Below are 69,166 nucleotides of genomic sequence, written 5' to 3'. Positions count from 1 at the left end.
ACTATGTCGGTGCTGCATGTTAGTTCCAGCGAAGGTATTATTCGTCATTTATTTCTGTTCTCTTTCCTCCCAAAAAAGCGCAGCAGCTTTGTTGCGCACCCCAGAAAAAGCAAAGCAACTTTTGCACCCCCCCTAAAAAAACCTCCAAAACTTTGGTCAGCAGCTCCCCCCAAAAAGCTCAACAACTCTGGGCACTTTGTGATAAATAAGGGGTTTGGGGTTTGGTTTGGTTTGGTTAAATAATTAGTTTTTGGTTTATTAAATACAGTTATATATTACAATTATACATTTTTGTTATTTAAACTATAAATATCGTGAAATTATGGGGTTTTTTCTCAAAGTGACATACCACCCGAGTTATGCTCGGTTTTTTGGCGAATTTTGACACACCAAGCTCAAAAGGTTGCCCATCACTGCATTAGAAAGTTCTCCCTAATCGAAGAATCATAGAAGTGCACAGTTGGGAGGGACCAGGAGGGTCATCTATTGCAACCCCCTGCAATGCAGGAATCTTTCACCCAACGTGGGGCCTGAACCCACAACCCTGAGATCAAGAGTCTCATGCTCTTACCAATTGAGCTATCTCCTTTCTTGCAATTTGGATCCATTGGTTCAGGTTCTGCCCTCTGGAACAGAGTTTCCTCCACCCCAAAACATGCAAAATCTTGTTCTCAGTGGCCCTGTTTTGGCTACAATCCTGTTGGCACAGAGCACTTGAGTTCACTGTTAGAAGGAGTTATTTTCTGAGGCCGATTGGAAAGGAATGCTTGTTGCCAGCATTTGTCCTTGTTTCCAGCTTATGGGCTTCGCCAGGGCATCTGTTTGCTCCCTGTGGGGAAGATGATCAGGCTCCAAGCAACCTTTGTCTAATCCAGCAGGTCTCTTCTCGTGTTTTTATTGCCCAACCAATACAAAATTGGTTGGGAGGCACAAAGCAGGAGAAGGGATGTTATTAATTCAGATTTGACAGTGCTCCCTCGCAATAGAGGAGCCGGTGGGGTGGGCAAGTGAGATGGGCAGAATGGATTTTGGATTCCGCTTGCCTAATGACCTAAGGAACAGAGCCAAAGTTTCTGTACATCTCCCAAAAAAACTCAGCACAGAAATAACTTGGATTAAGTTCTTTAGCTCAAATGCACTTTCAGGTTACTGTGGCAACGGCAGCATCTCTCTCTCTCTGCACCGTGAGAACTCAGGAGAGAAAACAGAATTGAGGAAAATAACTTTGCCCACTTTCCTCTGTTCCAGGGGTGTGGTATGCTGCAGCCCTCCAGATGCTGTAAGACTCTGGCGCCCATCATCCTCACCCCAGCATCTAGCACTGGTGAGGGGTGATCGGAATCATAGAATCATAGAGTTGGAAGAGACCACAAGGGCCATCCAGTCCAACCCCCTGCCAAGCAGGAAATACCTTCAAAGCATTCCCGACAGTTGTCTGTCAAGCCTCCGCTTAAAGACCTCCAAAGAAGGAGACTCCACCACACTCCTTGGCAGCAAGTTCCACTGTCGAACAGCTCTTATTGTCAGGAAGTTCTTCCTAATGTTTAGGCGGAATCTTCTTTCTTGTAGCTTGAATCCATTGCTCTGTGTCCACTTCTCTGGAGCAGCAGAACACAACCTTTCAACCTCTTCTATATGTTATATATTTGAACATGGCTATCATATCACCCCTTAACCTTCTCTTCTCCAGGCTAAACATACCCAGCTCCCTAAGCCGTTCCTCATAAGGCATTGTTTCCAGGCCTTTGACCATTTTGGTTGCCCTCTTCTGGACACGTTCCAGCTTGTCAGTATCCTTCTTGAACTGTGGTGCCCAGAACTGGGAGTTGGAGCCCAACAGCTTCTGGAGAGCCACAGCTCTCACCCACCCACCCAACTACAGGTCCACCTTCTCTGCGCATGTTACTCCCTTCTTCTGCAGGTGGCTGCCTGACCTTTAAGGTCAAGGTCAGAGAGTCTTCTGCCCATTCCCTGTGGAATCGCACGGGCACCTACAAGAGATGAATCCCATACCCTTCAAGGGTCCCGATTTTCCTGGGACATCCCAGAATTACAGAAGCCACTGCAGCTTCTGATTTGTTCTCAGAGTGGCCCATTTCCCCCCCTCTGGGATTGCCGCCGCTGAGCCCAGGGAAGGAGATGAGCCAACACTTGCAGTGGAGCCACACTCTCATGAGAGCCAGCTAACACATGTCCCAATTTTCGCCAGAGAGATGTTTGAGGGTATGGAATCCTTCTCAGTCTCATGGCACCAAACTGCAGAATGCTCTCCCCAATAGAGAGCCAATGGAATCCCTCTCTCGCTGTTTGCAGACATCTGCTGGAGCCAGGGTGGTGAAGGTAGGAGGGCTCGTGCTATTTTGGATCTCAGAATGGCCCTTGCTGACACCTCAGTGGTAGAGCACATGTGCTCGATGGTAAGGGCACATGCCTTGCACATAGAAGGTCTCAGATTCTGTCCCCAGCATCTCTGCTGGACCAGTGACCTGGCTTGGCATAAGGCAGGCAGCTTCTTATTTAAATCGTCTCTTTGTTCTGAACCATGAGGACTAGAATCGCAATTTAATGTCAGGGGAAGAATCATCGCTTAGTGATAAAGCACATGTGTTACATGTAAAAGGTCTCGGGCTCTGTCCCCAGCATCTCAAGGGGGCAATGGGAAACACTTGCCATCCAAAACCCTCGAGAGCCGCTGCCAGTCAGTGTAAGAGACAGTATTAGCTCCCACCCCAGTGATACCCTTCCTGCCTTTGGGGCATCTTTTACTCCACTACCCAGTTGCCACAGGAAACAGCCCAGGCATTCCCACAAGACTTCAATGGTTTGTGCAAGCAGAATCAACAAAGCTCCTCTGCATCGCGTTCCAAGTTCCCAGCAGAAGCGCCAAGCTCTGGCCTGTGGAAGCGGTTGCTATAGCGACGGAAATCCAGAGCAGCTTCTGCCAAGTCCTGGAGACCATCGCAGTCTCTCCAGGAGGGTATTTTCCTCCGGTTTCAGTGACTGGGCTTCTCCGGTGCAGTGTAACCAGATCGCTGATATCATATGCTCCGGACAGCAAGGCCCTGTCCTCCCAGGCAAGAAGGTCATTGGGGAGACAATGGAATGCATTGACGAGCAGTCCAGATTACCTTCCCTTTGAAGTAGCCCAGCCTCTCAGGTGTCTTTTGCCAATAGGTCCTTCACAGCTGTCAAACACTGGAGCTCTGAATCAGGCCACAAGCTTAGTGATGGTGGAGGGAGGAGAGGGGGTGGTATACTCCCTTTTCTGTTCATGACTCTCCCTCTGCCATGTGGAAATTCCCATCCCACTCACCTACCCAAGCTATGAGAAAATTTGTTCCCCATAATCTTGGGTTCAGTATTTGCTGAAACCAGATCAAACAATGTGGTGCTTCGATTTTAATCCTCAACACACACCCCTCCAGACTGAGCCTTAAAAAGGTCTGCAGCTTCCTTTGAGAAAGGAGCCCTGCCCTGGATGAGTGGAGACTTTGCTCTGAAAGGGGCCCAACCTGTTGCAGGAGACCTGGCCCATATTGGCACCATATATGTAAAACGCCAGGGCCGGCTCTAGGGGAAGGCTGGGTGGCGCAGGCTGCCAGTGGGGCTGCCAGTGGGGCGGTGCACGGCAGCTGCACTGTGCGCTGCACCCGCCCACCAGCCGCGGCAAGAAATGGGGCAGGGCGGGGGTGCCGGAGCAATCTCCGCACCACGGCGCCCGGGCGCCCGACATGCTTAAGACGGCCCTGTAAAATGCTATGATATCAGTACAAGTAGTCATGGCTTCCCCCAAATGATCTTGGGAGGTATAGTTTGTTAAGGGTGCTGAGAGTTGTTAGGACACCCTCATTCCCCTCTCAGAGCTACAGTTGCCAGAGTGGTGGAACTGTCAATCCCTCTGCATAGGGAACTCTTGGAACCCCGCACAGATCTTCAAGCAATACACTGTAATACATTGAGAGGGTTTCAGAACTGTCGGTTCAAATATCTTAAGGGCTGTCGGATAGAAGAGGGAACAAGATTGTTTTCTCCTGCTCTGGAGGGTAGGACTCGAACCCATGGCTTCAAGTGACAAGAAAGGGGATTCCAACTAAACGTACGGAAAAAAGCTTTCTGACAGTAAGAGTCCTTCAACAGTGGACCAGGCTCTCTCAGGAAGTGGTGGACTCTCCTTCCTTTGAGGTTTTTAAGCAGAGGTTGGATGCCATCTGTCATGGATGCTTTAGCTGAGATTCCTGCCTTGCAGGGGGTTAGACTAGATGATCCTTGGGGTCCCTTGCAACTCTAGGATTCTAGGATTTGTGCCACAGTTTCTGGAGTGAGTACAAGGAAAGCCCCACACAGAGTGCACTGCAGGAATCCAGCTTCAGATGCCTGTCAGGTTTACGGAATAGGAGGTGTGCTGGTTGCCTCTGGATGATGATGGTTAAATATTTCATGTAACCCGCCCTGGGTTGGCTTCAGCCATTATTACCTTATTACCATTAGTACCTTTCAGAAATTTCAGTCTCTGGGCAGAGACCATGAAGCACCTGGTTTCTTTTCCCACTCTACCCTTCCCCCACCCTTCAGCTGCCCCCTTCCCAAATGATTTGCCTTCTTCCTCCCTTCTTCATTATTGCTCATTTCCTTGGTTATTATATGTTATCCACTTTGATGGCTGTATTATTTATCTGAGTAATTGAACTGAGAATACCAGAGGTCTTCCATTATTCATGTTGCTCTGAAGCAATCCGAGATCCGCTTTGTGCAAATGGCACTTCTCACATAAAAGACCAGCGAATGGCTCTTTCTGCCTACTCTTCTGTGTTGTCAGGTGCATGAAACAGCTGTGCACTCCATCATGTGAAGGGAAGCGCTTTGCTGAGGGTTATAAGAAGGGGATATAATAAAATGATAGACTAGTGTGTGGGTGATGGTGTGTGGGTGTATATGAGAGGGGGGGACTTCCAGAAGAGAGAGGAGAAAGCATTTATTCCCACAGTGCATCATGTATCAGGGGAACTCACTGCCACAAGATGTGGTAATGACCATTAGCTTTTGGAAAAATAGGCATACTCATGAGACAGCAGAACATGCAATGGCCCATCTAGTCCAGCATCCTGTTCTCACAGTGATCAGTCTCTGGGAAAAACACACGCAAGACATGACCACAATAGGATTCTCAGCAATAGGTAGGAGGCATGCCGCCTCAGATATCAGAGATGGCATACAGCCAACTGATAGCCCCATCCCCCATGAATTTGTCATCATTGCATCTGAAGGAGAGCACCTCACTAGTGTCTACCATTGGTTAGGGGACCAAAGACTACTGAAAGATTGCTTCTTTATGACCAGCATCAGGACAAGGAGAGACCAATAGGCCTCATCCATTGGCCACAGAACAAGCAGTGGGAAGGAGTTTGCTTCCACACTCCCTGCCACAAGGAACACATCCAACAACTTTGTAATTAAAAACTAATGCCTAGGTTTGCTTCCCCATCTCCCATCCCTCCTGAATCTTTTTGTGCCATGTCTTTTAGATTGTAATCCTGAGGGCAAGGACTGCCTCGTTACTGCTTATTGTTCCCTGCTCTGGGTGCCCTTTTCAACAGAGGAGTAGGATAAAATGATGTAGCTAACTTAGTTACTAAGAGCTCAATGGCAACTCTGTGGTCAGAGGCAGTGTACCCCTGAATACCAGCTACTGACTTATCTCCACTGTACTCTGCCTGTGAAATCGCACAGGCATCTGACTAGCCTGGGGGTCACCAACCTGAAAAGGCCTCCCTTGCCTCCCTCTGTAATACCTAGGGCCAACTGGCAATGAATGCCCTCTTCATAAAAACAGCTGTGTGGCATGTGGTCCTGCCCCGCCCTTGACAAAAAGACTTTGTGGCACAAGCAGGCTGGCAGATTCAGCACCCGGGACAGCTCCTGTTGAGCCACGTACCAAGTGGGGACGGGGACCTCAGGTCTAGCCCCACGTGCCAAGTGGGGACGGGGACCTCAGGTCTAGAGGCCAAATATGGCATTCCAGGGCTCTCTGTTTGGCCCCCATGACTCTCCATGGGCCACACCCTCTCCCAGAGGCCACATGCTCCTTAAGTGGTTTTTGTCTGGCTGCCCCTTCAAGGTTTTCCACTCCTCAAGGGAAGAGCGAAGTCTGGGAGGGGTGATCTGGTTCTAGAGGAGCAAAAGGCTTCACTCTAGACCAGTGTTTCCCAAATTTGGGTCTCCGGCTGTTTTTGGACTACAACTCTCATCATCCCTTTCTAGCAGGACCAGTGGTCAGGGATGATGGGAGTTGTAGTCCAAAAGCAGCTGGAGACCCAAGTTTGGGAAACACTCATCTAGACGTAGGCTTTGCCTTAACTGCAAGATCGCTAGCCATGGTGCTGAAGTATAGCTTCTGTCGGTTTTGTCCAGGGTCCTGATGATGTGATCCCACTCAAAGTCTGCTCCACCTTACAGCCAGTCTCTTGCCATCTCATCTAAGCCACCACTTCCTTGGGACAATGGGATTTTGTGGAAGGGCTGTAGCTCATGTTGGATGCAAAAGACCCAAAGGTCTACCCCTGACATCTTCAGGTTGGGGTGAAAAGTGAGTTGCTGCCGTTCAGTGTCCAACGGCCTCTCCACCCTGGTGTTCTCCAGATGTTGCTGGACTCCATCTCCCATCAGTCCCAGCCAGCATGGCCACTGGTCAGGGATGGAAGGTGGGAGTTAGAAGCCAACAATATCTGGGGTGGGTGGGACTACCAGGATGTGGAAGCCTGAGGTAGACAGTGCTATGCCAGATGGTCTATTAATTGGTCTTGGTATGAGGCATTTCAAAGACATTGCCCTCTTCCCAATTCTTTGATTTTAGAGCAAGAGATACGCTTGCTGCCATTTGGTATTTTCTATCTTTAAAAATCCTTCCCTTTCTTAATTGGTCATAATTAACGAATTTGTGAATCTGTACCAGATTTTGTGTTTGTCTCCCCACATTTCATTCCACACACACAAACACATGTACACACATGCCAAACATTTGTGATGGAGCAAGCTATGCTGTCGGTACACACTCTTCCCCCCCCTCCCTCAAAGATTGAACCCAATAAATATTATTTCAGGATGCATTTAGTTTGAGATGGGAAACATTCGTTTCCTTTTTAAAAGCATGGGATTGTATCCAATGTTAGTTCTGCTCAGAGCAGACCCATAAAAACGGATACACATAACTCAGATCATTTCAGCGGGTCTACTCTGAGCAGCTTTTAGTTGAATACCAGGCATATAATATAGTCTGTGGCTGGTCGTTCAGAGCAGAATGAGCTAAATAGCACACCAAAGTAATAGGCTCATCCTGGTGAAGTTGAGAAAAAGATTTGACAAAATGACTTCTATGTGTGGGAAGAGAATTGGGGAGTATGGTGTATTGTGTCGTGCGCGCGCGCATCTTTAAGGCCTTTTACTGAAGGCAAACCAAATTTAATTTCTCTGCTCTGTTTCAGGTAGCCCCCTCCCCTGTTCTCTTAACTCCTCTTTCCCCACCCAAACCCATCATTAGGCAAACAGGTGCATTTTATGGAAGGGCTCCTTACAGATTCAGAAAGGAAAGGGAGAGAATCCAATCAAGCCCTAGAACAAGATCCCCCCCCCCGTCCTTTCCTTTCTCCACCTTTCCTGCAGATTGACTTCTCTTAATGATATTCGAACAATGCTCAAGGAACGCATTCCGGAGGCTGGAAATGAGTTGGGATAAGATGCTAAATCTCTTCAGAACAGCTTCTTATGTTATTTGCAAAATTACCTCGCAGGCTTTTAATGAGACAAGGAACTGCTTTCACTCTCAGGCCCCCCTCCTGGGCAAGGTGTTCTGTGAGGATTATTGGCGCCAGGTGTGTAGGTGTGTGTGTGTGTGTGTGTGTGTGTGGCTTTACTGTTAGGCAGAATGCGGCAACTGTCTTAGCTGGCAGACACAAGAGACAGTAGGGACAACACACACACACACACACACACACACACACAGAGAGAGAGAGAGAGAGAGAGAGAGAGAGAGAGAGAGAGAGAGAGAGAGATGGGTTGGTTCTCCTGGGCCCCCTAACCATTCCCTTCTGTTAAGGGGAAGAGCTGCGTATACCCCACATACCCAACTATCTTGTTGCCCTCAGCTGTGATGGAGGTTTTGGTGCTGTACTGCTGTTGCCAGTCAGCTTCTGTTCTTGGAATTGGGGCAGGCCCTCTCTCCTTTGCTCAGGCAGCAATGTGGGCAGGTTAAACTTGTGCACGCCCATGTGACTGTCATGTTCCCGGGCGTTGGATACGCCTTCTTCTGGGGACAAGGTTGAGGACTCTGAACGTCCTGGAGAAACAGGAGCCCATGGCACAAGTGCCCATCCTGCTTGAGGACGTTGCCTCACCCTCCTCTGGCTCAGAAGCCCCAGTACAACCAGAGTCTCCCGGAGTAAAGGACTGCTGGGATGGCCTGGGCCCCTTTAACTGAAAAGGCACCTTTCAACGAAGGTGGAACACTATACAACTGGGACCAGGGACAGTCTGCCCATGAGGCGAGGTGAGGCAGCTGCCTCGGGTGGCAGATCCAGCCTCCAAGGAGCAAACTGCTCACCAGCAGAACAGCCCCAGCAGCCACTACTTGCTCTGCTGCCAAATTCCTAATCCAATGGTTCCATTTTACAATCAAGTCATTCTAGACTCAGGCAGAAATTTTGATTTGTAGCATTTCAGAATACTGGTAGCTAACCTTACATCTCTGTGCAATGGTTCGTTTTTTTGTTTTTTAGGTGGTAATTAGGGATGCCGGGGGGGGGGGGAGAAATGGTTGCAGAGCAGGTTTTGATCTCATTCCAAGAAACACAGACACAGCTGTAAAGTGTAAACTGCATATTTACTTACAATCATCAGCCATTACTGGTTATAGAGGAAGGAAAGAGGAAATGGGATAGAAAAGCTCAGATTAGCTCAGAAAAGCCACTTAACCCTTTTGTGGCTTCCTTTTCTAAAGACAGGGAGTGTTAATTAAAGGCTGCTGCTTATTCCAAAAGAAATTTGATTCCATTTGCATTTAAAGGTGGACCTGTGAAATGCACCCTTTCTGAGAGAGTACACAAACCAAGACACAGCCACCCTTCTGAATTTGCACTTTTCTAAATTGCAGTGCAGTTTCTCCAGCCAAGTAAGGTCACTCTACACAAATGCATATGGTAGAGGAAAGTGTGCATATTAATACATGTATTAAAGGTAAAGGTAAAGGACCCCTGACAGTTTAAGTCCAGTCGCAGATGACTCTGGGGTTGCGGTGCTCATCTCGCTTTACAGGCTGAGGGAGCCAGCGTTTGTCTGCAGACAGTTTTTCCGGGTCATCTGGCCATCATGACTAAGCCGCTTCTGGTGCAATGGAACACTGAAACCAGGGCAGTGCACAGAAACGCCGTTTACCTTCCCACCGGAGCGGTACCTATTTATCTACCTGCACTGGTGTGCTTTCGAACTGCTAGGTTGGCAGGAGCTGGGACCAAGCAATGGGAGCTCACTCCGTCGCGGGGAATTGAACCGCCGCCCTTCTGATCGGCAAGCCCAAGAGGCTCAGTGGTTTAGACCACTACGCCACCCGCGTCCCCTAATACATGTATTAGTGAAAACAAAATACAAAAAACTAAAACTAAACATTGTGGTAAGGGAAGTTGCTTTGCCAATTGTGTATATATTGGGAGAAGCTGGCCCAGAAATGCTGGTGAATTTTCCTGTGGGACATTCAAACACATGAGGAAATGTTGAGAACTGAATGTAGGATTGGAAAAATGAGAAAGTGAAAGAAAATGAAATGGATAGATCCACGCATCCCTGGCAGAAATTAAATGATGGTTCTTTTGCCCTGCCTGGCCAGCTGGCTGTCAACCCCTGTGCAATGTAACCGTCGTTTGCCAAAAGCCTCATTTTTCAGCCAGAGGAAGAGTCAGATAGTAACATTTTGGCTCTGGCAGAGCATCAGAGTCATGGCAAAGGACACGGTTCTCCTGTCAGTTCTTTCTGCTCTGATGCTGGTACATGGGGAGGTATGGAGAAGGGGGAGGAAGCTTTGTTTGCATCTCCTAATTGCATGCATTCAGCAATGGATGTCTGCATGGAGACTGGGGGCTTGCCTCACCTCCTGCAGATGAATGGAATCTAGGTTAGATTACTGCAATGCATTATACATAGGGCTGCCTCTCAAGAGTGCAGAATTCAGGGGCCAGGTTGCTCACCAGGGAAAGACAGTTTGAGCATATTACACCAATCCTGGCCTAACTGCACTGGCTGCCAATTAGTTTCTGGGCCCAATTCAAAGTGCTGGTTCTGAGCTTTAAAGCCTTAAACAGCTCAGGTCCACAGTACCTCAAGGACCACCTCTCTCCATATGAACCTACCTCAGATCATCACCTGTGGCCCTTCTTTGTGTGCCCTCTCCACAAGAGGTCCGGAGGGTGGCAACATAAGAACGGGCCTTTTCTGCAGTGGCTCCCCATTTGTGGAAAGCTCTCCCCAGGGATGTTTAGCTGGCGCCTTCATTAAACACCAGGCGAAAACGTCTCTCCCCCTCCTCATTTAATCCTCACAGCAACCCTGTGAGGTTGGTTAGGCACAATGCGGTGACTGGCTCCCAAAATCACTGTGAGCTTCATGGCCAAGTGGGGATTTGAACCCTAGTCCCATGGCTCTCCTTCCCCCCATGTTCTGCTTGCAACAACCCTGTGAGGGAAATGAGAGGCAGTGACTGAGTGCCAAAAACAACCCCTGCAACTGAGCTTCACGGGCAAGTGGGGATTTGAACCCTGGTCTCCCAGCTCCTAGTCTGACACTCTAGCCACCAAACCACATTGGCTCTACAGTTCCGAGGATTCTGGGGGTGATGTGATGTCATGTGCTCTAAATGTATGGTGTGCACATGCACAGCCTTGGGATTCCTTTCCTCTTCACCCTATATCTCCAGATACCCACTATGCATCCCATGCACCTTGTCCCTGGTGCACATGTGGTTAACTGCATGAGCAATGATGGCGAAAGATATTTGTGCGCTCCGAGACAGGAGGCCTCTCAATGCTGGCTGCTGAGAGAAACCTGGTGGGAAGGAGAGGAGGGTTTCACGGCCTGTGCATAAACTATAAGCCGCTGAATACAACCGGACGCAAAAGCAGTTTCTGAGGTGTGAATATGGTATTCATTTGAGGCAAGACTAGATGACCACACCGTCTCCCTCCAGCTCAGTCTCTCTCTCTCTCTCTCTCTCTCTCTCTGCTTTCCTTTTGTGCATTTTCTAACAGCATTCTCTTGCTAGTTTTCCTTCCTTTGGCGCTCTGAAGCCAGGGGGATCACACGGCATGCTCGTTACTGCCTCTTTTTACGCTCTCCCTGCAAGCCCGATGAGGCTCGCCGTGGCTTTTTAATCCCTGCAATTAACACAGAGCTCATGCTTAATGTCCCTTCCCTTGGAGCAGGGCACATCACGTGTCCATCTGGGATCTTGCTCAAACGCCGTGTGCCCCACGTACACTTTGTCTCCTCGTATGCTCCCTCCCTCGTCTGCACAATCCGAGATTTTCAAGGCAAGGGCTGCAGTTCCAGAACCCAATAGCCAAGCTCTATAGAGGGAGGCTCAGCTTGTGGTTTTGCCCCCAACTGAACAAGTAGGACCTGCAGCCAAATGTTCCAGTCTATCCTTCTCTCCTAACAGGAGCTTTCCTCGTGCCCTCTGCCAGGATACTCCATTCCGTCTCCTGCTTTCCATTTCCATTCCTACCCATTATTGATTTCCAGTTTTCAGTCAGCATTTTGAGGCTGCTCAGCAACCTTTGAAAACTTGCCCCTTAGGTTTTCTTTCCTTACTGTATTTGTGGAGTAAGGTGTCACCCTGAGTCTTGCTTCTGCTTGCTTTACAGCGGGCCCATTTTAGGCTACAATCTGTTGACATGCAGCAGCTGAGATGCCTTTTAGAGGGATGGAGAGAGATGGAGAGAGATCCACAAAGTTGCCAACTGGGGAAGTGCTAGATCCAGTTATACCCACCAAGTAAAGTAAGGCTGTATCTAAATTCTTGGAAACGCGAAGCAGCATCTTAATTGATTTGCCTTTAGCAATTGATTCAGGCAAGGGTGGGAAACCTTTTTCAGATGGCCGGCTACATCCCTTTCTTGGCAACCTCTGGAGGGCCGGATGTCTGGGGTGGGTGGGGCCAGAATCAAAAGTGGGTGGAGCAATGAATGTAAATTTTCAGATGGCTGGTTTCTCCACACTGCCTCTCTATCCTCTATCTGAACAAGCAAGAGGCATTATCAGTGTCCAAGGGCACAATCCAGCCTTGCAAAATCAATGGAGGGCGCAAAGCAGGGTCTAGTGAGACTGATGGGTGGGGCTTGATATTGCCCATCAACAGTTAAGCACTTGGACTGAGCTGACACACAGCTAACCAAGCCACCAACTTTTCCACTAGGTTGACATGACTTGCTATTTAAAGGCATTCTAATTTTGCATCTACACATATAAATCAGCATAGGCCCATTTTATGCAAAACTGTGGCATTTCCTGATCTCTTTTTCAGGTGATACATTTCCCGGTTCTTGGCAATGGCTAAGTGGAAAGACCTAGTCCCAGACTCTCAAGGCCAAGTCCCAGTTTCCTGTTTATTTTTTCCTCTTTAAGATGTCTTGCTAAAGTCTGAACAGTTGTTGTGTTATCCTTCAGGGTTCAACAGCTAAACTTTACTACCTCAGGGTTCCCTACTAGATGTTTTGTTTCCTGCCATCTAGAGCACACGTATTTCAATGCCCATGCTTGTCTACAAGCAGAGCAATCCTAAATATAGGAAGCCAGAGGGATTCACACCGGTTTAAATTAAACTGGCATAAAGCACCCCAGTTCCAAGCTTCTGCCACTTGGCCTGAGCCCATCTGGGCCTGGCAGAGGGAAAAACAAACATTTAAATAGAGTTTGACTAACACTATCCTTTTTTGCTAGCATTAGTTCTGCCAGGTCGTCAGGTCACATGACTGAACAGAGTTAGGATCCAACGTAAGTCCCCTCTGCCCAGTCCCTCCTCCAGAATGCCCACTTTTCAGGGCTTACACTGGTATAAGATTCAACAATCCCAGCTCAGCCAGATGAGCCAGGGTGAGGAATTTATGCTGGTGTAACTCTGAGGAGAAGAAGAAGAAGAAGAAGAAGAAGAAGAAGAAGAAGAAGAAGAAGAAGAAGAAGAAGAAGAAGAAGAAGAAGAAGAAGAAGGAGGAGGAGGAGGAGGAGGAGGAGGAGGAGGAGGAGGAGGAGGAGGAGGAGGAGGAGTTTGGATATGATATCCCATTTATCACTACCCGAAGGAGTCTCAAAGTGGCTAACATTCTCCTTTCCCTTCCTCCCCCACAACAAACAAACTGTGAGGTGAGTGGGGCTGAGAGACTTCAGAGAAGTGTGACTAGCCCAAGGTCACCCAGCAGCTGCATGTGGAGACGCGAACCAGGTTCCCCAGATTACAAGTCTACCGCTCTTAACCACTACACCACACTGGCTCTCCAGACTGAGTTGAGATGCGGGGCTTATGCTGTCATAGCCCAGCCATGCTGGGACTGGTGGAGTGAGCAGGGAATCCACCAGAACCTAACTCCCACCACGTCTCACATTACACTTGATGGAAGGATATTAAATGGTGCCTAATGGTCAATAGCAAGGCAGGGGAATTCCCCACTCCAAGCATGCATTTAACAAAAAAGATAAACAAGGCTTTGCTCTGAAATCAGCAGAGAGCTGCCTGTTGCATGAATATAGCAGACAGGGTGGACCTTGGGTCAGGAATTGAGAACATCTGCTACTCTCTAGATGTTGATAGACTACAATTCCATCATCCTTTTGCTCATGCTGGTAACTTGAGCCTCAAGAGAGCTGGACATCATAGTGATATCTGGAGGGCCACAGGTTCTCTGCTCCTAGTGGACTGACTTTACGCTCATGGGATCTTGGTGCGCCAATCAGGGTACGATGCAAAAGAATGGCTCAAAAACACAGGTGTAGAATTGCAGAATATGCCCCCTTCTCAAGTTGGTGTCTCCTGCAACACGTTCTTGATCCAATAATAGTGCATTGGTGGGTGGAGAAATCATGCTTTGTTCAATGTTCTATGATGCTTGCCAAGCGATGCCACATTATTTCTGTCCAGAGGGGCTGTAGTGCAGCAAAGGAAGGACAAAACCAAAACGGAACAGAATATTTGTAGGGTGGGAAGTTACAGCATATGCACTGAATGGAAATTCAGCCAGGTGGTTGCCCCAAAGCTTTTGCAGGCACAAATCAGTATTGAAAGGGAGGTTGCTTATGAACAGCCTGATAGCATTGTGAGCGCAAATTATCACGGATATGCAATAAAAAAGGAAATCTGGGAGACCCTAAGAGGCCTCTGAGAACAAGCTCAGTTTGTTTGCAGTAACATAACTGGCACTTCCACACAAATTGTTTCACGGGCAAATCTACTCCTGGGTTTTTTTTGGCCATGGGGTGTGGGGGGGTGGTCTTTCTGATGTTGATGTTTTTAAAACAGTTCTGAGTCAAATACCTTTGCTGATCTTCTACCAGTAGATCCCACTCTACTTTCTGCCCATCCCTGCCTTAAGTAATGTGTGATGGCAGAAGTAATTTTTGGGATGAGGCCAGGACTCTTACAAGCATGTTCCTGTTTTCACATGCAGAAGATCAGATGGTACTGGGTTTCAATCAAGAAAGGAGTTATTCAGTTTCTTGGCAGATCAATCAATATGGACTTTTGTCATGGAAGTCAGAAAATGTAAAAGGGGGGGGGAACCAACTAGCACTAATGCAGTGTTTAAACAGGGAGATTTGGGCTATGGAATTCAAATCCTTGCCCAACCATTAAATTTGCTTACTAAGGCTGAATTGGATTATGGTGCTGGAGGAGACTCTTGAGAGTCCCATGGACTGCAAGAAGATCAAACCTCTCCATTCTGAAGGAAATCAGCCCTGAGTGTTCACTGGAAGGACAGGTCCTGAAGCTGAGGCTCCAATACTTTGGCCACCTCATGAGAAGACTCCCTGGAAAAGACCCTGATGTTGGGAAAGATGGAGGGCACTAGGAGAAGGGGACGACAGAGGACAAGATGGTTGGACAGTGTTCTCGAAGCTACAAACATGAGTCTGACCAAACTGCGGGAGGCAGTGCAAGACAGGAGTGCCTGGCGTGCTCTGGTCCATGGGGTCACAAAGAGTCGGACACGACTAAACGACTAAACAACAAGGCTGATCTAGCCACTATCTTTCAGCTTGTTTTACCTTGCAGGTTAAAAGGATAAAATGAAACGAGAACACAAGAACTCTGTTTTCTTTCTCTTTTTTTCATTCATTTTTTTATTATACATTTCAGAAATAGCCCTGTGCAAAGGAGTGCAACATACACGATATTTATAAGTAAAGGAAACAAGACTACCCATTGAAAGGTCATTCCAGAGTTTATGCGAAGAGAACGGCAAAAAAATATTTCCTCACTTGAAGAGGCATTTCCCCTCTTGTTTTGCAGGTCATGCAAAAATACCGTAAGTAAAATTGAAGTACAATCAGGAGAACCAGAAAGGAAGAAAGGAGAAAATGGAGGAGACTCCGAAAGTCACCTTCCCATAGGTATTGTGTGTATGTCACGTAAAGAGTCAGTAAAGAGCCTTTATAAAGAAGAGGATTATTCAGGTACAAAAATGCAACTTTACGTGGACTCAAAATCACAAAAATGGGAAAAGGGAAAAAGAATAATGCCTTTTGGCATTTCAAAATATTTGGCACACTTCTCACTGTATTGTGGTTCGAGTGGGGATTTTTGCAGGGTGGGGTGTTGTCTATGTGGGGTTTTTTTTTAATCATACTCTGTGACAGAGAATAAAGTCACCATTTTTAAAAAGAAAAGAAAAGAAAGAAAGCAGTTGCTTGCTTGTGGTCATTAGAAAAAGCGATGCACATCTTTTGTTTTTTCAGCCCCCATTTCACATATAAAATTAAATTTCTCTATTTCCTTAAGAACAATTGCCTCCTGCAACAGTGAAATACCAGATTTGCAATCTGTTTTCAGAAAATAATAATACTGAGAGAATTTCTTCCCTGTAGAATCCCTTCCTTAGAAAAAAGTTTTGGTTCCGTACATTCCGTTGAAACTTTAAAAGGTAGCTAGAATTAAATATAGATATAGATATAGATGTTTATAATTATAACTATATATCATTATTTCCCCCTCCCTTTCCCCACCCACATTCATGAATACAGACATTTTCTTTTATAAAAAAATGGAGATGGAGAACATATTGTATGGAAATGTATGGAATTGTTTTTGCAAGATTTTACCATGTAAACAAGTGCTTGTTCAGAACAAGTATAAACAGTGACACTTCCCAAGGTTTCCAAGAAAACACTGCTAGATTCCCTGCCTTTTTCTGTTCTGTATGTTTAAGGGACTTTTTAAAATCCAAATTCCCAACTACCCATCATCCAGAGGGAAAAAGGGGGGGCATCAGTCTTAATTTAGACAACTGAGCTCTTCTTCGTACATTTCAATTTGTACGGTTTGCATTTTGCAGTTCCTGGAATCTAGTTGGGCTTGGATTTATTTATTTTATCTTTTCACACATGAGTAAAACTGCTTTCCTCATCTCACATCGTCTGCCTCTGAGCCTGCTCCTAAGGATTTCGCAAGATGGGTCACAGGATAGCAAGGAATAACTTCAAAGTGCTATTAGTTTCCTTGCCTTTTTTTGTTTTGTTTTTAACCCAATAATAAAAGGTCAATCATTTTCTTTCCCCCTCCTTTTCACTCAGTGTCTCTGTGGAAAGATTTAAACTCCCGGAGGTGGTTTCTCTGAAATGTTTTTGAGGACATCGTCAATTCTGTCGTCTTCAATGACAACTGTAAGCAGAAAAAAGAAAAGAAAGCAGAGCATTTAAGATCCTATGAAGCTTCCATTATTTAGATTTTAATTGCTGACATCACCCTATAGTGAGAAGGCACGGAGTGGGGTGGGGCTTTAAAATGGGAGATAAAATGAGAAAGGGACAAATGCGAACCAGAGAACTGAAGTTCTGTAGCTGACATTCCAAAGGAATGAGCTCTGGATCAGACTAACCATTTATCCCAGGTCTTGTAAAGGAGAATTACCTGGTGGATTTGTCCCATAGGGCATTAGTGGGAGTGAAAGTGTGTGTATTTACATCCATTTACTCACCTTGAAAATCATCATTTATCATTTGCAATTATTTTTAATCCCTCTTCCCCGCAAAATAATAATAATAATAATAGTAAAATCTCCAGTCACACTATGTTCAATAGGGGATCATTACCTAGTGAGTGAAATTAGAGTTGCAGTCACAAAACGTTTTTTATTTGTGACTCAGAAAATCTGCTGTCACCCTCCCCATGACTGTAGGGTGTACAAACACACACACACTCTCTTATCTGAAAATATGATTTCAGTCCAAATATGTGCTTTTCTTTCCAGAGGAGTGCCTGCAAAGTTTATCGCTGAGAATCTGCTCTTTCAAAGGTCACAAAATCTACAACCTCAAAGGTGATATATAGAGTATCAAATTAAGATTCTTCTTTGTAAGCAAAACAAAAATGCACTGACCCCCCCCCCAAAAAAACATGCAAATGAAGTTCCAGGTTGGCTAGTGCCATGACTATCCTAAAATTAACTCCAGAATCAGAAGCACAAAGAGACCACACACACACACCCTTCAACTCATTATAATTAAGCCCTAATTATGTTGGGTGAGACCCTCCAGTCTCAAGGGAAAATGTAAGCGAGTCGAAACAGACAGCTGTACATGGAAAGGGTCTTTTGATGACCTCTGTCTACTGGGGCACTATTTTCCTTCCTCCGCTGCCCCCACCTCTCTGTTGCTGTTGTTGTTTAGTCATTTAGTCGTGTCTGACTCTTCGTGACCCACCTCTCTAAAATCTTGTAAATTTGAACGCTGGTACCTCCAACCCACTTCCTCTCTCCGCCAAATAATTTGACAGAAGTGAACTGGATCTAAGGATTCAAGAGGAGGCAGGGGTCCAGCCTTTCAAGCATACATTTCCCAACTCACCACCTGGAGCAGAGTGCTGTGCAACTCCAAGTCCTACTAGCTTTACTTCAATAAGAATCTCAAGTGGAACCCGCTAGGGACCTGCACATGGGTGAAAGGGGTGTCATGGCTTCTGTGCAGCGGGCCCACCTTGTTGGAGTGGGGTCCAACACCCCCCCCAAAGGATAATGGCCCAGTCTATAACCTCACACCTCTATATTATTGTATTTCCAGACAGTCATGCTGTTCCAGCAAAAACAACGGAATAGACCTGTGGCACCCGAAAGGCTTACCTATTTATTTTTGCATAAGCACTGCGCACCAAAACAAACTGAAGTGCTACAAGTCTCTTGATCATTTTAAACGTTGTTCTTGACCATCAGCAGCCAAAGTTGTAAGTACCTCACCATACCACCACAGCCTTCCTTCCCTCACTGCCTAATTTGCCCTGCATTTTAGATTGTAAGCGCCTAGAGGACAGTGACTGATCTGGGCAAACTATTTCTCTCTCTCTCTCCACACTTCAAAGAAGTGTGACTAGCCCAAGGTCACCCAGCAGCTGCATGTGGAGGAGCGGAGACGCGAACCCGGTTCCCCATATTACGAGTCTACCGCTCTTAACCACTAAACCACACTGGCTCACTTCACAGAGTGTTTGTTGTGGGGGAGGAAGGGAAAGGAGAATGTTAGCCGCTTTGAGACTCCTTCAGGTAGTGATAAAGCGGGATATCAAATCCAAACTCCTCCTCTCCCTCTCCCTCTCCCTCTCCCCCTCTCTCTCATATGCTAACATACACTGAGGACACCAGCAGGAGAAGAAGAACTTCCAATTTTGGCAAATTCATTTGACTCCAGATATTTTTCCTTCACTGGGTCTTATAGGGGCTGTGAGAGATGGGAGCACATGGGAATGGGAGACATGCAGACTTATGCTCCATATTATTGACACTGCAGGAGGAGCTTGGGGGAAACCAGTTCTTCAGAAAATGAGCATAAGAAAGGTATGTGCATCATGGCCTTTTCTTGCACACAGAGAGGAGGGGTGATCTTTCACTCAGCACTTTGGCTCCATTGAAGCCCAGATCAAAGGCCCTTTCCCAGCACTGCTGCAGAGAGTGCAGCAGAAACTCTTCCTGGACAGGAGTTGCAAGCATTGGGCTTTAAATCCCACCTCCTCACCTGACCCTCACCTCACCCCATCTTTGGGAACGGGCACTCCTTTTATTTTTTTTAAGCTTCTATCCTTTTGACACACACAAGCACACATCCAGCCTGCCTTGAGCATGTTTCTTAAGATTAAATTGCCAGGTCGAGGACCCCAGGGATGGAAATGTGGATGGGGCGAACAGCTAAAAGTCTGCAGAGGGATGGAGGGAGACGGAGAGCAGAAAGGTTTGCATGGGCTTAGTGCAGAGGAAAGAAAAAGCGAGGGGGTGAACGGGTGCAGGATTAGGAAAGAATTAACAATTACAGATTGCGTATAGTGTCAGTCGTGGACCCACTGAAATGAGCGGACTACTTAAATCGATTCAATTCAGTAGGTCGTCTCTGAGTTTAAGCATAATAAGAACTATGGTGCAAACAAGTTTCACCCCAGCTGTTGTGCAAGAAGGAGGTTATGGAGAAAAAGATGGCTCATGTTTAAGAGTGTATTTATCTATTGGGGGGTTGCTTTAAGCCGGGGTCCTATCTAATTCAGAATCAGATACGGCCACAGGAACATAGAAACCCTGGAAGCTTCCTTATATCAAGTCAGGCCGTTGTTTGATCTAGCTCTATTACCTACACTGACTGGCAGCAGCTCTCCAGGTTTCAGATAAGAGAGCTCCCTACCCCTGCCTGGAGATGCCAAGAACTGAACTGGGGAACTCCTACACTGAAAGCAGATGCTCAATCTCTGAGCTGTGGCCCGTCCTCTAAAAACAAAGCAAAGATGCCCATCCTTGTGGTTCTAATCAAGGGGCCGGTTTTAACAGAAGCACTGAAAGTCACGTCGTTGGTCTATCTAGCTTAGTGTTACCTACACTGACTGGCAGGCTTTTGGACAGGGTACATTCTCAGCCCTACCTAGAGATATGGGAGAAGGGGGGAAAGAATGAACCCTGGACCTTCTGCATGCAAAGCAGCTGCTCTGTCGTTCCTCACTGCTGTGCTCCCAGCACATCGAGGAAATGGGGGGGGGGTTGCTCCTATGGAACATGGTGAGGCTTACTCTCGAGTAAGCACACCTAGACTCCGCAGTGGGAGCTCGTGGGGGTGGAAGAACCCAGAAAAATTGCAATTAAGGATTTGTAACTATGGGGATGCAAGCTCTCACACGCCACCCCACTCTCGGAAAAGTTAAGAACTTCCACAACATTGGGGGGGAAAGGGGGTGCAGGGACTGGAGGAAGGCGCCCGCCAGCAATTTGCCTCAAAGCAATAGGGAGGCTGGGGTGCAGTTTCCAAGCGCGCCGAACGACATCCTCCCCATGGCTGCTGTGGGGGCTCCCCGTTACTCCGCGTCTACCCCGCATGGCTGCCCCGTTGCGCTCACCGCATTTGCTCCTGCCGATCTGCCCCAGCTTGGGGGGCCGCTTGGTCTGCCCCCCCGCGTAGAAGTTGTTGGTGTCCTGCAGGCGGCAGGTGAAGGAGATCTGCCCCACCTCGCCGCCGTCCCCATAGGGCCCGATCTTCTCCTCGCTGTAAGGCAGCACCTCCGACATCGTCGCTTCCACCGAGGCAGCTCCCGGGAGAGCGAGGCAGGCGGGCGAGACTGCAGCGGCGGCAAGTAGCAGCTCCGGGAGGGCGAAGTCCCTCAGGCAGTTCCCGCAGGGGTCGTCTCCGGGGTGCGGCTGGTGGCAGCAGTAGGATCAGGCGCGGGGGGAGGGGGGACGGGCGGGCGGCTGCTGGGGGGTTGCCCGCTAGGCTGCGGGTCCTTGCCTAGCCTGTTTTTGCCTGGGGCTTGCGCGCTCGCGGCTAAAGAAGGTGCGCAGGGAAGGTGCTCAGCAGACTGCCAGGCAAAGCCCAGCGAGGAAGAGACAGGAGAGGGAGGGGGAGGGAGGGAGGGAGGGGAGGAGAAAAAAGGCAGAGATCCTGGAAAAGCTACAGCGTCACTCAGAGAGGGAGGAGGAATGGAGAGAGTGAGAGTGAGAGATAGATGCAGCCTTGGAAAGTGCCTCACTCTTCTCTCATCCGTGTCTCCCTGCGCTCATCCGTGTCTCTGAGGAAGAAAAAGCGTCGGAAAATTCCTGCGCTCTCCTTATCTCGCGCGTTCATCTCGGACCAGCTGCTCGCACGTCTATTGCAACGACGTTGCTCTTACAGCCCATGCTTGCTTGTTTTGAACTGTTGCAGCTCAGCCTGTGACTCAGGAGACTAGCATGCTCACGTTACGGTTATTGCGAGCAGCAGCCAAAAATGCCCCTCTTTTTCGTCATTTTTTTCCCCCAAATGGAGAGGGGAAAGAAATAAAACAACAATACAGTAGTTTACCCTTTAAGAAACAGCAGCGGCAGCAGCAACAACTCAGGACACCCCTTGTCCTGCCTTGTTGTATTTGTTGGCCAAATTTCCACCAGCTGGCAAGAAAATAATGGTATTTGTTTTGCAATCTGCCTTTGCCGCCCTGTCAGCTCAGCATGCTCAGGGCAGTTTATGGTAACGGATATTTTAAAAACGAGTAAAACAACTTGTGTACGTGTGAGCGCACGCACGCACACATATTTATGCACTCCTTATTCTGTTTGTGTGATGAATAACTTTGCCAAATGCATCTATGGTGTTTTCAATGGCTGGTTTGGCAAGAAAATAATTGCATTTATTTCTATTGAAACTTTCCATTGCCACCCTTCAGTCCCACAATCCCAGAGTGGCCGGCAATAAATTAATTTAAATATAAATTATTAATATTATTATTATTAAAAAATTATAGCTCTCCTAATCCCTGTATGTGTTGCATTCCTTTGCCCAACGTATCTATTGCGCTTTTAGCAGCGCAGCTGGTTGTTGGGTTTTTCCCAAGGAAACAGCAGGTAAAATGACATGAAGCAAACATTAAAAAAAAAATTAAGTGCAACTCAGTACACAAAGCATAAAACAATCACAACAATTAAAGTTAAATAGCAGGAAACAGGAAATACGTGACAGCTTGCACAGAACCAGCGTTCCCCAATGGTTGCTGTCGGCAGGAGAAGCACACAGCCAGGGTCAACTCCCAGCTCTCACTCTCTGCCTCGTTCAGGCTAGCCTACCTCACAGGGTTGTTATGAGGGTAAAGTGGATGAGAAGAGAGCTATGGGTTATATCCAGTTCAGTTCTCCATGGAAATTATGGACCCAAGTTAGCCAAGTCCATTCATTTCTGTTGGGTAACTCTGAGAGGTACCAACATTGGCTACAATCTACAAGCACGTGAAAATGATCACCAGCATTTCGGGGACGGGGGACGGGACAGGATAATGTCATTTCCCAATACATCTTTGCATTTCTGCAGTACTCCGAATTGGCCAATCTGCTTGCCTTTCCCACGCAGCAGGGCTAAATTTAAAATGGAAGTTCATCCTTAAGACGCTGACCAGAGGTAGGGCCACTGTTCCATTGGCCTCAGTGTTTTCCACACTGGCTGGCAGCAGCTTCTCAGGGAGTCTTTCCCAGCCCTACCTGGAGATGCCAAGGATCAAACCTGAGACCTTCTACATGCAAAGCAGGTGCTCTGTCACTGAGCCACAATTCTCCCTCTAATGCCTTGTAATGTCATAAAGAAGAGGTTGTTCCAGGGCATGTTCAGAGTGCAGTGTTATGTTGTGAGCTGGACTCTCATCCCATGTTGCCTTCCCCGCTGCATGCATGCTGTGGCCGGGGAGACGGCAATTTATTAAGCACACCTGAAAGGAGCAAAGAAAGTCACTAGTTTGTTTATTTATTTGTAGGTTTACAAGCCCAAAGGTATGCTCCACTTCTCAGTCACCAGGTGGTTTCAAGAAAATAAAATTTAAAACAACACACACACACACACACACTAAAAGCACAATCCATAGCAAAAAGAAAACACCCCAAAACACAGCAGGAGACAGCATGTGTGCCAAATCAGGACAACTAGCACCCTAAAAGCACAATGAAAAAGAAACCTGCTTTTACAGCACTTTTTGGCTGGCATAGCTGCTCTGAAGTCAGAAGTTCAGCCTTCGAATATCCATGGCAGAAATTATTAGCATTTATTCCATTTATACGCCACTCTTCCTCTTGGAGGAGCGCAGTGGGGGGCAGATACGGCAATGATAAAACACTTAAAAACTAACAACAGTGGAAACTGTTTGGAACCATTCTAAAAAACCAAAACATATTAAAGCATTTGCAACCAGTGATCTTGCGGAACAGTGTCTTTTAGCCATTAAATGCCGGGGGAAATAGGAATACTTTAAAATCCTTCCTGAAAGTCAATATTGAGGGAGAAAGATGAACTTCATTGGGGAGGCCATTCCTCAAATGGGGAACCGCCACCCCAAAGGCCCTGCACCACCACCACCAAGGCCTCACCTGCCAATCGTAGGGTATTCAGGTGATTGATATTGGGGAATTAGTTCTTTAAGGTACTTGGGTCCTAAGCATTTAGGGCTTTGTATGCTAGTTTTAACTCCTTGGATTTGGCCTGGTAGCTCACTGGCAAACCCCACATTCTGCATTCACTGCAGCCTCCTAACCATCTTCAAGGTGTGCATGTTCTTAATGAAATGAACATACAGAAATGAATCATGTTAGTACTTTGGTTGAGATTCCTGCATCACAGGGGGTTGGACTAGATTGCTCTTAGGGTCCCTTCCAACTGTACAATTCTATGGTTCTAGTGGAAACAGCTTGCACACAAAAAAAAGATATATATTGGTCAACACTGCATACAAAAAGTTGCATATTAAGAGAAATTTGCCAGGGAGTTTTCATGAGGTATCTGGAAATGGTTATGGAATTGAATTTAAGATTTGAAAGGGGGGAGGGGGACACAAAAATTGATGCATTGGTCCATTGTTACTTGCTGCAGTGAACTGAAATACAGTTTCTCCTTTGGCTCCGGGTTGGCTGTGTAACTTGAGAGATCCAGTGTCAGGATGGAATCCTCCTATGTAACTGAAAGGCATCGCTCACTGTGTTACAGCAAGGTGATGCAACCCCTTGTCTACCTGAGACATCAGTTTCAGTTGTCAGTTGTCAGTTTCCTACAGCCAGAAGTTAAAGGAAGCCAGGAGTTCTGTTCTTGGCCCAGCCTGGGTTGCCTTGCCCTGCCTCCATGTGTGGGAGATGTCACCTTATTCAGGAAAAGACCAATTTTTCTCTCTCCTGCCCTCACTCCAAGGAGCACAAGGTTGCCTATGTGGTTCTCCCTGCCCCCCTCAATTGACCCCCCACAACAACCCTGTAAGGAAAGTTACTCTGAAAGGCACTGAGTTCACTGAGGTCCTGCTACGAGAGACTTCTGGTGGTTCCTTCACTGCAGTTACAGGGAAGCAGGCAGAGGGCCTTCTCGGTAGTGGCACCTGCCCTCCCACCAGATGTCAAGGAAATAAACAACTATCTGACTTTTAGAAGACATCTGAAAGCAGTCCTGTTTAGGGAAGTTTTTAATGTTTGATGCTGTATTGTGTTTTTAATATTTGGTTGGAAGCCAACCGAGTGGCTGGGGAAACCCATTCAGGTGGGTGGGGTATAAATAATAAAAGGATTATTATGGTATTACAGACCCTCCAAGTGTCCCTAGTTTCCAGTGACAGTCCTGGATTTACAGAAGCTGTCTCAGTTTCTGATGTGATCCAATAATGTCCCACTTTCCGTTAGGGTGTCCCTATTTCCATCAGATAAATCCTGGAGGGTATGGAGTTATCCAACCCCCGAGCCATCTGAAGGCAGTCCTGTATAGGGAAGGGTTTTTTTAAAAATGTTTAATGTTTTATTATGTTTTTATATGTGTTGGAAGTCACTCAGAGTAGCTGGGGCAACCCTGTCAGGTGGGCAGGGTATGAAATTATTTTTATTGTGGAAAATGATGTCCCTATTTTAATCGGAGAAATGTTGGAGGGTGTGTTATTACTACTCATTGTAACAAGTAGAAGAATTAAACAGAAATGTTCGCTAGGTGGGCTCAAACTACCAACCTTTTGGTTAACGGCTGACCACACAAACTGCCCCACAGAGACATAATTGGAGACCAAATAAAGGCACTTAGGTGCATGGAGAAAGAGCCCAGATAAAAATTTCCTCCCTTCCTGGTTATCAAGTCAATCATTTGATCCGTTGGGAGGAAAATATAGCCACCCCCATCAGCTGATCTGCACATATCAACTGAGAAGAGAGCGCTGCTTGGTGTTTGGGGCGGGGAGAGTGGCAGGTCACACACCCTTTCTGCCCCACCCACCACTGATATGCACATACATGCACACACAAGGTGAGCCACCCCTGGGTCAGATACTTTCATCAATGTGCTTCCTCCTTCCTTCTCTTCCACAGAGAATTCAAAGTGCAGGTTTAAAGCTGTATAAAGCAATAGTTAAAATGCCTTTGACCACCTTGGGGACATTGAGTTCACTCTGGGCATATGGAAAGAGCTGTTCTCTGCTGGCCGTTTTCCAAAGGCATAACAATTTTTCCGCTGCCGATGGGCCAAAGTACAGCCATGATCTGGGAAGAGGAGCAAGCAAATAAAGGCTAGGTGAAGCAGCTTTCATTTCCACAGCACAGATCCATCCCAAGGGAAGGGGAGCTTCCCCACCTTACATCCCTTCAAACCTGGAGATATTCCTTTTCCCTGGAAATGTAATTGCAGGCTCTGATCCCTGACCCAACTGGAAGACTGTCAATAAGTACAGTATTTTAAATACACACTGGCAGCAGCACACCTCCTATTTACAGGCTGCTATCGCCTCTGGAGCCCTTTCATTTTCGCACAGGCACCGCAAATACATCAGCTTGCAAAGTCTGGCACCTTTGGCCAATGCTAAAATTCACAAGTTGCATCTACCCATCACCACAACAGATTCACGTGATTTAAATGAACATTAAAGCAAGAACTTCATGGGCTGGGGAGGAAAACCACCCGCAGAGTAGTGTTTTCCCACCCCAACCCCATCTCAATAAATGACGTAGATGGAAAAGATGCGGAACAATTGCCCTAGGAGAAAAGGCTACAGCAGAGGTAGCCAACATGATGCCCTCTAGTTTCTGTTGAACTTTCACTCCCATTGTTCATGACACAATTTGCATTTCTACAGTATGTGTCGGTTCAAATTTAGAAACTAGGACCACAAATTAAACAGACATAAACCCATCTCCCCGCAGTGGCCAGGTGAGCTGTGTGCCCGTTTAGTCTGCTGTCCAGGTGTGGGTGGGCATCTTAGAATCGCAGAGTTGGAAGGGACCACAAGGGTCATCTAGTCCAACCCCCTGCAATGCAGGAATATTTTTGCCCAACGTGGGGCTCAAACCCATGACCCTGAGATTAATAGTCTCATGCTCTACCGCCTGAACTATCCCAGCATAGGCCTCCCTCCGTAAGGTTCTTGCTGTTTAAAGTGAACTTTGATTGTGGCAGCACCTACGTGTTTCCCCTTTTTTAAGACACCGTCTTAGAACTTTTTTCCCTCAAAAAAACACAGGGTGGCTTATTTTCGGTGGGATGTCTTTTTTTTTTCACCTCCTCCTTCTGCTGCGGCCGGCATTGCTGCTGTGCCTATCACTATGTCTAATTTTCGGGGTATGGCTTATATTCCTTGAATGCTTAAAAATCCTGCTATGGCTTATTTTATGAATACGTCTTAAAATAGGGGAAACAGGTACACTTGGGAACTCCCTGCCTATTGACATCAGACAAGCACCTTCACTGTACTTTTTTCAGCACCTGCTAAAAATATTTTTGTGTAGACAAGCCTACCCAGATATGTAGAACATTTCAAGCTTTTTTTTAGTTTATTGCTTATTTTAATTTTTTAAAATGTTTTAAATAGGTGTTCTTTGTTGCTGTTTTTACTGTTGTTGTTTTTTACCAATAATGTTCTGGCTTTCTTCTCTTTGTAAACAATCAAGGGGTGTATGGCTTTTATGAAATGAATAAAAATAAATAAACGAGACGTCCCTTCAAAATAGAGGGTGTGTAGGAGGCATAGGAATTATGATGATCGGACTCCGTGCTAGGGAAAGATTCCATCATTAGGAAGAGAATTGAGAATAAAACTGCCAATATCACAATGCCATTATACAAATCTTTGGTGCAGCCGCATTTGGAATACAGTGGTACCTCGGTTTATGAACACAATTGGTTCCGGAAGTCTGTTCATAAACTGAAGCGTTCATAAACTGAAGTGAACTTTCCCATTGAAAGTAATGGAAAGTGGATTAATCCATTCCAGACGGGTCCGCGGAGTGGAGTACTCAACCTGAAGCATACTTAACCCGAAGCATGGGTGTAATTGGTTCCGGAAGTCTGTTCATAAACTGAAGCGTTCATAAACTGAAGCGAACTTTCCCATTGAAAGTAATGGAAAGTGGATTAATCTGTTCCAGACGGTCTGCGGAGTACTTAAACTGAAGTGTTCATAAACTGAAGCGAACTTTACCATTGAAAGTAATGGAAAGTGGATTAATCTGTTCCAGAGGGGTCCGCAGAGTACTCAACCTGAAGCGTACTTAACCCGAAGCATGGGTGTAATTGGTTCCGGAAGTCTGTTCATAAACTGAAGTGTTCATAAACTGAAGCAAACTTTCCCATTGAAAGTAATGGAAAGTGAATTAATCCGTTCCAGATGGGTCCGCGGGGTTCGTAAACCGAAAGTTCGTAAACCGAGGTGTTCGTAAACCGAGGTTCCACTGTACTGTGTACGGTTCTGGTTGCCTCACTTCAAAAAGGATATTCCAGAGTAGGGAAAATTTCGGAAAAGTGAGGTCAAAATGATCAAGGGGATGAATCGACTCCCCTATGCTGCAGCAACTAGGACTCTTTCTTTTAAAAAAGCAAAAAAAAGAGGTGAAGTCTATAAAATAATGCATGGCATGGAGAGAGGAGAGGGACATTCCCCCCCCCCATAACACTAGAACTCGCAAACAGCCAGTGAAGCTGAATGTTGTAAGATTCAAGACAGGTAAAATAAAGTCCTTCTTCACACAGCACAAACTATGGAACTCACCCCCCCCCCCCCAGGAGGCAGTGAAGGCCACCAAATCAGATGGCTTTAAAAAGAGGATTGCACAAATCCATGGGTGGTTAGCAGTGCTGGATTCACGTATAAGCTAAACAAGCTATAGCTTAGGGCCCCACTCTCTTGGGGGGGGGGGATTTAAAAGAATAAAAACTGGATGTATCTTTCCAAAATATAAGATAAAACAAATAATATAAAACCTACATACAACAACAGTGTTTTGTGTTGTGTAGGCTCCTATGATGTAAGTAATGGGCACTGCCTGCTAGCCTGCTCCCTAAAATATCACTGGTTTTCTCATTTCTATATATAGGGTGCCTACATTCTGCATGATAAAATACATATTTTGTTATGTGCAAATGGCTTTAGATACCTATTAGGTCCATAAATTACCATATAACATATATCCAACACAAAAAACAGCAACAATTTGTTGTTGACAAAGGACAGCTGGACATAAAGGGCCCTATTACCTTCAGTAGCTTAGGGCCTCATCAAACCTAAATCCAGCCCTGGTGGTTAGGCTATCTGGCTACAAGCCATCTGCCAGAGGCAATAAATGCTTCTGTACACTAGTTGCTGGAAGCCACAGGAGGAGAAAGTGCCCTTGCCTGCGTGTTGCTGCTTGCATTTCCCACAGACATCTGGTTGGCCACTCTGAGAACAGGGACTCTGGACTAGAAGGGCCTTTGGCCTGATCCAGCAGGCTTTTTTATGCTCTTCTCATTTTAATAGAAATAAAATCTCATCCTGGTGGGGAAGACCGGCGGCCTGCCACAATCTGCCATCCAGATGTTCATGGACATTTTCGAGGCCTCTCCTGCACATCCTCCATATCGTTAAACCCGATTTGGACTGGGAAGTCCCAGAAGACATCTCCAAATAAAAGGGCTGTTCTCTCTGACATCCCTTGAGGTAGAGGACTGTCCTCTATAAAGTAGGGTACTTTACTCTGGAAAGTAGGACAACTGGGTGAAATGTAATTCAAGAGCATCTTAAAGGTATTTTCCCCAGGAGCTATCCTATCCCTGCTTCCCACAGGGCCCAGCTTAGGAAATCTAACTCAGTTTTTCTCAAGCGTTTCAGGAGAAGGTTCTGGCTGCCGGCTCCCCTCAGCATCTCCCGCTGAGAGTCCTGTAAGGAGTAAAAACGACTGTCCCAGTTTCCCCATTTCAGGTCTCGCACACACAGAAATGTGTTTCAAGGAGCCCAGCTTCCAAAAGCAGCTTGAAGTAGATTTGAAAATGCTAGAAGGAACACTTTTATGAAGTCTAAATGGAAAGATGATCTCGGAGCGGGAGAAAGATGTATGCTTTTTGAGGGTGGCTCCATTTTTTTAAAAAAAAACATCCCTGGGCATGTCACTAGTCCTCATGAAAAGACACTCACTCACAAGAAGCGGTCTCTTGCGGCAAAAGCAACAAAAGGGACTTCAAGGCAGCTTAAAACATGGGTTGTCAATATGCACGTCTAGACTTTCATGCATCTAGATGGCACCAACAGGATTCCATCCTCCTGCCCCCTACTGAAATTAGATTAGAATGCTACAACAGAAGGAGTTTCCAACTGCATTGGGGGGCAGGATTTGGGGGGATTGTGATTGGATGGAACCTGGGGAGTAACGCCCTCCAAGCCTAACTGTTGCAGGGTTGTTGTGAGTTTCCTGGGGATAGCAGCTGGGAGGGGGGGATGATTAACTCTTGCCTCCCCAGTCAGACTCTCCAAAGAGCACATGCCTTCCCCTTATGCTTGAAAAAAAAAGTGAAAAGACTTTTTTTTCAAGCCTAATTGTTGGCCGGGAAGGGAGAATAAGAACAGGGGAATAAGAAACTGTGCATAGATGATTTCCCCAACCCTCATCTACACTGACAAGCAATGATTCTGCACAGGCAAGGATGTTTTCCCAACCCTACCTGGAAATGCCAAGGAGCAGCCTTCAGTTTCTCCCTGCCTCTCTCTGCCTAAGCTGCAGGTCACAGTCTCCAGATCGCTCCCCACCTTGGAAAAAAAGAAAAGAAGCCAAGACTGTCGGATTTGCCAGCCCTACCTATGAGTGGGGAGTCGGTGGGAGGGCGGAATAGAGAACCACGAGGTCGGTTTTTTGACTGGCACGTTTCAGGTGCAAACATTAAGAGGGATTTGTTGCCCTCACTCAAAAAACAACTAGCGTGGGTGGGCAGGAGGTGCAAGAGGAGCCGCCTGCTTGCTTCTTAATTTAATTTGCTGCTCTATCATGCCTTGAAGCGCTGTGTGCATTTAGCTGCCTCCTCACCGCCACACACACAAAGATCTCACATGCACCCCCAAACTTCACTTGGAAGAGAGTAAAACAAATATTTCCCATCTCGCCACCTAAGCGAGCAGATGGATCAGCCTGGGTTCATCTAGTACTTTAATATTATACTGTATATGTTGTTTTGTTGTTGTTTAGTCGTTTAGTCGTCTCCGACTCTTTGTGACCCCATGGACCAGTGCCAGGCACTCCTGTCTTCCACTGCCTCCTGCAGTTTGGTCAGACTCATGTTGGTAGCTTCGAAAACACTGTCCAACCATCTCATCCTCTGTCGTCCCCTTCTCCTTGTGCCCTCCATCTTTCCCAACATGAGGGTCTTTTTCAGGGAGTCTTCTCTTCTCATGAGGTGGCCAAAGTATTGGAGCCTCAGCTTCACGATCTGTCCTTCCAGTGAGCACTCAGGGCTGATCTCCTTCAGAATGGAGAGGTTTGATCCTCTTGCAGTCCATGGGACTCTCAAGAGTCTCCTCCAGCACCATAATTCAAAGGCATCAATTCTTCGGCGATCAGCCTTCTTTATGGTCCAGCTCTCACTTCCATACATCACTACTGGGAAAACCATAGCTTTATATATAAAAAAACAGGATTGCAAGGAACTTCAAAAGGCTTTCTGCAAACTGAATGGAAAAGTGGTTCAAAGTAAGTAAGTGGAAAGTGGAAAGTCACAATTTTCCCTATCTTGGCCTTAAATGATCTCATGCAGAAGTGATAGTGAAGAGGTACGTCAGAGGGGGCCGACCAGTAACCCTCCAAATGTTGATAGACTCCAGTTCCCATCAGCCCCTGCCAGCATCATGGCCAAAGGTGGGGGTGATGGGCAGTGGTGTCCAGCTACCTCTGAAAAGCTGCAGGTTCCCATCACTGACCTACTTCCACATGGGGCTGATCAGGATCGAGTGAATAGTGCAGTGGGTTAGAACATGGTGCTGGTAATGCCAAGGTTGCAGTTTCGATCCCTGTATGGGACAGCTTTTCAATTCCTGCATTGCAGGGGGTTGAACTACTAGATGATTCCCAGGATCACTTCCAGCTCTGGGATTCTATGACAAGCTTCTTGCAGTATACATTCACCTAAATGATCTGCAGAATCAGCCCTTTTACAAGTGCCATATCACTTTGATTTCACACTTGTAATGGAATCCTTCGTTGTGGCAGCACCTACACTTTGGAACTCCCTGCCCATTGATATTAGACAGATGTCTTTGCAGTACTGTTTTTGGTGCATGCTAAAAACTCCCCGCCACCACCGCCACCATTAATTTGTCTTATCCCTTTTAAAACTGGTGGCCATCTTACCTTGTAGGAGCAAACTGTGCACAGACCAAGTCAAAACATTGATTCCTCTAGCTCAGTACTGTCCACACCGACTGGCTGTAGCTTTGCACGATTTCAGGCAGGGGACCTTCCCAAACCTACCCAAAAATGCCAAGGATTGAACCTGCAGGTGCTCTGCAACTGAGCCACCGTCCTCCCTCTAATGCCTTGCAATGTCATGAAGAAAAGACTGCCCCTGGGCATGTGCAGACTGCAGCACATGCAAGATGGATTCTCACCCATCTTGCCTTCCCTCACACCAATCTCCAAGTACAGCAAAGATGGACGTGCGAAAATAACACACACACGGACCATTTGCATGAGACATTGTGCTTTTTAACATTGTCGGAATATTTTTTGTGTTGTTGCTTCACTCTGGGACTGAAACAGGTGGCTGCCGAAGACACTCTCTTACTTGGAAAACAGATTCCTAGGTCCAATAGTATCATCGCTGTAGGAGTGAAAGGGAGCGGCAGAAACAGAAATAGACCAGAGTGGCAGCTCACTCTGCTTTGCTGTCCCTGTTTACCATCACACCTCTGCATCTTCGCTTGGCGAAAGAAAGCCTGCCAGCAGATGGAGTTGTGGGTTTGTAGCTGAAGGTTGCTGAGCTTGGCCACCTGAGCGCAACAATCACAGTGATGCATCGCCACCTGGTGTCCCAACACAGCATCTCAGGAACCACAAAAGCATAGGTACCCAAACAATACAGGGCTCAGAATTCATGCAGTTCGTTTTAAGCTCTACAACTGGTTAAAGGCATGGCAGCACAGCAGAAACCTGATGTGGTGTAGTGGTTTGAGTGCCAGACCTGGACCTGGGAGACCAAGGTTCAAATCCCCACTTGGCCATGAAGCTCACTAAACCCTGGGCCAGTCATGGCCTCTCAGCCTAACCTACCTCACAGGGTTGCTGTGGAGATGGAGGAGGAAGAATCATGTATGCTGCCTCGAGCTCCTTGGAGGAATACGTGGGGTGCAAATGCAATAAATAAGGAAATGAAGTAGCTATCTCAGGTGATTGCACCGGTCTTCTCCAGAGAGCAAACTGGATTCATGCTTCCCATTGTTATACCTGTCCAATTGTCACATCGAGAGCCAGCATGCTGTAGTGCATTAAGAGTGCTGAAATAGGAAGCAGGTTACCTAACTCAGGCATGAAGAGCAGTGTCAGTCACTCAGCCTAACCTACTTCTCGGAATTCTGATAACAGGATTCAAAACAAGGAATCATGCAACTCATGGCACATTTTTAAGTAAATAGCAGCAGCAGAGTGGGAAGATCTGGACCACGGGAAGGTCCTTTAACCAATCATACACAGTTACTAACTCTGCGTTCATTGTCAGTTCTGTTTCAGCCCCAACTGAATCAGCCACCATCAGGAGCAGCCCACATTTCCGTGCCATTGTTCAGGGTACACACTCACTTGGGAGGAAGCCAGCTCTGCGCATGGACTCGTGCAGAGATGTAAAGGCACCTTCCCTGTTCTCTCGCCTTGAGGTCGGGCAATCATACCCTGAGCAAAGAAAAGGGTCAAAATATCATTGCAAGGCTGTCTGGGGAAGAGTTGCTAGAAACCATGGAGGATGGGGCAGGGCGAGATAAAGTTCTCATTCTCGGGTCCCGCTTGCTGTTTCCCACAGGCATCTGGTAGGCTGCTGTGAGGACAGGATGCTGCACTAGGTGGGCCACGGGCCTGATCCGGTACAGCTCAGCTCACGTTCTTAGGCAAGTGTCAAAGCAGCGAGGACTGTGTGATCGTACCTTGCGCAGGTTCCGGGGATGTTACATAGATGCAGGTACGTGCATACTCGAACCACCGCCTTGGAACTGTCGCAAACATCCTTACCCTTTCCAGAACTGGGCTCTGAGCAGGCCTTGCTCCCCAAGCAGAGAGCTTCTTAGCTCAGACTTGCTTACTCAACCCTTGGAGGCTCTTGCGAGCTTTCGCAAGGTCGCCCGAGTTCCCGCCAGAGCCTCTAAGAGCAGGTAAGCAAGTCTGGGAGCTTGAAAGCTGTTTATGGGCTGGGAAACCCCTGTGCGAGAAGAGCTTCGAAGCTCTCCACCTTTCGAACCGATAGAAAGGGCATTCAAACCCGCCAGCCTCTTCCTCCTCCTCTGCGAACCTGTAGCCCAATAGTCTAGCCTTTTATATACAGAGCTGTAGCATCTTGTTTACATTGGATACACACACTGCTTACTGGTATTGTAAATGAAGGAGATCTCTCCCTTCCATCCATTGAAATGGGTGGGTATTGGGAAAGGGCTTGTGGAGATAATTCATCTTTTCTTTTCATTTCCCCTCCCCTCCACATTTCAGAGAACAATTAAAAGTGGTGGAGAGATCAGTCCCTGTCACCCAAACACCGTCCTGTCCTTTTCGGAAACAAGAGCCTTTGTCATGACTGAACAGTTTATAATACCCGTTCTGTGTGTGAATATGTATAGGTTTGTGTTTGCATGAATACAGGTGCCCAAAACTTGGGTCTAGAGGACAATATGCACGTTTAGACCACGTTGGTGCATAAAGAGGGCATTGCTACATACAATCAGCTACGAAAACAGAGTCCTGTTTATACTTAAAATGAACACCTGCACCAAATTAAGGAACCCGTGAAGTGCTGACATACAAAGCACTTTATGTTTTCCTTCAAAATTATAGGAAGGGATAATTACAATCAAACCACTTTAAATCCTTTAATTGCCGTGCTGCAACCATTCCTCACAGGGGAGTTGCTCCATCCTCTTGATCACTTTGGTTGCCATTTTCATCATCATCCACCCTGTGGAAGTGGCCTGATTCTGTTTAATGAACAGTCAGCAACTACCAGAGAGCTGTGCCGGGTGGGGGAGAGGTTGTACTTCACTGGTCAGTGAGACTTTCCATTTTCCCCCTAGGGCTGCTGCCCTGCCTGCCCCCTTGCCATAAGCTCAAGAGTCTTCCCTCTTCTCTCTAACCACCTCCTTACTAAAATATAATAATAATAATAATAATAATAATAATAATAATAATAATAATAATAATACAAAAGATTTGAGCTCTGTAATACTGAAAGCAAAATTAAAACCAAAGCAGTGCAAACTTAATTTATTCTGAGCACTGAATTTGGAACTTCTCAGGAGAGAATTGGGATTGGTAAATGTTTCGGAGGAAGAACACACACACACACACACACACACACACACACACACACACACACAGCACTGGTGAAAAAGAACTCAGAAAAAGCATACCAGTTTAGAAACATGATCCTGTTAATTCTCACACAGGAGAAAGGAAATACAGGGATTAGTTTAAGCAGCCTTATCCAACCTGGTGCCCTCCAGGTGGTTTAGGCTACAACCCCAGGGATGATGGTAACTGTAGTCAAAAATATCTGCGGGGCACCAGGTTGGAGAAAACCGAATTTTCCATGGTTTACATGTGAATTGTCAGTTGAGAACCTTCATTTTGGCAAAGAAAATCCACCCAAGCAGTGTTGAATAGTCTACTTCCCAAATCACAGCAATCGTTAAAAGCTCCGAATCTTTGTTTGCGGCTCTATGCAACACGGCTTGGTTCTCCAACTGTCTGTGCAAAGGGTCACAACCCACCAAACCCACACCTTGCACGCCTCTAACGCTGCAGCGAAAGCCAGAAGAACGTTCCTCAACGAGAAAGGCCGACGGGGAGGTCGCCGAAAGAGACGGCGCCGCCAATTCAGCTGTTGTACAAAGGCACGACTCTTGCGATCTCTTGCCTACAAATGGGGCAACGGGGAGGCTGCGGCAGCGCCTGGTAGCACTTGTCGCACGAGCAGACGTGCCCACACTCAAGGAACACACACGAGCGGGCGTTGCTCAAGCAGACGACGCATGCATTCAGTGTGTCCCCACCCGCTGCGATCATCTCCTGCACCTGACGCAGGCGCTGCTTCTCCCGGTGATGGCGGTACTGCTTGTGCAGGACGAAGAAGAGCACGGCGCACGTGGCAAAGCCGAAAAGGAGAGTCAGGACCTTCCAGAGACGGACGCTCGATTCTTCCTTCTGGAGCAAGGCCTCGAAATCTAGGCTGCTTAGGTAATAGCGCATCCCCTGCTTGGGGGGCTGCAGCCTGATGGTGTTGTTGTCCAGGACCAACTCACCCACCCCGGTAAGCGCCGCCCCCACCTTCAGCATCTCTTCGGTCTCCTTGATGCCTTTGGGGCGCTCCCCGCTGATGTAGTGGCCGATCACATCCGTGAAGGACTGGACGGACGGGTGGAACTTCTCGTACACTGTCTCCAAGCTGAGCTCGGCAGCGTCCAGGGGTTTCAACACCCTCACGGCGACATCGGCTCCTCCCTCCTGGGGCACCATATCAAAGGCTGTCGTGTTGGTCCTCTGGTGAATGATCTTCTCGTAGTCGCTCCTGGGGAAAGAGGACCCAGCAAAAAGGTTTAAAGCAGCAGCAGAAACACAAAACGGATTGCCCACTTAGCTGGGCCCACCTGCTGCACACATAAAGGTTTGCCCAGGAACGGGTCCTAACATTTCGGTCTACAGAAACCTAATGAAGAATTTGCTTGAGTCTGCCGGAATTTGCTTGCGCTACTCTTCCCTCCCCTTCCGTATCACAACTATTCAGATCAGGGACAGGGTAGGTCTATGGCCCTCAGGCCTCTCATCAAGCCATACATCTTCCAAAGCTGCACTCTTCCCTCAGCGTTCTTGCCTGGTTGGAATACATTCTTGAACTCTGATAAGGTTTCTTCCTTCTCTCAATGGAGGACAGAGTGTGTGTACTATCTAGCCTGCTATACAAGGTAAAACTTGATTTTCTTTATTGCCACCTTTGCCTCTGGCTCTACCCACCACTGGTCCAAATGGTTCCCTGCTCCTGTTCCCAACTGCAATGCAATTGTCACAAACTGTTTTGTTTTCATCTTTTGTTTGCTTTTCATTGACACGTCACCTCACTCTTTACATCTCTATCTCCCCATCCCATATCTGCCCATTGAGAATGATCCTTCACGCTATACCAAAATGGACTTTTGTCCACAAACACTTATGCCATAACAAATATATTCGTCTTTAAGGTGCCACAGCAGATTTTGATTAAACTTCCTAGGTGCTGGATGAATACTTTGAAAAAACCTGGGGGGATCTTTTTTAACATGGGGGCTGCTTTTCTGGCACAGAAGCCAGATTTTTTTATATATACACAACTCTCCATCTTGGCAAGCTAGAGGCATTCTCACAGGAGCACATTCCAGCCAGGCAAAAGCACTCACGGGGGGACAGAGGGGATATAGCCTGGGAAGCCAGAGGAGTATATAGGACTGCATGCAGACTCCACCCTGATAGAGATTGAAAGGTGGATTATAATAATCTGAATGGCACCTGGCCTACCCTACTAATTAAGCCACATACTCCAATAAAGGCTCTTGCCTCACACCAATAAATCAGTGGAAGCAACAACCCACTTGCCCCATTTTCAAGTCTGGGAGTGAAATGTACCTACCAGAGGTGCGTAGTTCGGTTCCACACTATCTTGTGCTCCTGCAGTGTTAGCCTCTGAACCACTCCCTTGCAGTTTTCCACAAACTGACTGTTGAGGGTTTCCTTAATAGACCGCACGACACCTATTGGATGGCGGAGGGAGAAAAGAACAGCTGAAAAGAGCTTAATTGCACACCTGAAGACTCACCACAGTGTAACAGAACAGCAAGAGCAATAGGAACCCATTAAATTACCCACAGGTCGAAGGATTATGCAGTACAGGGAGAGCCATGATCACTGGTTGGGGCTGATGAGAGTTGCATTTTGTTGTTGTTTAGTCGTTTAGTCATGTCCGACTCTTCGTGACCCCATGGACCAGAGCACGCCAGGCATTCCTGTCTTGCACTGCCTCCCGCAGTTTGGTCAAACTCATGTTCGTAGCTTCGAGAACACTGTCCAACCATCTCATCCTCTGTCGTCCCCTTCTCCTAGTGCCCTCAATCTTTCCCAACATCAGGGTCTATTCCAAGGATTCTTCTCTTCTCATGAGGTGGCCAAAGTATTGGAGCCTCAGCTTCACGATCTGTCTTTCCAGTGAGCACTCAGGGCTGATTTCCTTAAGAATGGATAGGTTTGATCTTCTTGCAGTCCATGGGATGAAGCCAGTTGCATTTTAGTGTGCACTTTATACCACAATCCTCCCTGACAGATGGAGCAAACTAGACACCTAATGGCAAATACTCATACATGCTTCCCACCCACACCCACACCCATTACCAGCAACCCACAAGACTCCCAAAGCCTACCTTCTATTACTGCATAAGGGACACACTTCCCAGGCGCTTCCATAAGGATAGTTTTCAAATCCTGGTCTAGGGTGACTTTTTTCGCTCCCTGGGTGGAGGAGGGAATTAAACATTGGTAAGAGCCTGTCCTTCACTCAACATCTTTGCATGGGTCTACTTTGCGTAGGAATTCATTGACTACAACCCATAACACAATAATTGTGTAAACACACACACACACACACCACTCCTTTCTCGCCTTTTGGGATTTCCTCCCTTCGTTTGGCATTTGTAGTTTTTGGATCCAATATACTTTTAGTTTATGATGTTCATAACAGGCTTTACCTTATATACATTTAACATTTAAAGGCTGTTGCAGTTGCTCCAGATACTTTTCAGTTGAGAAGCAGAACAGACATTGAAAAAATACTGAATACATAAAATTAAAAATAATGGTTATCCGTGGCCCTGTTCTAAGCAACAACTGACCTTCAGGCTGTGAACTATTTTTGACTTTTGCCTATAAATGGCATACAGAATTGCGGTGACAGCTGAACTGGTCGCCAGGAGGATCACCTGTCCCGTCGAAGGGCGCCCAGCAGCATCCATTGCTATAATCTAACTCTGGTGTATACACCTAGAAAGAGAAAAATAGAATGGGTTGGGGTTCTTTAGTCAGAAAGCACAAAGGGTTAGAAATAACCTAGCCTCTCCTCTCTGCAACACTATATCCCCAAAGACTGCCCAATCCTATTTCAATATCTTACTCCTATGTCTATATGTGCATTATCTTGCCCACAAGTCACATTCTACACCTGACTCATTTGAAGTATATCTGGCAACAGCCTTCAGGAGTCCACACGCAGCAAGAACAGACTGAGGGAAATTTCTCTCGGCATAGTGATATTTTGAAAGGGAGATTTCTGCAGATATACAAAAATTCTGGAAACAAATAGCACATAATAGCCTACCTGTGCTAGTATCAAGGTTGCTTTCGGCTACCGTAAGCTGAATTAAAAAAAGAATGCAGTTATCCAGCCTGGATACAGCAACTGTGAAAGCACCCCAATAGGTGCTTATAAATGATTCTTATGACTTGGAGAATTCTCTCTGCAAGTTGTCTCCTCATTCATTATGACAACCTTTTATAACACTAATATTTAAAACAATATAGATGGCTGCTAGTTTCTAGAACATGCCCTGTTCATTTGTGGGTCCTGCTCAACTGAAAATTTACCTTGTTTTACTTACCAGATTTACTATTCTCTAGATGTGGATTCTTGATTTGAATGCATTTATCTTTTTCTTTGTGTTATATTTTAATTGATTTTCAAATATATATACAAACTTCAAATACACCGTATTCAGAACGAATGTGATTTTTCTCATTTATTATAAGTATTTGTGTGCAGTTTTTCCTCTTTAAATTATACAAAGCAGCTCACATTGATTCATTAGACCCCCATGTAGCCTAAAATCCATCAAATCATCCTACAATCATAAAATAGGAAGAAATATTCACTCTTTCATAACATCAAAAATTAGCAGTCCCAGCAGGTCACAAATATGCCATTAGAAGTTTGGTTAAGATTAGTTTTAACCTGGCATACCAAGGAGGTGAATGTACACTACTGTTTATTTGTTTTTATTCCCAACCTCAGGAATTTCATTGGCTACCCACTATTCTTAAAGCAAGGAATATTGCAGACCCTCAAAGACTAGAAGATTTATTGTGGCACCGGTTTTCGCAGACTATAATCTGTTTTGTCAGTTAGAAGGACAACATTTTATACACTTGATGAAGAGGTTGTAGACCACGGAAGCAGATACGGCAATAAAGCCATCAAGGTGGCAGAATACACAATGGCATCTCAAATACAACTGCTGCCTCAGAAAAAAACACCTCCAGTATCCAGCTCTCCAAACCAACTTCCAGCCACTAACTTATAAAAGTTGTTATTGTTGTTTAGTCATTTAGTCGTGTCCGACTCTTCATGACCCCATGGACCAGAGCACACCAGGCACTCCTGTCTTCCACTGCCTCCAGCAGTTTGGTCCAACTCATGTTGGTAGCTCCGAGAACAGTCAAGGCTACTCAGACTAATCCCCAAAACTTTGGGATATCAAGTTCAAATCCCTCCCCTACTCAGCCATCAAGCTTAGTTGGTGACTTCAGGTCAGCCACAATCTCTCAGGTTACCCTACCTCACAGGGTTGATGGGAAGACAAAATTATAGGGTGGAGGCAGGAGAGAAACTTTGCATACTCTCTGAGCAACACGGAGTAAAGGGATATAAATGTAATAATGCAACAAGCAGAGCTCTACCATTCCAGGCCAGAGTCCCATCTAGACCAGCATTGTGCTTTTCACAATGGGGAGATCACAAACGGCTGTGCACCACAGCCCTCTCCCAGATGGTTCCACAGTTTATCTACTCCTTCATGAAATTTGGCTCATCTCCCTTTAAAGCTGCTGGAGGCGGGAGTCTACGCTCCAATCATGTGGCAGGCAGTTCCACAAGTCAAGTCAACATAACGTGGACCAGTCTCTTCTGCCAGTTAGTTCACGCCAGCGTGCCCCTTTCCTGTAATATATCAGTAAAGCTACAACGGCCGCACCCACAAGCTGCAGCACCAATCTCAGGATTCCCCAGGGCAAGCAAGCCACCCCTAAAAGAGACCCCACCCCTAAGCCCCCTATCCCCATGGTAACACAGGAGGCCTCCATCATATCCGGCTCCAGAAAAAGGGATGCTCTCCAGGCAGCATTCCTACCCCTATTTTGTGTCCTTCTCCGACCTACTTCCGGGAAGGAAATTTTCTTCCTGTCGACGTCTGATGACGTCAAAGAAAAACTGGATATTTTCATATAGTTTCTGGGCGTTGCCTAGAGCGACGCGAACATCGAACATCCGGCCGTTCGGCTCTTGCAAAGAGGCAGGAAGCAAACCGCCCCTGAACCATAGACTTTTTTTTTTAAAAAAAAGGTAGACTGATCACTCCTGTCTTTGGACGCATAACGTCCCATCTCCTATTGCCACTTTTTACTTGCGAGGCGGGAGGATGGTGCTAACAAACGAAGCCATTGAGGGAATCCAGAACTGTAGCCGAACGGCCTCCCCCTTCCCAGCCCCGAGGACCCTTCCTCAGCAGGCCGCGGCTGCTCACGTGACCTCGTTGCTCCTGCAACAGCCAATCAGGTCCTCAGAAGTTAACCATTTGACGCGAGGCGGGTGGTGGACCTCCGTTGACAGACAAGCGACGAGGAAGTCCCGCCTCCGGGCCCGCCTATGAAGCGCGACTCTTCTCTTGTTTCCGCCTCTGTGCCCGGGAGGAGGCGGGGCCGGGGAAGCGGCTGAGGGACGCCATCCTTGTTGAAGCTTTATTGTTCCTCCTCCCTCGCGCCCACCTTCGCCCGTGTCCGCCGCCGTGCGACTCCCAATAAAGGTAACCATGGCAACGGCAGCAGGCCTAGGCGCCCGATTTAGGCCCTCCTGTTGTTGTTGTTTAGTCGTTTAGTCGTGTCCGACTCTTCGTGACCCCATGGACCATAGGCCCTCCTAGCCGTATCCTAATTCGCCTCTCCTTCACCCGACCGGGAAGGGTGGGGACCACGAAGAAGACGATGCCTCTGGCTCTGGGCAGGCCCCTGCGTTTGGCTTCTGCGTGGGCCTGGGGCCCCTTCGGGAGGCCGCCGCCTGGCTCGAGAGAGCGAGGGACAGAGCGCCCCCGGGTGGGAGGCCTCGTCCGGGACAAGCCCTTCGGGAGGCTGGTGCTGCTTGGGGGAGCCTCTGCGTCCGCCCCCTCGCAGCTGGCCACTGGCCACGCATCTCCCTTGAAAGGGCATTCGGCCCAAGTTGGGCTCTGTTAGGCTGTGAGACATGGCAGGGAATGAGGGAGGAAAGAAGCCTCGAGGCTGGAGCATCGCTTTCATTATTGTCACTCCCACCCCTTAGAAAAAGGCTCCCAGAGCTGCTTGTGATAAGAAACAGCTCAGGAAAGCGACCGGGGAGGGGGGCACCACAAACTCAGGCCCATCACGTTTCCAGCGCATGACTTCCCTTCAAGAATCCTGGGAGCTGTAGTTCGCCTCTCTAGAGACCTGCAGTTTCCAGGGTTATTTGGGTAAACCATGGGCGGCACCAGCATGGTGTAACCTGGCATCGTTTGTGGGACTTTGCCTTCCTCAAAGAGCTTCCTTTCAGTGGGAAACCAAAGGTCCACAGAACAGCACTGGGCTGTTTGAAAGCCTCTGTCCCCAACAGGCCCATGCTTCTCTATAACTCTAACCCTTCAGATATTTAAGGAGCAGTAGGTAAAAGTAAAAAGTAAAGAACCCCTGCACAGTTAAGTCCAGTCAAAGGCGACTATGGGGTTGTGACTCTCATCTCGTTTTCAGGCCGAGGAAGCTGGCGTTTGTCCACAGACAGCTTTCTGGGCCAAGCGGCCAGCATGACTAAAACCACTTCTGGTGCAATGGGACACCATGACGGAAACCAGAGCACACAGAAACGGCATTTACCTTTTATCTACTTGCACTGACATGTTTTCAAACTGGAGCAGTACTGGGCTGCTTGCAAAGGCTGCTTTCAAATGCTGTTACACTGCTTTTTGAACCTCCGAAAACCAGGCTCTGCAGAGTGCGAGAGGGCAGGTCCCTGCCCCAAGGAGCTTACAGTCTGAACAAAAGCAATTTGTATTCACTTAAGATACGCTCCTAGGCTTCCTTGAGGTTTGCAGTAAGGAATGGAAACCAGGAGGTTGAGCCAGAAAATGTAGGTTTTGAGGAAGGATTGTAAGGAAGGCAAGTGTGACACAGCAGGCAGAACTAGAGAGCAGAGCAGAGGTCTCTAAATAGTATTACCTTGTTTGGAGGAAATACTTTCTTACTCAAAGTCTAGTTACCCTGTTTGGAGGAAATACTTTCTTACTCAAAGTCTAGTTGGGTGTTACAGGTAGAAAGCAGTAGTGTCCTAAAGCTGTTCACCTTTGTTAGTGGCAATGCCACAGGTTTGATCACAATGATAGTTTGGGGAAGGGAACAAGTGCAGTCAATGCAACTAATTTGCTGCTCTTCTCATCTGCGTACAGCTGATTGGGAGCAAAACTATACAGAACGTGAAGGGAGCAGAGACTTCCAGGGAGCTATGGATCTTCCAAACTACAGCCAGCAACTACTGCAACAGCTCCATACACTCTGCAGGGAACAGCAGTTCTGCGACTGTAGCATCTTGGTTGGGACAATGCATTTCCGAGCACACAAGCTTGTGCTGGCAGCAGCCAGTGTGTTGTTCAGGTCTGTGCTGGATGGCACAGACACAGTCTCCATTGATGCTTCTGTGGTGGCCCCAGATGAATTTGCTCTCCTGCTAGAAATGATATATACAGGCAAGCTGCCTCCTGGAAAGCACAATTTCACCAACATCATATCTGTGGCAGACAGTCTGCAGATGTTTGATGTGGCTGTCAGTTGCAAATCCCTTCTTGGGGACTTTCTGAGCTTTCCAAGTCAAGAAGAAGTGCTGAGGGACATTTCTGTTCAGGCAGAGGATGCATCTAGTAAAAGTGTTGCCACTTTGGACAGTTCTCATGCTGCAAAACTCAGTGTCAAAGTGATGTTGCATCCTGAGCAGGTTTCTTCTGGCTCTGCAGACTCTGTGGACACCACCAGAGTGCAAGGACAGAGCACATGTCAGGAAGCTTCAGACAAGGAAACTCAGCTTCCTGATTCTCATAGCCAGGATCCCAAAGTTCTCCTCCCTCTGTGTCCAGGTGGCCAGAGCATTTGCGAGGAATGGGAGAGCACCAAACTGCCAGAGGAGAAAGACCTGGTTGGAGGTACAGGTGAGAGTGTCACCTTGACATTGCCTGCTCCTAATAAACTATAGAGTAACTTTTCCTGTTGTAATTCTACCCATTGGACTGATTCATACATGTATGTACCTTGTCTGACAACTGTGAGGTCAATTAGTGAACTAACTGCCTCAGTTGAAAAGTTTGCATTTGAAACTGTGCAGAGACAGCCTTGTTTGTGGTGCTTGCCCTGTGATGGCTGTTTCACACATGGAAGTCATCACTTGATGCTGTGAGCTGCTGCTCCTGTTGCAAGCCAAAAGCCAAGAGCTTCTGCCTGTGTCCATGCATGCTTTTCCCCTTGTCTACAAGAGGAGGGAGATGCACCATCTTAATCAGGAGCCCAGGTGGGAGAAGCAAAGCTCTTCCCAAGAAACTACTCCAGCAGTACCTATTAGGTAATTAAGACATTTTGTTTTTTTAGCATAAACATTCCCACCAGAATGCTTCCTTGCACTCATTTGTGCCTGTTTCATTTGTGACTCACTTCCCATGAAACATCCAAAAGCAATTTAGCAACAAGGCATCGACAGTAACAAAGAAAAAAGGAATACAATTTCTAGATGAATAAAGGCTGGCGTAAAAATCTGCACTTACAAGGCAATTTTGGAAGGAGGTCTTCAGTAGATTGCAACATGGAATGCACTCCCAGATGAAATCTGCTGCAGAGTGCAGTGATCAATTGGGCACATATATCCTTTATGTATGCTTGGTGTGCATAGTATGCAGTGTTCTCTTGCTTGGTGAATAATTTTCAGAAGAGGAAGACGATGGCCCCTGCTATCATCCTGCTTCTACTGGCCTTTCTCCCTTTGACTTTCTGGGCTTCCTCTCTTCATAGGAAGCTCAGAAGAGGTGAAGCCTACAGCTGCTGTGCCCCAGGAAAGTAAGGAAGAGCTTCTAAAGGATTTGACACAGCTGAGGCCCATCCAAGGGCTCTTGGACACATCAGAGGATGATGCTTTCCTCTCTGGAGCAGAAAAGCAGGTAAACTGGACAAAGGGAAAGGCAGGGGCATGCCCCTGCCATTTTGCCACTCCCTTCTAACCACATCACCCTTCCCTCTCCCATTAATGCCTCCTTCCTTTCTGCCAAGGAATCTGGCCTAGTACTTAATTCTATGTCAAGCAGAAAGGCAGAGTTGCCCAGTTCACTTCATGATGGATAGCTCAGTTAGTTAGAGCATGGTGCTGATAACACCAAGGTTGCAGGTTTGATCCCTGTATGGGGCATTAGAAGGGAGTTGGAACTACATGATCTCAAGGTCTTAAGCTGGATTCATGCATTAGCTGCTGCTTCTGTCAGTTATTTTAAATCAGTTTGTCTCTTTTTAATGTTTATCATATATTACATTTATATATCTTTTGTAAGATACCTTGCAAGAGTTGATATTCTAATAGGTGGTATATAAATGAATTAAGCATATAAGTTAGGGCCAGGTTTTCCCAGTTTGCATTGCTCTTGATAGCTATTAAGCACCAGTGGTGCCTTTGCACAGAATTGGTGCCCAACTGAAATATTTCCTGGAATGCACAGATCCTGTCACTGTCAAACATGCCAGGTTAGATTTCTGAAACATACTTGAAATAGTGTATGTGTTTCAAAATTTCAGCTACTGCAAACTGCATCAAAGTGTGTATGGGGGTGGGGGAGTATTGCATGTGCATTGGCTACATTTCTCAGAATCTCCTGCTTAGCTGTGTAATTGCCCTTGCAGGCTGCCATGGACTGCTCTGAGGGCAGCTCACCCAGGGACGCTGCAGAGAATCTGTTCAAGGAGGAAAAGATCCTGAGCCCAGAGGCCCTGTCCAAGTTTCTCGGGGCCCTGAAAGCTCCTTTCCCTGGCCTGGGTCTCCTGCTGGACCGTTGGGTGGCTGCAGCAGTTGGCTCTGACAGCACAGGTACTCTTGGGGTGACAATTTGACGGCGGTGAGTGTTCAGAAAAGGCTTTGCAGGCTATGGCCCCAACCGAGCTCTCACTCAGCATCATGGCACAGGGGGTGCCCCCCCCACCTTGTCCAACGAGGCCTTAGATGGTCTTTGTGGCATGCAGGAGAGTCTTCACCCACAACACAGACTCTTTCTGTGTACGGCTGGTCTCCTTGCTTGCTCAGGATGGCCTGTTCCTACATGTCCTCTAGTCTAGGTTTGAAACCATCCCATCTGGGTTATTCAGGCTCCAAGAGATAGTTTGAAGATTTCTCACAACGTGGAGCACATAATGGGAGGGAGGGAAATGGCATGACTGTTGGGAAGCTGAGGTTATGCAGTAACCCTCTAATTGGTAATTTGACACCCCACCCCACCCCATTTCCATAGTTGGCTCTAGTGACAGCATTGCCACAGAAATACTACTGAGGCATCGCAAGCTGATTTCCGAGGCTCTCCAGCAGGGAGCTGGTCTAGAAGAGGAGTTGCCACCTGTAGAAGCAGACCTGGCGAAACCAGCCAAGGAGGTTCAGGATGCTGTCCCTGGGTGCCAGGTGTGTATATCTCGGGTGTGCTAAGTCTGTAGCAGGATGTCTGCTGGGTGGATTCAGACAACCAATGGCAGGTGAATGTGTGCTTCACCACTTGGTCGTAACCCCATTGCAACATCACCACCACCACCCCAATGACCAGGAAGGTGGTGCTGCTGCTTCTTCATCAAATGCATTATTAGCTTATGTGATTCACTGCCACAAGATACAAATGGACACATTCAGGGAAGAAGTTGATCATCAACAGCCCTCCACCACAGTAGCTCAACAGAGCTTCTATGTTGCGTTTCTATTTAGTTATTTACTTACTTACTCAGTACACATGAAAACCATCCCTTGACCTATAGACTGTCAGGGCATGTTTAGGAGTCAATAAATGACTGGGGTTCGACAGCACAGGGTTGCTGTCTTTTATGTCCCTGCTCGGCAGCTCCCAGAGGCGTGTGGCTGAACTCTCTGGACCTTCTAGGTTGATCTAGTCCCCCGTGCTACACATGGGGAGCATCTGCACCTGCTCAGGCACCCAGTGGAGAGGTCAAATAATCCTGCCATGCAGCAGGGTAGAGGAACTCTCTTCATTGTGTGTTTCTTCTGTGGCTTTTCCCAGCTGGTGAGCACTTGCCTGCAGGAGGTGGCCCCTGCGACCTCCTGGAGGGCAGCTCTGAGCAGTGCCCGAAACAACAAGCCTCTTCCTGCCACCCAGATCTGCCAGCTCCTCTGCAGCATTCAGGAGTCCTTCCCAGGTCTGCAGACAGTGATGGAGGAACTACAGCAAGCTGGTGAGAATCTCTCTGCCTTGTATATGCCACTCTCTAGGCACATGGTGGGGGGACACGCCCAGCCCCAGCCTGCAGTTGGCAACATACACATCTGTGTGCATGCTTGAGAGGTGTCTTGTTTTGGGGTCAGTTTGGCAGAACTTGAGGCAAAGGGAGAGTGGGGGGAGCAGCTCACTGCAAAGAGACTCCCCCTGTGGATCAGTTCAGGAATCCACAGCCCGGAGGGTGAATGCTGCCCAGAGCCACTCCCAGCTTATTTCAAGGGTCTGCTGAGATGCTGGAGCAAAAGGAAGCAGAATAATGCTTTCATAGCAGAGTAGAGGTAGCACTCAAAGGCCTACGGTCTTGGGTTGTTGCATGAGGGGCCTGGTTGTTGTACAAGGGTCCAGTAGGGGAGGAGCAGCCAGAGGAAAGTGTGGAAGACACTTTAACATGGCAGCTGATTTTGCCTGGTTCCTTCTACTCCTGCCTGCCATGGGGGGGAGGAGAGTGTGGTGCAGTCCTTGGAAGCATTCTCTAACCCTGAAAACCCTGCTTAGTCCCCTGATGGTGGCCCTGTTTAGGGAAGTTTTTTAAGTTTGATGTTTTATCGTGTTTTTAATATTCTGCTGGGAGCCGCCCAGAGTGGCTGGGGAAACTCAGCCAGATGGGTGGGGTATACCGTAAATAATAAATTATTATTATATTGTTATTATTAAGAGAGATTCCACCAGACACAACCCCCTCCCTTGCACACTTAAGGCCTAGAAACATGCTTAATTAAAGGTAGAATAGATTTTCAGGTTCTTAAGTATTATTATCAATCAACTTCTACACAATCGTCTGAAGACAATGTACAGGAAAAACAGGAAAATGTTTTTTGGAAAAAAAAATTAAAAAAGCAGATACACCGAAATAAAAGTAAAACAATGCAAATAGACCCTTGTAGCAAAAACCCATTTCTATTGTTGCTGAGCTGTGCAGTGCATGGGAAGAGTGGTGTCCCGCGCAGGTCCTTGCAGATCCTGCTTTGGGATTTCTCCTTCCTTTCAAGCCGCCTGACCTTGAGGTAGTTGATCCTCATTGCCCAGCCTATCTTGCACTTTCCAAGTAGCTTTAGAGAAGTGGTACAAGATTTTTGCCTCAGGTGCTACAAAGATTAAAGCTATGTGACCTGCATATGTTGCACCCGTTCAAGTGCGCTTCAGAATTCTTATTGTTCTACACGGTTGGTGTAAGTTTTGCTTGGCAAGGGGGTAGATAAGAAACTGCAGCAGTTGCTACTGCTGACCACTCCTGGGAATTCCTCTGGAGCTGTCCTGATGCTTGGAAGCACTTACTAGAAACTAGTAAGCTAGACGCTAGAAACTTCTAGTAAGCTAGGAGCTAGAAACTTGACCCTTACAAAGGTTCTCTGGAAGCTGTGCTCAGCATATTGTTCTACAGATATTTTTGGCTCCTGCTGATGGCCCTGAACCCACGGTCCACATGCCTCAGAGCGACTGTTTCCTTTTGTTTTTCCACAGGGCTCTTGACAGCTGTCGATGGAGGGAAGGCCAGTGTCTGGAAATGGAAGGTGAACAGCATGTCTCAGGTTGAAGCGGTGGGCAAAGCGGAGCCAAAAGGGGGACGAAGCCCAGAGGCCCCCAAGGGGGCCGCCTCTCCAAAGAGCTTTGCCTGCAAGGCCTGTGGGAAGAGCTTTCGCTTCTACTGCCGCCTGAAGGTGCACGAGAAGCGCTGCCGGGTGGCCCACCAGAAGCCAGCGCAGTGCCCAGAGTGTGGCGAGGCGAAGGCCTCCAAGGCAGAGCTGGAGAAGCACCAGGCGGAGGCTCACGGCAAGCCAGGCACCTCCCTCCGGAAGAAGAAGCCCAAGAAGCCCCGCCTCCCTGTGGCCTGCGACATTTGTGGGCGGGAGTTTGCACACACATCAGGTATGGCCAGCCACAGGGCTGCTAGGAGCTGCAGGCTTCACTTTTATCTCTTCATTTACAGTCAGGCCCCCTCTGCATTCAGAAGTGAAACCGCAGAGGTCCAGTCATCCTCTAGATTGGGGTTCCTCAAACTTGGGTCCCCAGTTGTTTTTGGACTCCCAACTCACATCATCCCTAGCTAACTGGACCAGTGGCCAGGAATGATGGGAACTGTAGTCTGAAAGCAGCTGATGACCCAGGTTTGAGAAACCCTGCTCTAGATGCAGATGCCTGCTGAGCCTGGCTGAGGCAGTCTAGATGGCTTTCTCTGGGCTGTGCGAGTGAATGCCACTTCTTTACCATGCCCAGGAAGAGCTTAAGAGAGGGCCCTTCCCACAGCAGGGACTTTTCCCAGCATGAATCCCCGCCGCTGCAGCCCAGGCCCAGTTTGAGCAGGCGGTGGTGACCAGCTCTGTGTCCCTCGAGAAGCTGATCTGAAAAGGCTGCACGTGATGTGCTGGGGAGCTGAAGGCTTTCCACCCCACCTGCTGCTGTTTCCTTCTCCCTCCCCACCTCCCCTCAGGGATGCAGTACCACAAACTAACGGAGCACTTTGACGAGAAGCCCTTTTCCTGCGAAGAGTGCGGCGCCAAGTTTGCTGCCAACTCCACGCTCAAGAACCACCAGCGCCTGCACACGGGTGACCAGCCCTTCGCCTGCAAGCACTGCCCGATGAGCTTTGCCCAGGCTTCGGCCCTCGCCTACCATACCAAGAAGAAGCACGCCAAAGGTGAGGCCAGGCGCCCCTCCAGGTCAACCTCCGACTGCAGCAACTTGACAGGAGTCAGGAAAGCTAGCAAAGAACCGGGGGCCCTGCCAACACACGTCATTTCCCCCTGCATGCCGAGAGGCTGCACCTCATGCAGCGCACTGCCGAAATGTGCCAAGGCTCCCCAGTAGAGCAGGGGCTGGGCCATGATGTGCTGCTGCATAGCAGGGCTGGGAGTCAGGGAAAGGCACCTTGGCAAGCAGCACTGAGCCCCGCTGTGTGGAGGAAGCCAAACTTCACAGGGGCCCAAGCTGCTGGGTACTGAAAGTTGGGGTGTATGAGTGCTTCCCTTGGGGGGCTACCCAGCCGCAGGGAAGAGACTGACCTCATCACAGCTTTGAAGACCCCAAAGTGGGTTGCTGCCCTCTGTCCCTCAGCCACCTTTTTTTGCTCCTCTTGCTGTCTTTTCCAGCTGATCCCTGTCACTCTGACACGGTGTTTGAGATTAGCCAGGCACATTTTGCACATGGCTTTTGAACACTTCCAACCAAGTGAAGATGCCTGGGTGCCAGGATGGCATCTGACACCTCCACCATCTGGAGGTGCATGCCATAGCTGCCAAGTTATCCCTTTTTTAAAGGGATTTTCCCTTATGCTGAATAGGCTTCCTCGCGAGAAAAGGGAAAACTTGGCAGCTATGGTGCATGACTGGAGGTCATTGGATTTGGACTGTTTTCACACACTCATACCCCATCCTGTAGAATTCTGTCAGTAATATTTTATCGGCACAAATGGATTGAATTTCAGGAACCCAAATGCTTTTTCTGCACAGCCTGAGCAGGAGCAGTCACCATTAAGAAAAACAGGTCAGAATACAGTATATATGTGGGTTGTCTCTGGGTCAAGTGACTTTTCATTTTTAAGGTCACCAAGCTCTTAGCCTGGCTCAAGATTGTCATCTGAACTAGCTGGATATTTAACTGAGAATCAATTAGTGGCAACTAGACATTTCATTTTGGCAACTGCAACTTTGGTTTAAGGAGCTATTTGGCACCTAGCTTATATATCTGATGTTCTAACACTGCTCCGAGACCAGGCACTGCTTGGGTATTCTGGAATGGTATTCTGGAATGATGATGGTCCTTCTAGCATGCCAGCCCTTCCATGCTTAGGCTCAGTGCCATAATATTAGCCCTCATACCAACACACTGCATTGGCTCTCTTGGCAGGGAAGATGTACGCTTGCCAGTATTGTGCCGCCGTCTTCGCGCAGTCCATTGAGCTGTCCCGCCACGTGCGCACCCACACAGGTGACAAACCCTACGTCTGCCGGGAATGTGGGAAAGGCTTCCGCCAAGCCAACGGTCTCTCCATACACCTGCACACCTTTCACAGTGAGTGCCTTGAGCTTCATAATAATAAATGACAACAAATAATGAGAGCAACACCTTCCCACCCTCCCTAGCTTTGTAAGTTTTGCCATTTACTGCTCATGCACTTAAAAGGGCTGCAAACACACCCTGGAAGGAAGCAGTTGCAGGATGCCCCCTGCTCTGCCTCTTATTGTGGAGGCATCCCCTTCCTGGACCAGTGCCAGAGATCTAGAAGAGTTGCTCATCATTATTATTATTTAGAGATTTTTTTTATAATGATGAGTAATCTGAGAGTTCTTGCTCTCAAGCTTATACTCTTGCATGTGGTGCTGCTTTGGAGAAGGAGGCAGTGCTGAGCCCTTGAGGTGGGGTGACCCCAACTGTCCTTCCAGGAGCTGGAGCTCTGCTATTGGTGGCGGCTGTTCTTCTGTGTCTCTGCCTAAAAGCCCCACACAGCAGGGTATGGTCAAGGGCTTGGGCTCTGCCAACAAGGTTGGAATCATGAGGAGCACCGACATGATGCCCAGCTAAGACTGAATGTGGTCCTGGTTGGGAGCAAAGTCTCCCCTGAGGGTAGGGCAGCATAATCTGAGGGGAAACAGTTGTGTGATTGTAACCAGCTCCTGTTTTGTCCTTCTGCTCCTCCTGAACCCTCTGCATGTGAACTCGTTGTTTCCTCACCCCACCTTCCTGCCCTCCCCTCCACACGGGGACTCAGACATTGACGACCCCTATGACTGCCAGAAGTGCCAGTTGAGCTTCCCCACCCTGCAGGAGCACCAGAAGCACATCCATGCAGCCCACTCCAGGGAGTACCACCCATGCCCGACCTGCGGGAAGGTTTTCAGTGCGCCGTCCCTGCTGGAGCGCCACGTGGTCACCCACGTCGGGGGGAAACCTTTCAGCTGCCAGATCTGCAACAAAGCTTATCAGGTGGGTCTGCTTGGGCAGAAGCAGTGGCCAACGGGACAACCATCCCCTCCCTTTTCCATTCTGAGGTCTCACCTCCCCCTCCCCCTCGCACACACAGACACACCTTCCATTGCTTCCCCTGGGTCTCTGGGAATCTAAAAGTGCTGAATTCTAAAATGGGCATTTCCTCCTTTGTCTTTTTGTACGTGATAAAAAGCTATATTTTGAACGATGCGTTTTACAATAAAAATCAGTAAAAGGTGACTTCGTAACGATAAAATACCAAATAAAACCAGCCCATTGGTTCCAAAGACTGTGTTTACAACAGGCAATCAGATTCTGACTTGGTCACTCCTCTGCACCCAGGGATGGCAGAGAAGGGGCACCAGGGAAGGCTTACTTGGACTTCTTCCAAACACTTGCCTCCACTGAAGATCAGGCTCAGCTGTGGGCATCCATTGACCTCCCTTTGTGGATAGATAGAACATGCAATTGGGGGCATATGGGGTATCAACAGCCAAGGGATTGATGTGGCAGTGTTTCCTTTGGAGACAGAAGCCATTGGGGGTCTACCTTGGGGGTGGGGTGGGGGGTGGAATCCCTATGGTCAGTGTGAATCCCAGAGTCGAGGCTTTCAACCTGCAGCCCAACCCCCCTCTGTGTGTGGGTTGTGATAACCAGAATGGTTTTGCTCTCTCCAGCAATTGTCAGGGCTGTGGTACCACAATCGGACTCATCACCCGGACATCTTTGCTGCTCAGAACCACCGGTCCTCCAAGTTCTCTTCGCTGCAGTGCAGCTCCTGCGATAAGACCTTTTCCAGCACTGCAGCCCACAGGAGACACACCAAGGAAGAGCATGCAGGTAAAGGACTCAGAGGGCAAAGGTGCCACCTTGGAGCCTTCTACTTTTGGTGCCCGACAGGTCTTGCCTCTTTGGCACAGGGCCTCCATCTCAGCACTGGCTGTTAGGTGAGCTTTGTGGGATCAGACCAAGGTCCAGCTCATTCGGCAGCCTGTCTTTCTTTACCATTGTTCCTGGCGAAGTCAAAAGCAGGGTGGTCCCTGCCCTCCCCCGGCATCAAGTGTTCAGAGGTAGACTTCCTCTGGGGGTGTGGAGGTACAGTACATGGAATCCACCACTCTCTTCCTAGGAACTGTTGATAGATCTCCACAAAATCTCCATCGCTTGTCATATTTGGTGAGGTTTGGGTGCATGGTGCCTTCACACTTCACTTTTTAGGCAGTGGTTTTGGGTTGAGGGGACAAGTGTTAGAAGCCTGGTGGCCAGGTTGTGGGGGAGTGGGATCCACTCTACCGAGGTGGGTGGCTTACCGTTGGCTCTTTGTGAGGCTGTGTTGGATGGAAGAGAATGCATTAGAGGAGCCCTTCTCCTGAGCATGGGGCTGGGTGAAGGTCAGTGGATATCTGGCTTGTAGCTGAACCCTCTTTTTGACAAACTACCTACTGAGGGTCTCGTGGCTTTCCTTTAGAAGTGACATTCCATGAGTGTGAGAAGTGCAAGAGACTCTTCCCTTCGGTCGCTTTGCTGCAGGCCCACGAGAAAAGCCAGCACTCGGGTGAGTGTCCTCCTAATTTGCCCCTTGTTGCCTCTCTCCCAGGAGGTTCCCACTTCCCTGCCTACTCACAACTGCGCTGTCTCTCTCTCTCTCTCCCTTAGGGTCTCAGCCCCTCCACTGCCCACACTGCTCAGCCTCTTTCCACCTCCAGGGGGCACTGCAGCAGCACCTGGACACCAAACACACCAGCCCTTCAGAGCCTTCCTTGTTCTGCACACTCTGCGAGGAGGTCTTCCCTGGACAAGAGCAGCTGGAGCAGCACTGTGGTGCTGAGCACCCAAAGGTGGTGGTTGCCAGTTCACAAGTTCCGGTGGCCCAGGTAGTGCAGGTCAGTGATACCTTTCCCATTAGAGATGTTAAGCTGACCCCTTCCCAGGCCTTCGTCTGGGCCCCTGTTCTGTGTCATCCCATCAGGAAGGACAAAGCCTCTTAACACAACTCTTCCCCCCCCCCAACACACAAAGTTTTTTCTGGTGTGTTACGATATAGGCCAGATGTGAGGAACCTCCAGTCCGTGGGCCCAATTGCTGCCAACCAGTCAGATCCAGTTCCCCAGTCTGGATATAAACAGTGTCGCCCCTTTTCTTCTGATGCCAACTTGGAGTTGCCTCAACTTCACCCACTCCCCATTATACTGTGAGAAGGAAAGCCAGGCTGAGCATGAGTGGCTACCTGCCCCCAAAGTGAATGTCCAGCATACTCTTCTGCCCAGCTGAAGCAGTGACATCCATGTCCTTTCCTTGCCAGGTGCTTCAAACACCTGAGCCTGTGGTCACCGTGGCAGAGCCGGAATTCGCTGACACTCAGGTGTTTCTGACATTGCCAGAAGTACAGGGCACCAAAGTGGAGCACAGCTGGTGACGGTGAATTTGGAAGACTTGCTGGAAGAAAAAGTCACCGCGATGCAATGTGGGGAGAGGGATAGCCTGTGTCTTTGTTTGGCTGGAACCTGCTTGAACATTTGTCATGGAGCAAGGCACAACAGGGATGAAAGCAATCCTAGAAAAACGGGGTGTCCATGATGGAAAGGTTTGGATCAGATGTGCCCATTGAAAGGCAGACTCTCCCTTTTGGGCATCGTAGGAGGCTGCGTGGTTTTGTTGTCCACCTGGCCGTGCCCTTTTTTAGGCTTCCTTCCCTTCTATTTTGGTACGCTAGGCCATTTATGAGATGAATAGGGGAGCTGCCGAGGGCTGCCCAGTGGCCTGGGTGCCACATTTATTTTCCTGCTCCTGGAAGCAGGTGTAGGGGAACATGGTGATCCAAATAGAGAGTGGCAAAGCAGATGGCAGAAGCATGGCAGCCTTGCCATGTGGGCAGGTGGTTGAGGACAAGAACCCCTACCCAACCTACTCCTAAGAACACGGCTGCCCATCCTGCAGTCCATGAGCTCCATCCAGGACCATCTCAAGGCTTGAGGGGTCTCTGGATAAACTTCCCTCTGGTAGGCCATTCATTGGTGGGTCCTGGTTGACTTGCCAGGCAATGGTGGCAGTTGTGACACTGAGAATCTGGATCAAAGTGCCCTTTAAATTTCCCTCCAGAGTCCCACCTGTTGTTTCATTCTTGGGATTGTGTGAAGCTTGTCCCAGCCACCTTTCTCTGCTTGGACCTGAACATTTTTTAAAAAAACAGATTGCGGGGTCCAAGGCAGTTGTCACAAATGGGCCCCGGCAACTCAAATGGCCCTTGCACTGCAACATGAGGGAGTCCTTTGGCAAATATGGATTTGAGCTTTCTAGAAACAGCTTGCAAGAGCAAGACCTTGTAATATGCATCAGTAGCTCTGACATACTCAAGTGTGCGAGGACAAACTGGTATTGAAATTACTTATATTAAGGTAGCAAACATTAACAATGATGTTAACAAACTGGCTGAATAAACTGAGCTCCTGTTTTGTATGAGTCTGTGCCACAAGTGTTATTTAGTGATAAACCTAAACCCTGAATCCATTTGTTCCTGTTGAAAACCTCTCAGAGTCAGCCTGGGTTTACCGAATATTGGACATGGGTGAGCATCTTCCGCCTGGCTTGGCTTACTGTTTCATTTTTTATTTGGATGTGTATTTTATTTCTTTTCAATAGAGAGAAAGAACAGGGAACTCAGGAACAGCTCTGGAGTACATTTTGTGTTTTAAATGCACACTATGCAAATGACATAACAGAGGACGAAGAGGCATTCTGTGTTCAGTTTGTCTGATCCCTTTGACTCCATTACCTTTTTATGTGGCACCAAATCCGTTCATAAAGTGGCATGTGGAACAGTGGGGGGGAGGGGGAATTGGACAGTGTTGATGCTTCTGTACGAAGTTTATGAATGAATGACTCCAGGGCTTTTTTTAGCTGGAACTCGACAGAACTCAGTTCCGGTACCTCTCAGGTGGGCACCATTGCCATTCTAAGAGAAGGAGGGGGGCATTCATGCTGAGTTCCAGGACCTCTTTTTCTAGAAAAATAGCACTGAATGAATCCATGTTTGACCCAAGGTCTTTAACCATTGTATAGTGCAGTGTTAGGCAGTCAGAAAGCCAGTCCAGCCACCCTTTCAGTGAAGGCCATTGCTACTCTTCCAGTGTTGATATCGATGAGCTATGGATGTACATTAAAAACTTCTGAATGAACAAATGAAAAGAGGGGCGGGGCAGGGAAGAACCCACCCTTTGGGGCTGTGCCTTACATCTGCAGGTTGTGAACAACAGTAGCACCTTCAAAATTACTTTGATTGGCTCCTAAATTGGCTTCTCACGTTTAAGGTTAGCACAGATTAGACACACAGAGCCAGAAACTGTGTACAGAGGGGTGAAATCCAGACCACTCAAGTGCTATCCTTGAGCCTGCAGTCTCTTAAATTGTGTTGCTGCCACCTTGTGACATAAGATCAGTACTCCATCTGTGGAGCACAATCTTCTCTGTGTTGCTGTCATCTGCCTTTATGCTGGTAGTACTAGGGGAGCAGCCATATATCAGTGTGCTCTTAAGAAATGGAGGGCCCTGACTGCTGTCTGAAGTTGAAATAAAATTAAAAGCTATTAGATCTTTGTCGCTGTGAGGACGGCTGAGCTTTAAAATACCTGGAGCTTTGTTTCATGATTAGTAATCTCGCCTAGGCTTATAGTAAAGACGACTTGATAATGTTCTAATATGTTTTGCCAGCAGTACTGAAGAACCGGTTAGAAACCCTGACCATTAACTTGCCTTTATCTCCATCCAGGGGTCAAGAATTGGTTGTTTATTGTATCCGTTGTGTTAAGGGCATTCCTGTTCCATTAGTTCATCAGTTAGGGTATCAAAAGCCAAGTCTAGATCAACATAGGTTGTGTACAGGGGTTATTTCTGCAACCTACAGCTTATCTGTGACTTGAATTCTGACGACTGAAAGAGCTACCTATTGCAAAAACCTTTCGTAAAAACCAGCCTGTTTTACTGTAAGGCCCAAGAGTGACATTTCCCCTAAGAAGTAGGAAACCAGCTTCTTAACTGAAAGGGCTAATAGGCTAACTGACCTGTAATATTTTGAGTCTTGGGAATTATTCTTCAGATACAAGCGCAGTATTTTACTCCAAGCCACATGGGAGCCTGTTGTCATAGAGCCTCTTAAATCTGATGGCAACTTCAGCCGGGTTTGGCGACCACATAATGACATTCATAAGCATGGAGGAAGACTTTGCATCATACTTCCTCATCCAGGTCTGGTTGATATAGGTCTTTCACATGATGTGTGAAGGGGCAGTCACAGATCTGTCACATGACTTCCGATCACAAGGCTTTTTCATTGGCACTCATGAGGTGGTGATGAATTTGCTCAAAGGAGGAAAGGGGGGAATTTGTCCACTTTGGGGTAGAGGATATGAATGGAACAGTTTGTGGTAAAAGCAGCTAAAGAGTGGTATGCTGGCATACCACACTAACTATGTGGTGGCAAGCACCAGGAATAGTCTACCTTAACAGGGTCATTTTTCTTGAGAGTGGGTTGATGCTGCTCTTTAACAACTGTTTAATCAATCATTCTTGGAGTATTATTTCCAGTCCTATATGGCAGGGGTATCCTAAGTGATGGCCTGCAGATGTTGGACTACAACTCCCATCAGCCCCAGCCAGCATTACCAGTGGTAAGAGATGATAGGAGTTGTAATCCAACATAATCACATTGGCTACACATAGGAAGCACTCAGATTTACAGGGTTAATCCCAGCGCCGGTCCTGTTCAGTAGACCCTTATATAGATCAATCCATTTTGTTGCGCCTGCTCTGGGCAGGACTTAGTTGGGTACAACCCACAGCGTTTAAAACAATACCCTACTCTGAAGACTTAAAGGTAAAGGTACCCCTGATGACTCTGGGGTTGCGGCGCTCATCTCGCTCTATAGGCCAAGGGAGCCGGCGTTTGTCCGCAGACAGCTTCCGGGTCATGTAGCCAGCATGACTAAGCCGCTTCTGGTGAAGCAGAGCAGCGCACAGAAATGCCGTTTACCTTCCCATCGGAGAGGTACCTATTTATCTACTTGCACTTGATGTGCTTCCGAACTGCTAGGTGGGCAGGAGCTGGGACCGAACAATGGGAGCTCACCCCGTCGCGGGGATTCGAACTACCAACCTTCCGATCAGCAAGCCCTAGGGTCTGTGGTTTATACCACAGCGCCACCCGTGTCCCTTACTCTGAGGACTTAAGCAAATCCAAATATGGTAACTATCACCCAACATCTAATGGGGGTGGTGGTTGTGATCAACACTAGAACTGTTGTGAACCTCCATGAAAGTCATTCTTGGTAATATATTGAAGTATTTTTAATATCTTTATTTGTAAGCAGCTTAGATCTTCACAGAAGATTGGGATATCATTTTAAGTTTACTTTATTATTTATAACAGCCCAGTCATCTGCAAGGGGCACTTGGCAGGAAAGACAGAAGGAGGCATTGAGAGCAGAGCTTTTGACAACCAGTCACCCTCCAGATCTTTTGGGCAACAACATTCCGTTAGCCCCAAGCATCACATAAGCTGGGGCTGATGGAAGCTGTAGTTCAAAAGATCAGGAGGGCACCTGGTTGGGAGAGACTGCTTTAGAGAAACAGGGCTAGGCAGGAGATAGGAAAGTGATTAAAGATGACCTTCCTGCTTTGGGGATTGTGGTGCTGTGCAAGTGTATTCCATTTAATAAATTCACTAATCAAAAATGAGCAAATCGGTGGACAACCCTATTAATAAGCAATCCGATCACACCAGAGGGCCTTCAATCGCCTGGATAAATACAGAGCAAGCTGCTGAATTGCTAAGAAGGACATTTTATGTTGCTTGCAAAACCAGCCAGTCCATTGGCTTTTGTCAGAGACATATCCCGGGTTGCGGGAAAATCCAGAACATTGTCTTTGATTTCCCTGCCACCCAGCAGACACTCCACTGGGCTGTGGCCAGATGGCCTTTCTGTGGTGTTGCTTTATGTGTGGAAGGGGGGGGGTGAGGAGGTTCTGCCTTCCCAGAGTTACCAAAAAGGATGGGAACCGAAAATGTTCCCATCCTTTTTTTCATTCTTTGGGGGGAAGCTGAGACAGAAGAGATGCTACAAATCTCTCGCTCTGTCCCCGGGCTGCCGTACATGTGGATTTACACATAAATTGTTCTTGGAAGTGGCACCCAACTTTGTTCCTCTCTCACAAAGGGGGCATTTTGGGATGAATGTCAGCTCATGGCTTTGCATACCTGATGCTCTCTCCCCTCAGGATGCCTCTTCCATCCAGATGAGACTGTTCTGTATCCATTCAGCCCCAGTCCTTTTGTGTAGCTGCCCTATGAAATGGTTTGTGACAAGGTATTCATCTTTCCCCTTCGTTTACAGCTTCATTTTAGCCTTGGCAACCTGGCTTAGCAAAAGACAAACCCTTCATTCATTATATCCCTCTCTCTCTCTCGGATTGGGGCTTATTGCACTGTTTCTTGGAAACCTCCCTTTCAAGCAGTCCATAATCCTTTCTCCGAAGGAAGCATTAGCTCCAGCTGAGTTAGTTCCCTTTTACAGCTCTGACACAAGTGTATCTGGGGGGGGGGCGTTATATGAGAAAATGAATGCTAGGGTTGTTGGGGGGTGTTTTTGTTGGGTGGGGGAGAAAAATATCTCATCGTGCTGTGTTGTATTTTGTTTCAGAGTTAACTGGGAGCATCCATTATATTTTCAGACAAAGTACCTAGGGGCTTGCAAGCTTATAAGAACATAAACATTGTCTGTGGTCACACTGATGGTCCTCTAGTCTAGTGTTCCCTTTCTCAGCCAGCAAACTTCCGGACCCTCCAAAGGAGGTCACGGAGGGAGCAGTGGCTGTTCCCAGTACTATACAACTTTTAGAAGACATCTGAAGGCAGCCCTGTATTGGGAAGTGTTTAAAGTTTGACGGTTTACTATATTTTTATATGTGTTGTAAGCCGTCCAGAGTGGCTGGGGAAACCCAGCCAGATGGATGAGGTATTATTTTAATAATAATAATAATAATAACAACTGCTGGGGATTTGGAATTTTCTGACATGGTATCATTATCCAGCTTGTGTTCCACACACAAAAATCTGACCCCTTGCCATCCTAAACATACTTGGCTCTTTCAACTGTTCTTTACCAAATGTAGGTTCCAGGCTCCAGGCTGATCGCCCTCCTTTGCGAATGCTCCAGTTTTGCCTTAAAATAAGGTGCCCAGAACTGGCCACATTAGATGTGACCTGATATCCAGGTGGAGGAATAAAGTGAGGAGGACTTGCGGGGGGGGGCATATGTAGCCCTCCTCCTCAGCGACCCTCTCCATCCTTGATGTTTGTACGCTGAAGCTTTTAAGCCGGTGATATAGGCAAAAATCTGCCTTTATTCCCTTATTGGGTTCTCCATCGGTTGGAGAATATAACAGAGGCCAACCAGAGAAGTTTGAGAAGCAAAGCCTTTATTTTCGCTGTTGCAACAGGGTCCTTCCTCTCACGCAGGAGAACAAGGAAGGAACCCCAAACAAAGGTGTCTTGCCCTTAAAAAGAAATTTGAAATTGGTTTCAGCCCACCCCCCAGAAGCATCACCCATACCTCACAGAAGGGGTGTAGCCCAAGACCGCCCTCCCTAGATTCATCATAGGTACATCATGAAAGGGGAGGTCTGGTGGCAGTAATCTGAGCAGTCTGGACCCTGCCCCCTGCCCCCAAAACCTAATCAACGAAAAAGAGAGATATTTACATTTCCCTGTTTCCCAGCCAAGTTAATCACACCCTTTTGTCTGGCACTCAGGTATCAGGATGCCAGGGATTATCACTTTAATTCCTGAGACAATGAGAAGGTTCCCCCCACCCCACTTCTTCCTTGCAGAGGAACACCTGGTCAGAGAGAGAGAGAGTCAAAATGGTGTCAGTCAGGCCTGTCTTCCTGTGCTGCTTCAGACATGTTTCTATACATTCACGTACATGTTTTATGAACAATTATATATATATATATATATGACCACAAAATTCTTATAACACCGGGGATGTGTTTCTTGTGCATTCAAATGAATGTGCTTAAGAGGTCTTTTTGCAACTGAGAAACCTGTGCATCCTATGAGGTTTCCTATGGCAGGGCGGATTCTAAATGGGTTCAGAGGAACATGTAAAGGATCTCCTTTCAAGCCATCCCACTTGACTGCAGGAAGGGTGGGGTGTTAGGGGCAAGGCTGGAATGTGTCCCCTGGAGCCCCTCCCTGCAGGTTCTTTGAATACTTGAGTAGGCTTATTGTTTCCTGTTATCGGCATAAAGGGGGGTTGGAAGCACCAAACATAGAAAAAGATGAGCTGGCCATAATCTCCTCCTCAGACCCAACGAATCCAGCCTCTGTTTGTCTTTTGCACCCTTGCAAAACCTTCCTATTTGCTTGCCCTGATTGCTCACTTTCAGGAAACGGGGCAGCCTTGTGACAGATCTGGCCTGGATTACCTCCAGACTGTCAATATTTTGCTAGAGGAATTCAACTGCATGCCAAAATTAAGTTTGCACAGTTAAAGTGGATTAAAGCACTCTGGTGCAACAAATCCACTTTCAAAATACCCACACTTTTTGTTGTTAGGAAAGTGACAGGGAAAAGGATTCTAAAAACGTGATATAAATGTCTGATTTAGGGGAATGCTCAATAAGCATTCTCGTCATCTGAAGGAGCCCCTGCTCCAATCTATCCAGCTATGTGACAGACAGGATTTATTTTATTTAAAAAAAATACTTTCAGGCAATTCCTGAAAGCTGCTTACGACAACAACAACCCCCGCAAACAACAACAACAACACAGAAATAAGAATGCGAAAAATTAAAACCTGAAGCAACTCATCTGATCCAATCTGCTCACAAGAAAGCCAGGAAAACATAGCCACTGTCCAAGCAACAATATATATCACTTCTAGAAGAACAATTGAGGAAGAGGTCATTGAGGCCTCCTGAAAAGTCTGCAGCCTGGGCGGTGGCTCAGAGCAGGTTGGAAGGAAGAGAATAATTCTCACCCTTCAAAAGTAGGCAGTGGGGGGGGGTGTGTGTCTCTGTTCTGCATGAAAGCAGACCCTCCAAGCTTCATTCACCTGTGATATTAATGCCCTGGTAATGGGTCCAACTCCAACAGCCTTGGGAAGAGATCCTGTTTGCAGTTTCAAAAAACCTTTCAAGTGCCCAAAGCCTGCCACTTCTATTTAAATCAACAAATTGGTGGAGGAGAGGGATATCAGTGGGTACTAGCCATGGTGGCTATTCTCTGCTTCCACATTCAGAGGCAGCAACGCTTCTGAATGCCATTTGCTGGAAACCACAGGAGGAGAGAGGGCTCTTGTGCTCAGGTCCCGCTTGCCGCTGTCCCTTGGAGGCATCTGGTTGGCCACTGTGAGAACAGGATACCAGACTAGATGGGCCATTGGCCTGATCCAGCAGGCTCTTTTTACATTCTGATGTTCTAAATTGGTTCTGGAGTCAAACAAGTTTTGGGGTGTTTTTTTAATCTAGTTTAGTCTTTTTTTTAATGTACCTAGTTATTACTTTCATTTACAGGATTTGGTTTTGACAGTCTGCCAAGCTAAAGAACAATCAGTTCCAGGGAATCCTTGTGCAAACCTAAGGAGTCAGCAAGCAGAATGCCTCCTGGGTGTTTTCACAGTTCCTGCCTTGCATCATCACCATACATCACCAGATCCATTTGTAGCCACGGGCCCTTTGCCATGGAGTTCTGCATGTACAGGAAAATAGATCTGCATTAGTCGCTCTGCATTAGTCGCTGTCGCTGCTGCCACTGCCTCTGCTAATCATGCTTACAATGCCTGGAACAGAACTTTATTCTACTTGCTGAGCTATTTCTTGATACGGTTTTGCATCCCGATAACCCACACGGCCCTGTGTCAAAAGAATATTGAATACTTGCTTCTTGCTTCCTGAACTGTTGGCAAAGCAGAGGGCTCTAACATAGTCTGATCTCTATACATTCCCTACAATATGCCGGTTATAATCTACAAACCCACAGTGGCTAAGGCATAAAATACTTAAATTGTCTCTCTCCTCTCATTTCAAACTCCAAGCTCCCACACGGGGGCTAATTTAATGGCCACCTGTGCCTCTGTTTCAGAGCAGAGAGCAAATGGAGAGAAGTTGTGTTTTGTGGCAGCTTTCCACCCCCACCCCCCCAATAAAACTCTCCCATGCCATCGACTCTCTGAGTGTCTTTCCGGAGCATTAAGTCTTTGGTTTTGTCAGAAATGAGGACAAAATCTGATACATATTTGCAGAAAATGTGCACATGCTAACTTGTGTGACAATACTTTTCATAAATTTATTATGTCTATTTGTTTTGGAAGTTTGTCAGGTTTATCAAGGGGGGGGGTTAATTAATATCTTACACTTTTATGTAACCTGGACGTACATTCTTATTTTTTATATAAAATGGGCTATAAATTTTGGTGGGGTGCTGGGCTTAGCCAGAACTTGCCATCCTGCAGCTGCAGCACTTACCGGTACTACCTTGGGAAATGGCAATCCAGCCTTTGAGGTCCTTAATAGTCTCTGCTGTTGGTGGCCCTTTCTCAATTGCAGGGGAAATGACAAAATAACTGCTTTGTTTGCAGGCGTAATTACGTGCCGCTCAGCCCCAGCTCTTTCCTCGGGTCTCTGAGTCAGGGCGACGGTGTGCAATTCCAGCTCTGATTGCCATCTTGATCTTCTTAACAGGATGCGACACACCGGAGACAGACAGACTTAATTGCAGTGCTGAGGCTGCTTCTGCACCAGACAGCCAGAAAAACCTGTGGGGCTATAGAGAGACTTAGGTTTCATTGGGAGGTCCCTGCATCCACGCAGAAGGCCTGCAAAGACATGGAAGGCAGAGGGCGGCAGGCTCTCCCTATCCAAGTGGGGGCACTTGGGGGGAGCTCAGCTTGACAGGTAGCCTGGAACCCTTCCAAGAATTCGACCCCCATCTATCTGCCCCCTCCCCTGCACCTCTCGCACACATTAGCTTTCCCACTCACACAAGACACTCTGATTTCTCTTGAGGCCAAAGATGGCTGCACTGTATGGTAGACCTCCATCTCTCCTCACCCCCCTGACAATCAGATCCATCAATCAGACTCTTTGGAGCCCATTCTCAGTCTCTGGTAGACAATCTGCTGGAAGCCTAAACACTCATATGCACCCAATGGGCAATCAGGCACAGCCCATGTCTGCACCCTGCAGCAGATTCATAGAGGAAGAGGAAGAGGAGGAGGAGGAGGAGGAAGAAGAAGAAGAAGAAGAAGAAGAAGAAGAAGAAGAAGAAGAAGAAGAAGAAGAAGAAGAAGAAGAAGAGGAGGAGGAGGAGGAGGAGGAGGAGGAGGAGGAGGAGGAGGAGGAGGAGGAGGAGGAGGAGGAGGAGGAGGAGGAGTTGGATTTGATATCCCTCTTTATCACTACCCGAAGAAGTCTCAAAGCGGCTAACATTCTCCTTTCCCTTCCTCCCCCACAACAAACACTCTGTGAGGTGAGTGAGGCTGAGAGACTTCAGAGAAGTGTGACTAGCCCAAGGTCACCCAGCAGCTGCATGCGGAGGAGCAGCGACGTGAACCCGGTTCCCCACATTACGAGTCTACCACTCTTAACCACTACACCACGAGGGTCAACCCCCTGCAATGCAGGAACCTTTTGCCCAACCTGGGGCTCAAACCCACGACACTGAGATTAAGGGTCTTGTGCTCTACCCAATGGAGCTATCTTCATAGAGAAAGCCTAGACCGGGCTTCTGGGCCCCACACCCATTTTTTACCCCTTTTGCCCTGATGGTTAACGTTCATGAGTTCTTCAGGACACAGCAAGAGCAGGCACATCTGGCATCAGTTTTTTCCCCTTCGCCATTCTTACAAAGAGAAAAGGGAAGTAGGGACGGGATGTCCCGTCCAGGAGGCACATGCCAACACCCCTGAGCCAATGGCTGCCTCTGTGTGGTGGGTGGCAGCAAACTGATCTCCCAGTTCCAGGTAACTGCAGGGTAAAGTCAACACAACTGTTTGTCGAGCGTTGTGACACAGAACAAATGCCAGGGTCAGCTGGCTAATAATCTGCCTGGCAGAAGCTGTGACCTTTGGACATCCGACGTGCAGGATACAGCCGGAAGTTTGGTGAGAGTTAGCAGCCCAGCAGGCTTCTGAGCAAATGGCACTGGGAAGCGTTGCATGTGTTTGGGGGGGGGGGTAGTCACCAACAGGGGCTGAGATGGCTAATGCAGAAGCCACAGAGAGAGAGAGAGAGTTGGGGGCAATGGGACTCAGGAGGTTGACAAGCAGGGCTGGTGGGCTTCCTCCCCCCCCCCCAAGCCCGATTTCCCCTCTGAGCACAGCTAATCCAGAATGTGACTCCTGCCATCAGCCCACAGCATCCTGTTGCCTCACTTAGCCTAATGGTACCAGTGACTTTGTACAGCTGTTTCTATAAAGGACTTGTAAAGTTTCTTACGAAGTGTGGACCTCCATGTTGCATACGTTATCCTCCAACACTTCTCCAACGAAAACAGGGACATCCTATTCAATAATAATAATATTAACAACAACAGCTGCTGGTAGTGTTCTATTTATACCTTGCCCATCTGATTGGGTTGCCCCAGCTACTCTAGGTGGCTTCCAACATACGTAAAAACATAATAAAACAATTTTAAAAAAACTTCCCTATGCAGGGCTGCCTTCAGATATCTTCTAAAGGTTGTGGAGTTACTTATCTCCTTGGCTTGGCAGTTGCATAGCTCCACACCTTCCAACATTTCTCTCATGAAAATAAGCACATCATAAGGTAAAGTGGGACATTCCAGGATCAAATCTGAAACTGGGACGGCTTCTGTAAATCAGGGAATGTCACTAGAAAATAGGGACACTTGGGAGGGTCCGCATGTTGAACTGGAGCAGAACTGCATCACTGACTTCCCAGCAGGAATATCACTGCCACCGACCAGGAAAGGGAGGAGCAAGATTGCAAAGAGGCTGGCACAGGGTTAGGGGTGCACCAGGAGAAGTTTAGGACTCAATCCTTCCCTACTTGGGAGAGCTACAGGTAACATGAACGGAGGTCATCTGTCTCTCTCAAATGCTGGTGGAGAAAAGCTGGCTGGCTTTTGCTCAGAGACAGAAGTCACTGTGTGTGCAAGTCGTTGAAACCTAATTACCACTGAAGTGCATGGAAGCATTGCCTTGGCAGGACAACATTCGCCACCGCCGCCTCCTCCAGAAGGAAGTCCCAATTTCCTTGCATCCTCCTTCAGGATGTGGATCTGGCTTGTCCACCTTGGTTGTCGAAGCCCAAGGAAGTGATTATGATCTAGTGCTTCAGCCCGCAGCTGCTGTCACCCTGGGCTAGTCATTAAGACTGACTGTTTCAGAGGCAAATGCCAAGAAATGGGAAATCGGGAAACACAATACTCACCTCTTAATTTTTCTCCCACCGGAGAGATTTACAGCACTTTCCAGCTCCCCACTGCCACCGCTCTCTGATTTAACGATGTCTTGGTTTTGCTGCTGTTGGTCTCCCCAAGCAGCTGTAGCGTTTGCTCTTTGATAGCTGTGAATGAATGAATGTTCCAGGCCTCTGGCAAATTAATGTTGAGGATTATGGATGGTCCCCCCCCCCCATAAATGGGAAAGTGACCTCCAGAATTTGGGTTGCAATACCAGTTCCTAGCAGTGTGTTTCCAGGTATAAGGTAAAGGTAAAGGGACCCCTGACCATTAGGTCCAGTCGCGGACAACTCTGGGGTTGCACCGCTCATCTCACTTTACTGGCCGAGGGAGCCAGCGTACAGCTTCCAGGTCATGTGGCGAACCAGAGCAGCGCCAGATACACCGTTTACCTTCCTGCCAGAGTGGTACCTATTTAACTACTTGACTTTGACATGCTTTCGAACTGCTAGGTGGGCAGGAGCAAGGACTGAGCAACGGGAGCTCACCCTGTCTTGGGGATTCGAACTGCTGACCTTCTGATCAGCAAGCCCTAGGCTCTGTGGTTTAGACCACAGCGTCACCCATGGGGGTTGTAGTTTGGGAGGCTGCCCAGGTTGTTTTCAGGGGAGGGGGGTCTTTTGCTTGCCCTAGTATTATCTCCCATAGTAGGAGCTCAAGGGACCAGACTTGATTCTCCCCGCTCCACCCAACAACCCAGTGAGTTAGGTTACACTGGCTGAATGAAGAAACATACCAGAAGAATAAGAAATCAAGATAACAAACTTTTTATAAAAGAATGGAAATGGTTTATTGAATATTTACAGATCAACTATAAACAGATAAAAGCATTAGCAGGATTAATGGAATAACCTGCAGTTTTACAAGAGCATATATTTACAGTAGATAAATAAATGAGCAAGTTAAATGAACTTGGATATGCAGAAAATATTTAAAAAATTAAGGAACCGCAGAAAGAGGGGGGAAGGAAGTCAAAATTTGGAAATGTTAAATTGATTGTAAAACTAATGAAATGTATAAACTTGAATATATATAGAGAGAGGGGGGGATTTGAACCCTGGTCTCCAACATCCTAAGCAACACCACAGAAAAATGAAGTGAATGTTACAAAGACGTCCTAAGTCTCTCATACAACGGAAATGCAACTCAACAGGTATTGTTGCCCTGAGGTAGGCACTCATTGTAGTACTGCAAAGAACCTGATTGGAATCATGGGTGTAGCCAACCAGGGGGGGGAGTTCCCCCCCATCAAGTAAATCAATAAAAATACTTAACTAACTGAGGTTCTTCCCCACCACCACCAACATAAATCCTGGCTACGTCCATGGTTGGAATTGTTCACTCCATTTTCCAAATTCCTCAACAACCAGCATAATACAAAGGAGATGCAAAATGGACTAAACCAGATAGCAGGGGAATTCTGGTCCGGTCAATATAACTCTCAAGGGGTATTTTGGCTTTGCCCTCTCTTCCTGCATTGCTGCATGAGTGCAGGTGGAGATAATGTGTGTTTATTGTTTTATTTTGATGTTTTAATTGTTTGTTCTTCTTGAATAATTTTAATGGGGTATTTTAATGGGGAAAACAGGATATTCTTAAAAGGAGAAAACAAATACATAAATGCACTTTATTACTATTACCTATTACTAAACACATTTTCTAAATCATCATAATCAACAACAACAAAGTTAATCTGGTGATCCAATCAAGGCCAGTACAGAAGACCATGCCAAATCCTAGCCAACACACTGACATGCCCTGGGTCCTTGGGTCAATTTGTTTAAGCAGCAACCCAGCGGAGAACCACAAACTCAAGGTTGCAACTGGAACTAAGCCATCAATTTATTGGCATACCAAGCTGGAAAGAGAAATCCAATTCAGTTTGCATTTAAAGGTGAACCTTCCAGACCTGCGCTTTCTGAAACAATATGCACATTGAAACTCATCAGTCCTCAAAATCCGCACGTCTCTGAATTTTGCAATGAAATTAATAATCATATCCCTGTTGGACTAGAGGCCATGTGGTTGCCCCTAGGTCAACCGTTCTGAAACATTTTTTCTTTGGGCCACACTTTCAGAATTAAAAATCGCTTGTGCCACACCATTATTATTTTTATTTGATAAGAAATACATTGGAAAACAAAGAGGAACAACTCCTAGCAGTGCTTGATTTTATAACATAAAACACAGCTACTTTATAATGTGATCATGGGGCATCCAGAAAGTACAAAGCAATGTATCATTCCCAAAATGTATTTATGAACGAGCCTCTTACATTAAGTATGAGATGTGTGAGCTTGCTTTTGCCAGGTAATCTCATTTAAAGGTAAAGGTACCCCTGACCATTAGGTCCAGTTGCGGATGACTCTGTGGTTGCGGCGCTCATCTCGCTCTATAGGCCGAGGGAGCCGGCATTTGTCCGCAGACAGCTTCCGGGTCATGTGGCCAGCATGACTAAGCCGCTTCTGGTGAACCAGAGCAGCGCACGGAAATGCCGTTTACCTTCCCGCTGGAGTGGAACCTATTTATCTACT

General features: G+C 47.4%; 3 protein-coding genes across 4 annotated transcripts; 1 reads left to right on the top strand and 2 right to left on the bottom strand.

Annotated features, from left to right (window-relative positions):
• Positions 1 to 15,339: 15,339 nt before the first annotated feature.
• CAMK2N1 (calcium/calmodulin dependent protein kinase II inhibitor 1) lies at positions 15,340 to 20,930 on the bottom strand. Its single transcript, XM_035119682.2, has 2 exons — positions 20,603 to 20,930; positions 15,340 to 16,903 (listed from the first exon to the last, which is right to left on the bottom strand). The coding sequence occupies exons 1-2, from the start codon at positions 20,769 to 20,771 to the stop codon at positions 16,833 to 16,835; spliced, it is 240 nt and encodes a 79-aa protein (XP_034975573.1). The 5' UTR covers positions 20,772 to 20,930; the 3' UTR covers positions 15,340 to 16,832.
• A 13,931-nt stretch (positions 20,931 to 34,861) lies between these two features.
• On the bottom strand, positions 34,862 to 41,003 carry MUL1 (mitochondrial E3 ubiquitin protein ligase 1). 2 transcript variants are annotated; one of them, XM_035119464.2, is made up of 5 exons: positions 40,850 to 41,003; positions 38,564 to 38,711; positions 38,096 to 38,183; positions 37,312 to 37,432; positions 34,862 to 36,219 (listed from the first exon to the last, which is right to left on the bottom strand). In XM_035119464.2, the coding sequence occupies exons 2-5, from the start codon at positions 38,681 to 38,683 to the stop codon at positions 35,529 to 35,531; spliced, it is 1,020 nt and encodes a 339-aa protein (XP_034975355.2). In that variant the 5' UTR covers positions 38,684 to 38,711; positions 40,850 to 41,003; the 3' UTR covers positions 34,862 to 35,528. The 2 variants fall into 2 exon arrangements, with proteins under 2 accessions (XP_034975355.2, XP_034975357.2); XM_035119466.2 differs by lacking the exon at positions 40,850 to 41,003 and adding an exon at positions 39,326 to 39,844.
• A 29-nt stretch (positions 41,004 to 41,032) lies between these two features.
• On the top strand, positions 41,033 to 55,612 carry LOC118087115 (zinc finger and BTB domain-containing protein 40-like). Its single transcript, XM_035119463.2, is given in 15 exon segments — positions 41,033 to 41,521; positions 43,166 to 43,918; positions 44,769 to 44,914; positions 45,645 to 45,828; positions 46,247 to 46,410; positions 47,015 to 47,186; positions 48,692 to 49,096; positions 49,659 to 49,865; positions 51,074 to 51,238; positions 51,936 to 52,150; positions 52,831 to 52,993; positions 53,622 to 53,708; positions 53,810 to 54,036; positions 54,456 to 54,540; positions 54,543 to 55,612. Coding segments are annotated over 14 exon segments (3,105 nt in total). The 5' UTR covers positions 41,033 to 41,521; positions 43,166 to 43,221; the 3' UTR covers positions 54,731 to 55,612.
• Positions 55,613 to 69,166: the final 13,554 nt, after the last annotated feature.

The sequence above is a fragment of the Zootoca vivipara genome, chromosome 6, assembly GCF_963506605.1.
Source record: "Zootoca vivipara chromosome 6, rZooViv1.1, whole genome shotgun sequence".
Lineage (NCBI taxonomy): Eukaryota > Metazoa > Chordata > Lepidosauria > Squamata > Lacertidae > Zootoca > Zootoca vivipara.
The sequence above is the reverse complement of the archived record's forward strand: the minus strand, read 5'-3'. Positions and strand labels throughout refer to the sequence as shown.

Coding starts and splice junctions, on each gene's coding strand:
- CAMK2N1 (XM_035119682.2), bottom strand. CDS start 20,771: ATGTCGGAGGTGCTGCCTTACAGCGAGGAGAAGATCGGGCCCTATGGG. Junction 16,904..20,602: donor GATCGGCAGGAGCAAATGCG/GTGAGCGCAACG, acceptor TTCTGCTTACAG/TTGTCATTGAAGACGACAGA.
- MUL1 (XM_035119464.2), bottom strand. CDS start 38,683: ATGGATGCTGCTGGGCGCCCTTCGACGGGACAGGTGATCCTCCTGGCG. Junction 38,184..38,563: donor AAATAGTTCACAGCCTGAAG/GTCAGTTGTTGC, acceptor TCCTCCACCCAG/GGAGCGAAAAAAGTCACCCT. Junction 37,433..38,095: donor CCCTTATGCAGTAATAGAAG/GTAGGCTTTGGG, acceptor GCCATCCAATAG/GTGTCGTGCGGTCTATTAAG.